Raw genomic sequence first — 72089 nt, forward strand, 5'->3', positions numbered from 1 at the left:
CCTGTAGTTAACTAGGATGTTTAATCCTAAACTCAAAAGAGTAAATATGGTGGCAATTTCAGGTGCTCTGGTTCAGTTGGGGGATGGGAATAGAAGCAGATTATTTTTGGTCATAGAAGCTCTGAAAACTCTCATATCTTACCAGGTGTGTGTTAACCTACTTTATTTCCTCATTAAACTTTCTGAAAATTGTTCATTCTATTGGAAAGATTCACAAATGCATTAGCCAAGTTATTTATTTATTTATTTTTTTGGTGTGAGCAACAGAAACCCAATTTTTAAAAGTTGGGGAGGGGGATACATAGACTCAACTGAAAAACCAGAGCTATAACTGCTTCAGGCATGGTAGGACCCAGGTGCTTGAACAACGTAATCAGGACTTGATCTCTGGTTGGCGTTCCTCTGAAGCTGGGTCTCTCTGCAGGGGCTCCCTGACCAACTCCAGGCTTACATTGCCCACATAGTCAGCAATCTCCATGGAAAAGGAAGCTGCTAGTTCTGAGAAAGAGAAGTTCCAACAAAAGCCCCCATTTTTGAGCCAGTTACAGTGTCCAGGGGCCTGGAACCCTAAAGTACACAAAATCCCTCCCTTTCCAAACTCCTGACCCCAATACCCGGAGCAGACCCAGCCTGTGGCCAGTCATGGTCCCTGCTGACCCCAAAGGCTGGTTTAGCGACCATTTAGAGGTACCGGCAAACTCATGGCTTCTAGTCCCTTGTCAGAAGACAAACCCACCTTAAATTAATAATCAATGAACTATCCCTATCAGAGTACCTGACACACAGGAGGTGCTCACAAATAGAATAGTTGCTGAAATCAAAGAAACCAAAAGTGTAGAGTTAATTCTGACTCATGTGCTCCATAGGGTTTTCAATGGCTTACTTTTAGGAACCAGATCACCAGGTTTTTCCTCTGAGGCACCTCTGGGTGGACTTGAACCTCCAACTTCTTGGTTAGTAGTTGAGCACATACCTGTTTGCACCACCCATGGATCCCACCATTATTAAAAGCATATGTTTATTATGCTCCTTCTTGTATTTCCACTCCCTCAACCCATGCCCAACACAGAGCAAATATTGGAATTAACATTTCCAGTTCTTTACTCCATTCTCTCACTTGCTTCTTCCTTGAGAGAAAGAGGGGCTTACCTGCTTGGTCAGATCAAGGAGAACCAGGCAGACCCATTGGGCCACTTTTGCCAGAAGCAGAGTCCCTGAGCGTCACATGGACCTGTCTTGCCAGTTCTTTGTTAGACCTGTCTGCCCTAATCTGGAGCTTGCCACCCTCCTCTGCTTCAGTCCCCACAAGGAGAGGCCCCTAGTCTCCATCCCCACAGGTCTGCCTCTAATGGCCTGTGGCTGAGTGTATAAGTTCACATTGGAGAGCCAAGTGGAAGACCCTGAGTTATACAGCCCAGTTTTATTATGGAGCCCTATGCTTTGGGTAATAAAATTGACACTTTGATCCCATTTAGCTCCTTAATTGGTTAGAACCTAAAGGAGAGAGAGTGCAAGTGGGTTGTGCCTCCACACCTTCATGCGCAACAATTGCAATAATAATTATTATTATTAATATAAGGATCTCTCCCCAAACTCAGAAGTGGTAGGGAAGTCAGGCCAATAGTGGCTTTGATCTCTCACTTTCCCTCCCTAGGACAACCGTCAGCCTTGGTGTTCCCCTACTGAGAACTAAGTCTTGTCCTTGACCCTCTGCAAAAATAATTGGAAAGCTGGAGAGTGACAGGCCTCACACGGGAATCTGGACAGGGAGCCTTGGAGGTGTCTCCGTGTGGGGCCCTGGGGACTCGGCTGAGCCCCCCGGGAGAAAGAGGAGGAAAGAAAGGCAGTTCTTCCCATGCCCTCCCAGCTCCTGGCTCCCTGACGTGGAGGAAACGCACCGGCAGAGGCCTCCTCCAGCTGAACTAGAGATGTCATCAGTGGGTTTCAAGACCTACTCCAGGCCACGGAGGGATTTGTCAACACCTACTACACCACGATGGCCAAGTGGAGGCGTCTGCTGTCCCCGCTGTACACGGGGACAGCCCCCTTCCTTTGGAACAGAAACACCGTTTCAGGCAAGAATCCTTGACTGATTTTTTTGAAATGTCGCCTTCCAGTGAGTTCCAAATCAATGTGGTAGACTGCCAGCCCATTCATGATGAAGCCACACCAAGCCGGATCACAATCCTTGTTGTTATCTGTGGGACAGTGAAGTTTGAGGGCGACAAACAGTGGGACGTCAACCGGAGCTTCATCCTGAAGCCCAGGCCTACCCCAGCCACACAGTGTGGGAGATCGCAAGTGACTGTTTCCGGTTCCAGGACTAGGTCAGCTGGTGGGGCGGAAGGCCTCTTTGCTTCGCCCCACACTGGGGGCTGCAGATCCCAAAGCTGTGGGGACACACGTTCGTTCCTGTTGTCCCACAGACACTGCAGCCCGGCATGCCAAGGTGGGACACTTTCGCATTTGCTCCAAGCCTAGAAGCACCTTTTCTGAGTATCCACTCGTTTGCCATAGTTGCCTCTTAAGAGTGTCAAACTTTTCTATTCTTTTATTTGCCCCATAGGAATTCTACCTCTGGGATTTCTGAAAAGTAAAACAAGACAAATGTTAAAATAAATAAATAAATGCTTGGAAAGCCCTGTCTCCGCCCCACAGAAGCGTCTAGTCCCCTGGATTTGGGCACTAAATCATACAAGGAGACCATATTATCTGCCCAGGGAAGAAAGGAAGCAATTGAAACCCAGTATTTAAAGGCGGGCTCAGATTTATCCTCCATCTCGACAGCCTACACAATGTTGGAGAATAGTCCCTGCATTTCTCTGGGTGATAAAACAAGATCTGCTGTCCAGGAATTGGCCTTAAGAAAGTTCATTGCTCATTTTCATGTGACCTTCTAGAGAAACAAAATCTTGGGCCCAAACTCTGAGTTTTAACAGTCTCCTACTTCTACCCATTTGCAAAGCAAGGACTGTCTTTGCAGCATCCCAAGATGCTTCTCTTCTCATGCATTTTGTTGGTGATAAATCTCACCCACTCGCTCTGTTTAATCAGAGTCTCATTTTTTACCCTTAGACCACCCGCCCCCATCATGCTTCTGGAAAGGATTTTTAAGGACAGATAGTTTGGCTTGCTTCCATTAGGAAAGCTTCCCTGTTGTTTGGACATTAATGAACCAACATCCAAAGTCCTCAGCCAATGACCTCACCCCCTAATCTTACTTTGGAAGTTTGTTGGCTCCGTGTCGAGCTGATTACTGACGACAGGCAATCAGTCATCTCGCCTCTGCTGGGGCAGGTAAGCCCAGCCACCCTGGAGGGCTGGATCCATGTCTCCAGGACTTCGTCCTCTGTGGCTATCAGCCCGAAGGACAGGACACGGGTAACACAGCATGCCGATAACCCCATTCCCAGTTTGCAGTGGAAGCTCATGTTACTGTTGACAATTAACCTGATCCTAGAGACCTATGTAAATCAATCACTGCACAGTGGATGTGTAGACAGGGTCAGCCGGATTTACAGCTTAGCTATCGGACGGGAAAACTTGGGGAGGAAGTGGCTGGTAGAACATCAGCTACATTTCTGGGAATATAATTTCCAGAGGACCATGCTGTGCGGTCTTTGTCCACTGGCCTTTCTCGCTCTCAGACTTGTTTCCTTAGCTCAGCATTCGATGCCCTCCATCAGGTGCTTCCTCGATGTTCTCCTCAGTGTCCTAGTCCCACAAACTTACATTCCCAAAGGTCTCCTCTGGCCACAGGCCCATGGACAGACTGTGGCTCTGCAGGGAAGTCCTTTGCTTCTTCCACACTCCACACTACCCCTTCCCACCCCACTGGTCACCTCCTCCCTGTCACTCAGGTCTCAGCCTAGACTTTCCTTCATCCAGGAACCTTCTTTGTTCTGCTCAAGGGGCCCTTCCAACGTCATAGGGATCCTCAACACGTAACACTCATCATATGCTATTGTTATTTCGTGCCATGGAGTTGATTCCAATTTACAGCAACCCCATGTGACAGAGTAGAGCTGCCTCATCGGGCTTCCTTGGATGTAATCTTTACAGAAACAGATCACCAAGTCTTTCTCCTGCAGAGCTGTTGCATGGGTTCGAACTGCTAACCTTTTGGTTAGTAGCTGAATACTTAATCATTTGTGCCAACAGAGCTCTTTATGGTATTACTTGGCCCCACTCCTCCTTCATCCCCCTTACTAAGGGCAGGGACAGTGTCTGACTCCCCTCTATTTCAGTGCCTGGCATTCAGTAGGTACTCAATTTTGCTCCTGATTTCTCCTGCCTCCCCTCACTCTTCCTTGCCTGTATTTTGTAATGCCCTTGCTATTGACAGCGGAGGCCTGATGGCCACCAGGATTCCTGAACTGCTAGAATGGGAGTGGGTGGGAGCAATCAGATCAGGCGGCTGTTGGCGACACAGCCTTAATGACCTAGACTCATCCTCCCATCTGCCTGACCCTCCAGGGAGCTGCTGCCGCTGGGGATGTGTGTCCCTCCTTGGCAGAGAGTGCAGCAAGCTAATTCTCTGGCTCCACTTCTTGATCTAGCTGGTGGTTCCAGGAATCCAGCCATGCGCTTTAATGGGCCCCTGTCATTAGAGGCTTGGCAAACGCTCACACTCCGGGCTCCCCAAAGCCCAGGAGAGTGGGCCAAGGGCTGAGAGGCACCAAGGCCATTTTCAAAAGCAAAAGGGCAGCAGGATCATAGTTGGACTTTTTTTTTTAACTTGCATTTATTTAGTAAATAATGTATGTTAATGCAACATATGCTGTATTATGCAATAATTATGGAAACAGCCCGCTCCTTCCATCCCAGGCTTCTCTCGTCTTCTGCGGCTACTCCGCAGGAATCCTGCAGCCCCTCCAGCTAGGAACTTCTCCCCTGTTCACGACAGGGCTGTGCGCGTTGAAGTTCAGCCCCTGGCCACCCTGTCCCCTGCTGGGCTGCCTGCTCCCTCCCTGTACCTTCCTTTTCACTCCAAACTGCCTACACCCACCATCTTGCATAGACCACCTCAGACCCATGACACCTTTCTGACAGTAGCCTTCTGGATTTGCTAAATCCCCTCCTCATGGTGCTCATTGGCCCTAACTGACATACAAGGATCACTGTAACTCAATGTTTCCGTGTCTGCCTCCTAAAGATGATGGGAAAGTGACAGAGACCCTGCACTCCCGCTATTGTCCCCCAGAGCACTAGGCACATATCAGTATTATTCCAATTTCTTTTGACTGAAACCTTGATGTCAAATCAGGTCAGTGGTTGCTGGGAGTGTGTGTATGGAGCAGGGAGGTGACTGACTGCAAAGGCTCATGAGGGATCTTTCTGGGATGACGTTCTAATTCTCAGTTGAGGTGGTGGCTACCCGGATGTTTATATTTTTCAAAACCCGTCAAACTATACAATTAAGGTCTGCATTTTATTGTATGTAGGTTATAACTCAATAAAGTTGGTTTAAGAAAAACCCCGAATACCATCATAGCAACACATAGAACCAGGTTTCCCTGAGTGGTGCAAATGGCGAATGCACTTGACTGCTAACTGAAAGACTAGCAGTTTGAGTTCACCCGGATGTGCCTTGGAAGAAAGGCCTGGTGATCTACTTCTGAAAGATTAGGCATTGAAAACCCTATAGAGCACAGCTCTACCCTGACCCATAGGGGTTGCCACGAGTTGGAATTGACTCTATGACAACTAGTTTTTTAAATGTTAAGAACACCAATATGATTCTTGGCCTAAATTTTCTTGAAAAATAAGAAAAGTATAGGCCCTGAGTAGATAAATATGGTCACAAACTTCTCCCCTGAAAAATAAGAAAAAAAAAACAAAAACAAAAACCATTGGCATGGAGTCGATTCCGGCTCATAGGGATCCTATAGGGCAGAGTAGAACTGACCCGTATGGTTTCCAAGGAGCTGCTGGTGGATTCAAACCACTGGCTAGCAGCTGAGCTCTTAGCCACTGTGCCACCAGGGCTCCATTTGAATAAGGGAGGCTGCATTTTCCTGGGCCTTGGAACAAGGATAATAAAACATTGCTTTTGCAGAGCCCCTTTCTTGGAACCAGAGCTCATAAAACTTTATCGTAAGCATACGTGCTCTACTAATGTAATCATTTAATCTCCTTCCTGCATTTTTGAAGGCATCTTTACTACCAGGTGGCAGGGACCCCAGACTAATTGTGTTTACAGAGAATGTCAAAACATCTTCTAGAAAGGCCTGATTTTCTAAGGAAATTCAACAGCTAAAAAAGAAAAAAATAAACAAACACAAATCACGTGATTTTTTCCATTATCAAAAGACATTTTTAGGGTTTAATGAAGTTGTAACCAGTGTCCCCTATGAGGCAACGAGCTTGCTGTGCTGATTAACCTTATCTGTTGCCTCCTCGTTCATTCTTTTGGTCACACAGGCAGCCGTGGGAGAGTAAACACAGCCCCAGACCTTACCTTTTCACCTCTTCCTAATCTTCCTTCAGAGCTCCTAGCAACTGTCCTGCCCGACGGCCCAGGTGGAAAGTGGAGGACTGAGCACCCAGACAGAGCAATTTGTCCTTTGACCAATGTCAGCCAGCAAGAGGGAAGCAGGGAGGCCTCATCCTGGGATCTTCCTCAAAGTTAAGCTGACTCTTAAGGGCACTGGACACAACTTACCGTGGAAGACAAAATACCAGGGCAAGCTGTGTCCACCCCCACATGCTCCTTTTTCTTCTATTTTGCCCAGGGAACTGAAAGGCCCAGTGGCCCCATCTTCAAGCTGAGGGTGGTTTGAAAGGGGAAGGGACAGTACAGTCAGACATCTTAAGGGGAGGGAAGGGGCAAGGTGGTCTTCTGTCGACATTCATACCATGGCTTCAAACCTATTCTTCCCTGTTCAGTCATGGTGACACTAGAATAGACCCAAATCTCCTGCCTGTGGGATTTTGTGCAGAGTGGGAAACAGCAGTGCCCAGCTCAAAGATGACAGCCAACAGTGGTGTTTTGAAAATGCATCACTTTCCACAGTCCTGCCGATAATCCAGTCTCATGCATCAAGCTCCTGAAAGGGCTCACTATGCCTCTTCTGAGTCTCCCATTCCAGAGCTTCAACCCATAATTTTTTCTGCTCTGGTTCTGTTCCAGATCACTCAAATTGTAAAAATTCAAGTGTGTTCTGGTTTCGCTTTGTCAGCCATGACTGAATCAGTTCAAACCGATTCGAAGCTGTGATTCCAACCCACATGCCAGCTTTAGTGTGTGCACTGTGATCCAGGGTGACTTTCTCACAACAGACGCCCCTGTGTCGGTATAGAGGTTTTATTCTTTTAACAGTTAATGAAAAGAGAGAAAATATGCAATTACTAGCAGTTTAGGGGCCAAGAGAGTGTTCCCAAAGTCAATGCTCAAATGTTTTTAGTCATTATTCTCCATTTTCCTCTCCTGATAGAGTTGTTACAGCTCTTGGTCTGACTGGAGCTCTTCTCCTTCTGTTCTTGATAGAAGACCAAAGGGCACAATATGTGGTTGTATGAATGGATGGATGGATGGAAACAGTATATCATTCCATCCTCAGAACAACCCGGTGAGACAGGCTAGTCAGGTATCCCTACCCTTTTTTAACAGATGTGGAAACTGAAGTGCAAAAGGACCTCATGACACCCTAAGGTTACATGGAGAATGACAAGCACTGAATTAGAGCTCACAATACTCTTTCCACCGTGGCAGGAAAGATGAGAAGAAAGGTAAGTGGATAATCCACAAACTAAGTCTTTGTAAGTTTTCAGTGGTATCATTTTATTAATGTGTAGTGAATCAGTTCTGCTCTCTTTGTGTGGCCCCATTCCCCGGCCACCTCTGTTCCATCCACAGATTCTCAGTGCTCCAGGCTTTCCCAGCCCACCTGAAACACTGTTTCTACCATGGCATCTTCCTAAGACCCAGTAATGGAAGTAACATCTCCTCGTTGCCCTGTACCTCCCTAATGATATTCATGCTTTTCTATCCTGTCTCATCTCCTCAACTAGACCATTACCTTCATTCCTGTTTCCTCTTTGTAGTTCCCATGGCCCCACCCAGCCCAAGGCCATGCACAGCCTTGCCTGTATGACCACTCCCACCAATTATTGGAAAAGTTCAGATGGAGGAGCTATTTGTATCAATTATTTGGGGGCAAAAACAAGGCCACTCCAAGGGTTGCTCTTCTTCTAGCAATGAGTAGAGACAGAGTGATCGGGGTGTAATCTACCTGAACAGCTGCATGGCAGAACAGGCCAGGTTTCCAATAAGAGAGAAATCTGGCAGGTCATCTGCTGTGAGGAGACCTGTCCATTGAGCAAACCAGGCCTCTAGTGGAGGGTGGACAGAGCACTAGGCCAGAAGCTCTGCCAGGTAGACATGGGAGACTCTGTGTTATGGATTGAATTGTGTCCCCCCAAAATGTGTGTCAACTTGGCTAGGCCATGATTTCCAGTATTATGTGATTGGCCACCATTTTGTTACCTGATGTGATTTTCCTAGTGTTGTAAATCCTACCTCTATGATATTAATGAGGCGGGATTAGCAGCAGTTATGTTAATGAGGTAGGACTCAATCTATAAGATTAGGTTGTGTCTTAAATCAAGCTATTTTGAGATATAAAAGAGAGAAGTGAACAGAGAAATGTGGGCGACCTCAATACTACCAAGAAAGCAGCATCGGGAGCAGAGCACGTCCTTTGGACATGGGGCTCCTGCATGAAGCTCCTAGTTCAGGGGAAGATTGATGACAAGGACCTTTTCTCAGAGCCGACAGAGGGAGAAAGCCTTCCCCTGGAGCTGATGTCCTGAATTTGGACTTCTAGCCTACTAGACTGTGAGAGAATAAATTTCTCTTTGTTAAGTCCATCCACTTGTGGTATTTCTGTTATAGCAGCACTAGATAAATAAGACACCTTGGAAGACATTTCCCCTTGCTAGGTTCCTCATATGGAAAAATGGAGAGGGGCTGAATTGGGTGAGAGATCACCAATTCAAGTGCCTTTCCTGTCTAGAGGCACCATAAGTGAGTGAGGCAGCCAGGTATGGACTTGGCCACTGAGGAGTGAAGCCCCAATGAAGGGAGGAGCCCCCTTTCAATTGTTCCCATACTGCAATGCCACCCGGAGTTGCCACAGCTTCCAAATTTTCCAGAAAAATCTCTCAAAATTTATTTTTATTTGAAATCTTTTGATTTCTAATTACTAATTACTCTAGCTTGATTACTTTGGATACGTCATCAGGAATGACCAATCACTAACAAAGAAGATCATATTTGGTAATGTAGAAGGGTAGTGAAAATGAGGGAAACCCTCTGTGAGATGGATTGACACAGTAGCCTTAACGACGGCCTCAACCATGCCAACAGTTATGAAGAGGGTGCAGGACTGGGCAGTGCTTTGTTCTGTTCGACATAAGGTCAAGGTGAGTTGAGGCGACTCCGTGGCAACTAACAACAACAACAATGATTCAGCTTAAAACAAAGAAAAAAACAAAAACACTGCAGGTGAAAAAGGCACATCTAGGCCCTCAGTTTGAAACATCTGGTTACGTGACCTTTAAAACCTCTTAGATGTGGATTTTACAGTGAAGTGGGCTTGCTGCTTCTCCTCATGTGGCCTGACAGCTACAATAGGAAAGGTAAAGCCTGGTGCTTTCTGCCTTTGAGGCAACCTGGTGAAGGCTGAGACTGAGTCCAGGTGACAGGCATTCTCAAGCTGATGGATTTTTCTGGAACCCTGCAGAAGCCTGTAGCCTTGCTTCCCTTTCATGTTAGCACTGCTGTCCTCCCTTGCGCTCCCATCCCGCTGAAGGCCACCGTGTCAGCCGATGACCCTTGTCATACCCCAGTGCCTTCGGGTATGCAAACGTGGAGCATTTCCTTCCAAACTGGACAGATAAGATGCACGGTGCTTGAATGTCACAAAGCAGCTATGGGCACTCAAGTCTCAGTGACACAGGAAGGGGAGGTTCTGCACATATTTTGAAAAAAAAAAGTGTAAGTATGAGAAGGGTCATCAGATAATATCAGCTTTTACAGATTGGGGCTGCTCAGAAGGGAGTCTATTAAACACTCTTCACAGAGACTCAAAAGGAGTATTGATTTTTTAGGAGCAGAGGGGGTCAAAATTACATCCCTTGCACAACTGCAGCCGCTGCTGCTCCACACCGGACCTTTCTAACAAAGAGCAAAGTCAGAAAAAGGCGGAATGATAGAGCTGGCAAGAGGGACAAAGAGGAAGGCATTGTCTAGTCCCTGAAAATCACCCCCTGGCCATCACATTGAGGCAGGAGGAAGCTCTCCAGCAAACCCCAAACCTGGCTGATGTGAGTGACAACTGCCTCCAGGGACACCCACATTGTGTCTGTAGAAGGCAGTGGGAAAGGTCACTGCAGGGCAGGCAGTGGCCCAATGGCTGCAGCAGCCAACCATCTCCCAGGTTTATTCACCTGATGCTGCAAGAACGTGAAATGCCAGGAAGGAACCAGACGCTTCCATACTCCAGCAGGATCATGATGAAATCAGCACTGCAGGATCCCAGTGGCATGCCCCTTGTGACCGGAATACAGATACTCACTGGTGCCTTTCACTCTGAAAGGACAGGCAAATGGGAAGACAGAGAAGGGCCACCCTTGTGCTTTTGCAAAAAATGACCTCAGCACCAATGATGTTCACTAGATGGGCCTGGGGGAGGTCCCTGGGAGATGCCTGAAGGGGAGGCTGAGGGCTTCCTTTGGAACAAAGTCAGACTATAAATCAGACGGCCACTTTCCTGGTGGCTACAGTCACGAAGATACTGGAATGAAGATTGAAAACAAAGAAAGTTCTGTGGGTTAGCAACAGAGCACACAAGTAAGCAACAGCAACTTCATTCTTCCCACTTCCTACAAGTGAGGAGATGCTATTCTTTAGCTCCTTCGCCTTCCAGGTTCGAACCAATTGATAACTAGACCCAGTTTACCTAAAAAGGATGGAAGTATTAGGTCCTTTACCCAATGTGTGACTCTCTGGAAGACTGGCTTTGAGAGCCCTACAGGGCCTCCTGCTGACACCAAGTTCGAATGACCCTCCCAGGCCCGGCGTCCAAGCTGGAAGGTGGAAAAGGAAGCTCGCTGTAGTTGGGAGTGGGCAGTTTTGGGAAGGGTAAGAGACACCACATTGCCTATGTTACACTGGAGTGGCTCTGCCTCTGGAAAATGTGGTCTAGAGGATACAGACTCCAGCAGATCCCATCAAACAGGCTTGGGGAGGGGGAGATCAGACTAAAATGGTTCACTGAGAAGCTGCTCCTCTGACACAGCTACAACATGTGAAAACATGGAGGGGAGGGAGGTAAATGCTCCTCGACCCCTCACAAATGCATTATGGAGCATTTGAGAGGCCCTAGCCAATGTGAGAAGATCTGAGCTGTAAAGTTAAACACCCAGATGAGGGGCTATGGGGCATCCATGCTGTCTAGTGATGAGGGAAGTCACCCAGTGGGGTGACATTGCCCAGAAAGGGTAGCCATGAGAATTTAGGTCTAAGGAGTTAACAAGATCCAAGTAGAGGAAAGCTATGAAGACAGACAGAGGGCAGGCTATGGTTGCCCAAAGAACCTTCAGCCTTGGCAGAGGCTCTCCTTGAAAGTATATAACTTGACCCCATGGGAGTGCCTCTGTGGCAATTCTTTAAGAGGATCAGTCTCCAAGACTGGCATCTGGAAGTGGGGCAAGGGCAGATATGGGAAGACTACCGGCCAGCAGAAGGGAGCCCAGAACAAGTATTATCTGAAGACTAGTCTGAGGTGGCCAATGGCTAGGGAGTCTGTAAGCAAAGAATGAATGAGGCAACAGGGAGGACGTGGGGAACATGTGCTGGGATCACAGACTTGATGCCTGTGGGGAAAAATGGGGGAGGATCAGGAGAGTAAGCTCTAGAAGTGAGAATAGTCAAGGGCTATCTGGTGACAATAAGGAAAAAATCTGACCCAGACACCAACTTCCACACACAGAGCTTCCAAGAAAGTCTAAGAATGTGCTAAGAGACAGAGTAGTCCCTCAGAGGTAGGGCCTTTAGGACCTGATTTGTACAACATCTGACCAAGATGGCAGCCCTCCTTCCAGCAATCCTCAAGGGCTGAGTCCCAGGGGAGCATCAGCCTCAGATGGCCTGAAGGCAGGAGAAGACTTCGATTTAAGGAACCAGTTGAGCTCCTTTTCCATTCTAGGATATTATGAGCATGAAGATGCTCCCTAAACTGAACATTATGGAAACCAGGGATCTTCCACGACAATAAATCAATTAAAAAATGAAGTAATATTCAGGTTAAAAAGTGGGACTTCCATGAGTGAGGCAAGAAGCTCATTAAAGAACAGCAAATTCTATCCACTCACTCAGTCAAATCACCCTGCTAAGGCCCTGTCTCTTTCTCTGTGTATGCACGCCCCCCCCCACCCTTCTTCTAATAATACCCGAAGGCCTGAATGTAATCTAAAATATTTATGAAGAGAAACTATTAGCAAAGTTCATTAATTAAGGTTATGTTTACACTTCTTTTGCCAACAAAAAATAGCCTTTCATTGAACTAAATTCTCCTTGTTTTGCCACTAGTCATTAATTCTGACCACTGAGAGATTAAGGGCCTCCAACCCAAGAGAATTACTCAGATCTTACATTGGTGCCCACACACAGGTCAGTGTTTTCTGAACAAGGTGACCCTCGGGAAAGCTCAGGGCTTCCTTCAGATAATGGTAGCACCACAGACAGGAACTGAAGTAAAAATTTCACTAATGGCCCCTCTGGTTGGTGGGGATTAGCCTAATCTTTCCCACAAGCAATTCTCTGTCCTTTCTCTACCTGAGTTTCCTCCAGTTGGGCCACCACTCACCAGAGCAAACATTGGCCACGGGAAGAAAGGAAGCATATAGAAATTAAGTTGTGTGCAAAGTTGAACATAACAAAGGTGAGTTTATCCTAAAAAGGTCCCTGTGTAAAAGTTGGGAAATGGGGTCTGGCCCTTCTGTGGAACCCTGAAACCTCACTCCAGGTTCATTCACCAGCAATGGACAGATGTCTTAGGTGAGAAGAGGACTTACCCAACTTCATGAAGCTGGGGCAAGGGTTTGGACCTGACTCCTTAACTTTAAACAGGGCTACTTTCCACTGCACCATATGTTCCTACAAGATGAAAGATGGCAATGGAGTGTGCCAGCCCCTCAGAAATTAATGGAATTTGTTGGAAATTAATAAAGCAATACTTCACAGAGCTCAGCCTAGGAGTGAAAGGAGGAAAGCTGCACTGGACCTCAGGACAATAAATGTCTTTACAAAGGATCATTGTTTCATGGCAGTTTCTCCTCTACCCCTGAATGACCCCATTTTACAAATGAAGAAACTGAGGTTCAGAGAAGTTACAAGACTGGTTCAAGGTCACCCGGCTAGTTCTCTGACTGTGACACAGTTCTGGAACCCCATGCCCCGGTCAGTGCTCTCTGCTCCACAGTGCCCTCACCCCACTAGTTCATTTAACAGCATAAACAGTACACAGCTGCTCCTTGTCACTGTGAGAGTAGATGTGTGTGGATTGTTCTTTTAACAAATGGGAAGCCCAGTAGTTCTGCTTCTGGAAGTGAGCCTGCTGATAAAGTCTCACATCTGTGAAACAAGGTATGTATAAGATTATGCTTTGCAGCATAAAAAAAAAAAAAAAAAAATTGTAGCAGTGTGCTTTTGGTAATAATGATTGGAAACCACCTAAAAGGTCTTTCAATAAGGGATTGTTCATACAAATTACAATATATCCATGTGGTGAAATACTAGTCAGTTATTAAAAAGAAGGAAGCAGCTGTACAGAGGAGTATGTACTAATATGAAATGACCTACAAGATATAATGTTAAGTGAAAAAGCAACTTATACAACAGTGTGTGTGGTATGCTGCCATTTTTGCAAAATGTATCTGTGCATTTGCCCATATAGAGTAGTTCTAGAAGAATGTCTAGGAGCCTGGAAACAGTGGTTGCCTTCTGGGTGTCGATGTCTGGGGCACAGTAGATGCTCAATGAATAGTTGTTATCGGAGAGATAAAGTTCATCCTGCCCAATATTTGCTTTCTACCGAGAATGAAACAAAAGTCTCTGCACCCAATTATTCTTGTACCCCAGAGTGGTCACCAGGGCTCAGGCCAAGATTCCCTGGCTTTAAGGTGTGAATGCCCATCCGTAGCAAACGTCTATGAGCCTGACGTCTCCGACTGGGTTACAGCAAAGCACAGGAAGCCCAGCCTCTGAGGCTGAGCTCTTACTTCATCCTGTCAGGAGAAGAAACTCACCAGCCACAGTAGCGTCCCACAGGAATACTTAAAAATGTTTCCTAGACACCATCTAACGGGAAGTAATATTCTCTTCAGTAAAAAATAAATGCAAAAGTAGCCCAGACAAAGACTCCAGTAAAAAGACAGAATGTCTTCTCAAAACCACAGGAGAGAGCCAAAATCTGAAATGCTTTTTCTTCTTCTATAGTTTTACAATTTTTATTGAAGAAATATATGCATTAAATTAAGAAGTCAAATAAAGTCACCAAAATGTAAATAGTATAGAAAGTTATATAACGGAAAGGAATCAACTATCTTCTTTTCAACATTAAATTCCTCGCATCTCTTAATGGATCATTAATAACTTTCAAGTCAGTTTTAAGAGGGACTTCTGGCATAAAGAGTCCTGGTTGATTGAATATTCTGGTTGTGGGAGTTGGCAAGCATCCTCTGATCTCTATTCTGTATGAACAAAAGCAATCTTTTTTTAAATCAGAGTTTTCAAAGACACTTGGTACAAATGTTTGTGTTTTTCTTTGAGAATTCAGCAGACCTTCGAGGGTTCTGGGATTCTGTTATGCCTCAATGAATAACAGAGAGAAATGGTGAAGAAGCAGAAATGCCCAGGATAAACTAGCTTTCCTTCCGTAAACGTTCTGCCACCAAAGTCTCTCCTCCTTGCTCATGAAGCTGTCAGATGCCCTCTCGCCCCACTGGAGGCACGGAGGGGCCGTGCTGTTATGCTTTCCTCTTAGCCTTGACCCTCTGAATCTGGGGCCTTCAGGGTCAGTCACTGTCTTGCTCGCCATGAAGTGCATTAAAAAGAAAGATGTCTTTGAGGCCTGATGATGCCTGGGTCTGGTTTCTAAGACTGCTAAGTTCCCTGGAGAAGAAGGAAAAGACTGAATGATTGCAGTTGAGGCCAAAACTGGCAGTGTGACGAGGCAGCACACGGGTTGGGGATGGTACAATTTGGTGGGAATGGTGATTCCACTTCTTTGCTAACCTCGAGGTTGTAGGATCTCACAATGATCATGGGACCACCCACACTGAATCAGATGCACCCAGGTGGGCCCAAGGAATTATAATTTTTGAAACTCCTAGGTGATTTCATCCACAGCTGGGTTTGGGCCACTTCATTCAATGGATGGGAGAAACCAAGGCCCAGAGGGGTCACAAGCCCTGCTTAAGATCCCAGGGCCAGTCCTCGATGGGCTGGGACCAGAACCCAGAGCATCTGACTACTATTCTTCCTGCAATCATCACACATACTGATATACCACTGAATGGCCCTGCTTCCAGTAAAGCAATAAGGAAAAGGTAAATTCTTCTAATCATAGTGTAGGTCAACCTCAGCCTCACTGAGGTGTTGTCCAGACCATGTTCCCTGTGGAGGAAGAACATACGAGGGCACCAGTTAGGACGCTTGGCTTCTCCCAGGAAAATCCCACTGAGATGAAGAACTGGCTGTGGCGGAGAGGGCTGGGAAGGAGCGAGGTTGCTTCCATTCTTACTTTGGGATTTATGAAAACTGCCACTCACAGACCTCTCTGCAAAAATGTAGGGGTAAAGAACCAGCTATCAATGCATCTTGCAGCCCGTTAGGGTTGTGATGGAATTTTTGTCCAGGTCCAGGCTGAGCTAGCCCATAGAACCAGCTCTTCCAAGTGGAGCTGGGGCGCTGGATCCCTCCTAGGAGACCCCAGCCATCCTGGCACAGCACGGGCCAGGGGGAGCACACCCCTTACCGGGTGGCTTTCCTCCACCAGATGACCCCTGGACTGGGATCGCTGTGAGGTGGAGGGCTGCAACCAGCTCCTGCCAACTGTCCCGTGCTCAGCTAGAAGGAGGGCTGGAAGTGGAGGCGGTGGATGTGCTCCCTTCCTGGGGCTTGGGGTGGGGCTGTTGGAAAGGTAAAAAAAAGTTCATTTTGTCTTCCTCACAAATGACCACTCCCCTTCCTGGAGAAGCCACAGCCAGAATAAAAGAGGGGACCCCTCTGCTCTGGCCATTCCCACCACCCCTCCCCAAACTGGAACACAAGGGAAATGGAGACCACCAGCTACTGTGATCTCTCTGGGCCTTAATTAACATTTTCCTTGGCTTTGGCTGAGTGAGCCAGGTAAACCTTTGCTAAGTGTTTATCTTAATGTGAGTACCTGGCCAACAACTACAAGTACCTGGCGCAGGTAATACAGCAGGGCTTGAAGCTGCTGGTGGATTCGAACTGCCAGCTTTTTGGTTAGTAGCGAGCTCCTAACCACTGTACCACCAGGTATCCTTTATACTTGTAACCCTTAACCTGTTGCCGTCAAGTCAATTCTGACTCATAGCCACAACCCTGGTGGTGTACTGGTTAAGAGCTATGGCTCCTAACCAAAAGGTCAGCAGTTCGAATCCACCAGGTGCTCCCTGGAAACTCTATGGGGCACTTCTACTCTGTCCTGTAGGATCGCTATGAGTCACTACCTATAGCACATCTCAATTTGGCTAGCCACCTTTCAAGTGCCCAATAGCCATAGGTGGCCAGTATTTTAGACAACACCCATCTAAAGGAAGAGAAAATGTAGCCCCAACCTTAGGGAGTTTATAATTTCATCAGGACAGAATATACCCTCTTCTTGCCCCGATGACTTGGGAATTGCATGCATTCCCTTCACACAAGCACATAAATATGTTCAAAAATTTGCTCATTTATTGCTTGGACTTTCTTTTTTTTTTCCATGGAAAAGATTTTTTTTATAATAGGCCCATCTTCCCTCCCCCCCAAAATTTAAACCATCATGTGACATCTAAGATTGCTGATTAAAATATATAGGAATATTCCAGCAAGTACAAATACTACTTCCCCGCCCACTCCCCCCCACCACTCACCCACTGGAAGCTTCCACATTTCTCTTGCAGATTTTTCACATTAACATTTGTTTTATTCAACAAGTACTAACTGATTATCCAATGCAGTGGTTTTCAAAGTTTGGTCCAGGGACCCCTGGGGGTCCCAGAGATGCTTTTAGGGAGTCCATATGGTCCAAGCTATCTTCAAAAAATCCTGGTACTAGACTTTGTCTTTTTCGTTCTCATTCTCTTATGAGTGTACAGTGGAGTTTTTCAGTAGCTACATGATGGGTGTGAGTGCAAGACCAAAAAAGCCCTGGAGGCACAGTGATTAAGAGCTCAACTGCTAACTGAAAGGTGGGTGGTTCGAATCCACCAGCTACTCCGTGGGAGAAAGATGCGGCAGTCTGCTCCCGTACAGCCTTGGAAGCCCTATGGGGGCTGTTCTACTCTGTCCTATAGGATCATTGTGAATAGGAATTGACTCGACGGCAACGGGTTTAAAGCAAGACCCAATACAGAAGCAGATATGGGAATCCAGAGATTTGCTGTTAAGCCAGACATTAAAGGGATTTGCAAAAATATAAATCAATGTTACTCTTCTCACTACATTTAAATCAAATCCCTCTCCTCGCTACACTTCTTTGTATCTGAAAATATAGCTATTTTCCAAAAAACTATTATTTATTTTAACATTTAATATGTCTATTATTGTTTTAAATAAATTGATATTTATTTCATTCTTAGATTTAATTTCTAATGCAGTAAATAGTATGAGATATAATCTGCATAAAATCTCTTTGGAGTCCTCAATAATTTTTAAAATAATTCCGACATCGAAAAGTTTGCGAATCACTCATCTAGTGTGTGCCAGGCTCTGTGCTAAGCTCTGAGGACACCAAGGTGAATAAGCATAAGTCATATAGCCCCTCAAAGAGTTCCACCTCCTGGTGTCTCTCTCCCTGTCTTCACTATCTACTATGACTTCTTATGAAGAGCCACTAGCATTTAGGTAACGTTGAAGGTGTCCTGTCTAGAGAGCCTGATAACTGCACTGTTACCTGTAAAAGTTGAGCGACCATATAATTTATTGTCCAAACTGGGATACTTTATATGAGTAAAAAAGAACATGCTATTAATGGTTATGCTGGGATGACAATCACACTGTGACAGTGTCTGGCAAACCAGGACATATGGTCACCCTACAGAAAAGTTTGTTTGTGGTCTTGGAAATAACTGGAGATACAGGCTGGGAAAGTCTCCATGGGTGGGAGAGAGAAATTCTGCTGCCGTGCATATGCGGGTGATGATATACTGAGCCACTCTGGACCTAAGGGATGGGCAACTGGGGCCCAGAGAGGGAAGTTACAACCAGAGAGCTTGGGTGGAGACAAGCAAGAAGAATAACATGGCTTTAGCTGGGGCTGACATCTTTGGCGTTGGGCCTACCCCAGTCTTTGTGTTGTTTTTGTTAGTTGCTGTCAAGTCAGCTTTGACTCACGATGACCTCATATAGAACAGAATGAAACACTGCCCAGTCCCATTCCATCCATATGATCACTGGCATGTTTGAGTCCACTGTTGCAGCCACTGTGTCAACCCATCTTACTAAAGGTTTTCTCCACTTCACCAAACATGATGTCCCCTTTCAGCAATTGGTCTTTCCTGGTGATGTGTTCAAAGTAACAATATTCTGTCATGATCCACAGGGTTTTCATTAGCTAATTTTTGGAAGTAGATCATGAGACCTTTTTCCCTAGTCTGTCTTAGTCTACAGCTAGGCTCTCTCCAGCTCATTGTCGTTTATTAAAAATTCGAATAAGAACAAACAAGAATTCTTACGATTACACAGTGGAAGGGTAATGGTTAGGACGGGGTATACTCTCAAAGACCTTTTGGAGATACATGGTGAGCAGAAAGGACCTTGTTTATGTACACTTGACTCCATCATCACCCTCCGAGAGGAAGAAGATAAGTTTACCCAATCGAGTTTGTGCATTATTTTATTTTATATCCTTGGAAGTTTTCAAGTTAACTTCTGAGATCCCCTGATGAGTGGAGTTTTAGAACTGTCACATATTTTTACTGTCCTAAATTGAACAGGTACAAATGAGTAGGTTTCAGATTTGTTCGGAAGGCTGATGGCTTTGGCCAAGCATAGAGATAAGGCCTTGTCCCACAAACTGAGCCTGAGCAGTGCACTGGGGGCATGTCAGCATCTTTTCAGCCAGGTTTGAAAATTAATTTGGAGCCCAGCTGTTCGCAGCTAACTGGATGCATCTGCCCTTGTTCCAGAGGCGCTGTCTTCGTTTCCTGGGGCTGTTATAACAAAATCCCACTTAGTGGGTGGCTGGTTCTAAGGAACAAACATTTATTGTCTTACAGTTCTGCAGGCTAGAAGTCTGAATACAAGGTGTTGGAAGGCCGTGCTCTCTCTGTTGGCTCCAGCAGAAGACCTTCCTTTGTCTCTTCCAGTTTCTGTAGCCTTGACGTTCCTCAGTTTGTAGACGGATACTCATGTGCTGCCTTCCCCCTGTGTCTTGCTCTGTTTCCATGTCTGTCCTTCTCTTTTATAAGAGGCTGGCTCAGAAGGAATTAGGGTTAGGACCCATCCTACTCTGGTTTGATTTTGTTAACTGGTAACAAAAGAAAGGCCCTATTTCCACACAAGGACACGTTCACAAGTGCAGGGCTTAGGAGATCAACACATCTTTTTAGAGGACACAGTGCAAGTCATAACAGGAGCCAAAGCCTCAGGGAGCCCAGGTCCATGAGATGTTCTGTTCCACGAGCTCTGGCCAGCTCTGAACTGAGGGTCAGGAGACCAGGAGTCTAGGCCCAGCTCAGCTACTGGTAGCTGTGGGCCTTGCCTTTTAATTCCTATTTTTTACAGGTAATTGGAGGTTAAAAAAAAAGTCTTTCAAGGTCATTGTGATGATTACAAGTGAGTTTGTCAAGGAGCTTTGGAAACAGCCAACAGCATAAGGGAGTGTTGTGTATACTATATGCAAAATAAAACCTACAGCAGAGGTTTCCCCAAAGTCAGCAGAAAGGTCCTGTTTTAATAAAGTAATGATCCGGTCACAAGTTAGAAAATGACCGCCATTCTTTTCACAGCTGCAAGTGATAAAAGAAGTAAGGGAGGGAGGAAGGGAAGAGGGAGAAAGAGAGAGTGAAGATAAAATTAGAGAGACAAGATTGGTTCCTTTAACTTGGAATTCAATCCTGTCATCTCCTTGACAACTGGCCCTGCCGAGGGACAGGGGGCAGAGGTCAGGTCCCAGGGGCTCACCTGCCTCAGCAGAAATCCAGGCCTGGGGCCTGCCTCATCGGTAAGCTGGAAAACCTGAAGTGGGAAGCTCCTGGCCAGCCTGCACGGCCTGCGGTCTCCCCTCAGACTAAGGGTTGGTGGAAGGGCCTCAAACACACAGGGCTGCTGCCTCTGTGGGCCATGGGATGTGAAAAAGCCACCACAGGAGAGCCAGATGGGGTGAGGGTCCCCGACTAAGAGTAACGGGAAGTTCTGCCCTGGACCTGGAGTCTGGAGACCCTTCCAGAGCTCTGTCTTCTGAACGACAATGGCCTCTGTACCCCTCCCCCCAATAGCTAGAGAAACAATGTGGCAGGTCTCTGCAGTGCTGTTATGGCTGGCAGTTTTTGTTATCTCCCCACACCAGGCCTGACTCAAATCCTAAGTTTGGACCAGGTCACTGGCAGGCAGGGCCAGGTCACGCTCTCAGTGGCCAGTCCACGTACCTTTGGCCCCCTTAAGCAACGTTCGTGTTCAGGCTATAGAGCCATTAGAAGCTGAATGCTTGGGTCAAATTCGACTTAAGAACCATCATTCTGTAGTCCCTGGCTGGTGCAAATGGTTAAGTCCTTGGCTGCTAACTGGAAGGTTGGAAGTTCAAATTCACACAGGGGAGCCTTGGAAGAAAGGCTTGGCGATCAGCCATTGGAAACCCTTTGGAGCACAGTTCTACTCTGACACATAATGGGGTCTCCATGAGTTGGAATCGACTTGATGGCAATTAGTTATAGACATTGTAGATCAAGCAAATTTGGTGAGAGCAGGAATCTGGGGCCCCGCAACTCATGCCAGACAGACAAAATAATAATAAAAATACTAGCTACCATTCATTGAGCACCTACTCTCTGGATATAGCTTCTCTGAAGGACATACGATGCCCTCTCCATCTTATCCATGATGAAACTGACCCTGAGAGCAATTGACTAACACACCACCTAACAGATAGGATTTGCATTCATGTTGCCAGAGCCCTCGTTCTTCCCCTGCCACGATGGGGCCCCTCATTAGGAAATGAAAACCAGCAGAAGACTCATCCTAAGAAAGCAGTGACAAGACAAAGTAGCCCCTGTCCCCAAGACCGACACGTGTGAGGAATGGCCCTTTTGTACCAGAACTCCAGGATAAATCAGGAAGGCCAGCATCTGAACCTCACAGGAAATGAATCCCTAGCAAGGGCGGGTCTGGACCGGCATCCTTAAGTGAATTCTCTTGCTTTGTGGTTTCCCATTAACCTGCTTACTGTCATCAGAGCAGCTGCTCCTATTTGTTAAGGCCCATAGATGGACCATGATTAGGTTTCCGGCCGGTCATAGCATTATACCTGGATCATATTTGGGTTAATGTCCTCCCTCTCTGCCAGGACCCACCCCCTCCCAGGGCTGGACTCCTCTCTCTGACATTGTCCTGTGTGAGTTCTGAGAAGCGATTGGGTTTTTATACCAGACGGAACAAAGGATGGTAATTGGAAGATGGGCCCTGCAATTGCACCCTTACCAGTAAAACCACTTTGACAACTTGCCTTTTGGAAAAACGAATGGTAGGAAGAATAAACAGGATGTTGTCCTTGGACCTGACTCCACACAGCGGAAGCCTCAAGAGCCAAGCTTGCCTACTCCCAGCGACTTGATGTAGTGTCTCTCCCAGGGGCCTCGGCCTGGAGCCAGTTACAAACCTTCCAAATCTCTCTCTAGTCTCATTACTATGCAGACCAATTTTTCATTCATCTAGAATCTGCTGTAGCATTTTAATGGGGAAAGCCTGCTACTCCATTTCTCTCCCCTGAAGAAAAATGGCTTAATTTCTCCAGCTGATAGATTTTTTTTTCTGATCCTTCAGACTGTAGAAAAAGACTCTGGAAAATCAGCTGTTGGACAATCCACAGAAGTTTTATGATGGCCATAAACAGGGCTGAGGGGATGACACACCAGGCGGCCAGCATCCTGATCGGCAGCCTCAACACCGCTATTACCAACCTCCTACAAAATTGATGGATGGATGGATAGATAATAGATAAAAGGATAGACAGACAGATATATAGATGAATAAATGGTTAGATGAGTGATGGATGGTTGGGTAAATAGATACATAGATAAATGGACAGACAGGTAGATATACAGATGAATAGATAGATGAGTGGATGGATGGATGGATGGATGGAAGGATGGATGGATGGATGGATGGATGGATGGATGGATGGATGGATGGAAGGATGGATGGATGGATGGATAAACCGTTATGGGGGCTGTGGCTTCCCCATTATATTTGGAGACTATAATCTAATCCCTCCTTATATTTTTTCCTGTAGACATGTAAGACCTTCTGATTCCAAACCATTCCAGACTCCCCTATCTATGCATGCACCCCCCAATTGAGACAGATTTCATCAGCAGGGGAAAAATCTATTTAGGAAGAAAATTAGAGGCAAAATTGAGTTAACCATTTTAGCTGTTTTCTATTGTTCAGTCCACAAGGCTGTGCTCAGATGGATGCAGTCAGCCCACACTGTCTGTGGTTCTTCTGATAAAATGGGGATACAATGGTACATGTCTCGTGCGATTCTTAGGAGGCTTAAATGAGTTAATATGTGTAAAGTGCAAGGACCAAAGGCACATAGTAAGCACTTTGGCAAAAGTCAAGCTCCACTCTAGACTTCCCCTAATAAGCAAGTTCTCTACACAAAAGATGAAACTTTAACCCCAAAAATAAAAGAACCAAATTTAATTAACTCAGCCTTAGGCTCAAGGCCAAAGATTACCCTTAAATGTAGCCTTCTTCCTTTATACTATTTATAGATGGTCCCCAGAAGCCAAGGCATCCCATGGTCTTCTACCTCCAAAGTGGAACTCCCTACCTTCCAGCTGCTGTAGCCTTGAAGGTGCCACCTAGGTAGCTGGATGGATGTCCTTCAGAAACCATGGAAGATTTAGTAGAATTTATTATGATGCTGAATAATTAAAATACCCGTATCTTTCTTAAGGAGCCCTGGTGGCACAGTTAAAGTGCTCAGCTGCTAACCAAAAGGTCGGTGGTTTGAACCCATGAGGCACTCGGTGGGAGAAAGATGTGGCAGTCCTCTGCCTTGGAAATCCTATGATGCAGTTCTACTCTGTCCTATAGGGTTGCTAGGAGTCAGGTTCGACTTGATGACTGTAGATGTCCTTCTTAGGCATTATGCAGAAGTCATCCCAAAGCCTACGTTAATGTTAGTTGCCTCTTTTTTGTTAGGTGCCGTGGAGTCGGTTCCGACTCATAGCAACCCTGAGTATAACAGAATGAAACACTACCCGGTCCTGCATCATCCTCACAATCGTTGTTATGCTTAAGCCCATTGTTGCAGACACTGTGTCAATCCATTTCTGGTATTCTTTGTTAATGTGCTTATTGACTTGTGGCTTCTTTCAGTGTCTAGGACCTTAGAAGAGCTGAATGTCATAAAAGCAGAAGCCTGGTGAGAATTGCCGCTGGTTTTTGTGGAAGTTCTTGTGTGCCTCAGTGCCTCACATCTGTGCACATTGCAGTGACCGGCTAGAGATTCGCTTCCAAAAGGGAAATCACCTGTTACCTATCAGCATCGATTCTCTGCCCACCCCCATGCTCTCCACTCCTCCCACAGTGCTGGCTGGCCAGAGCTCTCCGCGCCGACCTGCAGTCATGACAACCAGTTTGCAGGAAGCAAGGCATTTTGTCTTTGGAGAACAGGATGTAAAACTATAGCGTGTCAACATGACGGAGTACTAGGTTGCCATAAAACATGATAAGCCTGTGGATTATGTCAATATATGGAAATGAGTATGTGAAATAATGTTAAATGGGCAGAAACAGAACACACGAGAGTTTGCACACACTGATTACAATTCCATCAATAATTATGTCTGCACACTCATAAGCAAAGATCAGGAGCACATTTACAGTGGTATAGAGGGTTATTTACTGGATTATATTTGGCTCCCATAGAATGCATATGCATACATACTCATACATAAATATATATACCTTTTATATATGTATGGGTGAGTATATGTGTACATATGTATGGATTTGTGTATACATACATAGATACTTATGTGTGTATATATACATAGATTTTACATGTGTATATATACATATACTTTTTTTTTTTTTTAAGAAAAGGACAGGAAGTTTGGATTTGGACCAACAAGATAAGCACGTAGCTGCTCACACAATTACTTGGATAGGAAGGTATATTTGTAGTGGGTGAAAATATGGTTTTCTTATGTACCCAGGAAAGCTGTAAGCCTGAAAACACACATGGCTCTTTGAGCTATGTATACCTTGCCCCTCTGTTATGAATTGAATTGTGTCCCCCAAAAAGCTATGTTGATGTCCTACACCCCGTATCTGTGAATGTGACATTGTTTGGGGAAATAGGGTTTTTCTCTGCAGATGCTATCAGTTAAATTAACAAAGTCATACCAGAGTAGGGCGGGTCCTAATCCTAATCCCTTCTGAGTAGTGGCCAGTAAAAGAGAAGGACAGACATGGTAAAAGTGTCACACTCAGTGGAAGGCACCATGTGAAGACCCATCTATAAACTAAGGAATGCCAAAAAGTCCCCAGGGCTACAGAAACTGAAAGAGACATGGAAGGCTTATCCCCTAGGGCCAAGGCCCTGAATTTAGACTTCTAGCCTCCTGAGCTGTGAGCAATTAGTTTTTTTTTTCTTTAAAACAATATACAATGACCAAGGCAAGAGTGGACACTGACAAGAATGCAGAAACAAAGGACAACTACGGTAACTATTATAGGATAGACAGTCTTGCAATAAGAGAGTCAATAAACAATAACCTATGAATGGATACAAGAGATGAATGAGGAGGTAAGGGAACACACCCACTGGTAGATACAGGTTCGGAGGTAGAAATTTCTAAATACATGACTGTAGATGCTCCTTATGTATTAATATAGACAAAACCCAAACCAAACCCATTGCTGTCGAGTCGATTCTGACTCACAGTGAACCCACAGGACAGAGTAGAACTGCCCCATAGAGTTTCCAAGGTGTGCTTGGTGGTTTCAAACTGCCAATCTTTTTCGGTTAGCAGCCATAGCACCCAACCACTATACCACCAGTGTTTCCAATATAGACAGTAAAACCAAAACCAAACCAAACCTACTGCCATCGTGTTGATTCCAACTCATAGCAATCCTACTGGACAGAGTAGAACTGCCCCATAGAGTTTCCAAGGAGAGCCAGGCGGATTTGAACTGCTGATCTCTTGGTTAACAGTCAAAGCACTTAACCACTATGCCACCAGGGTTACTATATAGACAGTAGAACACACAAATGCCACAGTAGGGGAAACCTCTTATACATAACTAAATACCTCACAGGATGAGGTTCCTAGGCTTGAAGGCAAAGGAACATAGACTTTGGGGACGTCTACATCAATTGGCACAACATAGTTCTTAAAGACAATGTTCTACATTCTACTTTGGTGAGTAGCGTCTGGGGTCTTAAAAGCTTGTGAATGGCCGTCTAAGACATAACTAACTGTCTCTCCTAGTCCAGAGCAAAGGAGAGGGAAACAAACTAAAGACTCAAGGGAACAATTAGTCCAAAGGACTAATGGGCCACATGAACCAAAGCCTACAATACCCCAGAACCACAAGAACTAGATGGTGCCCAGCTATCACTACTGACTGGTCTGACTGGGATTACAACAGAGGGTCCCAGACAGAGTGGGAGAAAAATGTAGAACAAATGATCAAATTCACAAAAAAGGCCAGACTTACTGGTCTGACAGAGACTGGAGGAACCCCCAAGACTATGGCCCCCAGCACCTTTTTAAGTCAGACTTGAAGCCACTCCTGAAGTTCAAGACCAGACTTACTGGTTTGACAGAGACTGGAGGAATCCCCGAGACTATGGCCCCCAGACACCATTCTAAGTCAGACTTGAAGCCATTCTCGAAATTCACCTTTTAGCCTAAGATTAAAAAAAAAAAAAAAAGATTAGACAGGCCTATAACACAAAACCTGGTGACACAGTGGTTAAGTGCTAAGGTTGCTAACCAAAAGGTCGGCAGATGAATCCACCAGGTGCTCCTTGGGAACTCTGTGGGGCAGTTCTACTCTGTCCTATACAGTCACTATGAGTCGGAATCTACTTGATGGCAACGGGATTTGCTTGGTTTGGTTTTATAAGAAAAACAATAACACACATGAGGAACGTACTTCTTAGCTGGATCAAGCATATGAGATCAAATAGGCAACACCTGCACAGGAACAAAGATGAAAAGGTGGGAGGGGAGAGGAAAACTGGACAAACGGACATGGCGAACTTGAGGTGGAAAGGGAAAGGGGGAGAGTGCTGACAAAATGCAGAGTTGCAGCCAACGCCATGAAATGATTTGTGTATAATTTTTTAAATGAGAAACTAATTTGCTCTATAAATTTTCACCTAAACCAAAATTAACAAAAAAAATCTATATGAGACCAAAATGGCAACACTTACTCTAAAAAAAGATGAGAAGATAAGGAGGCAGGGAAACTAGAGTACTGAAAATGGAGCAACCAGAATGCAATTAAAGATTATGCTGACACATTGTGAAAAATGTAACTAATGTCGTTGAAAAATTTGTGTAGAAATTGTCAAATAGGAAACCAATTTGCTATGTAAACTTTCTCTAAAAACACAATAAAATAAGTAAAGAAAAAAAAACCCAACATACAGGTGATACGTTGTTATGGCCACCCTTGGAAACTAAGACATCCTCCTCACCCAGGCTGACAGCTGTCCCAAGTCGAGTGGGGAACTCTGCATGATCCACCCACAAGGGCAGAGAACCAAGCTTTGGGATGGAGAATACCAAGGAGTCTCAAATGGGTACAATGTTTGCTCCTTACTAAGTTTATACTTTGCCTTAAAGGAGGGTGACCACATTGTCCTGGTTTGTCCAACACAGCCATAGTAGCTCTAGTGTAATTATTAATAATATCTCATTTTACTTTCAGAAATATTTCTGTTAAGCCAGCAAATTATACTACTTAAAGGGGCTACTCAAGCCCAGGCTAGATCTCTAGGAATGCAAGTAATGCCTGTCTCTAATGGCACCTGGAAGAATGCCAAACAGGTGCCCTCACCTGTCCTCACAAGGACCTGGGGGATCAGGATGGCATTTCTGTCCCTTCCTTACAAGAAACCTGGCTGTGGAATGTATTGGAATTGCTGGCAGTGGAGTGCTGGAGAGGCTAGTTCCAGCATGTGAGAGCCGATTGTGTACATCTTTTCCCAACTCCACCTTCAGTGAAGTCATGTTGGAATCAACCATGATGGGAGTATTTATTCCACTGAAATTAGGAAACGCTACATATCAGGGCTTCTAGTTTTTGTTTCTGTTCTGCCCCGCAACACCCCACGCCCCGCCCACCACCGCCCCCAGAGCCGATTGTTAAACATTTAGCATCATGGCACAGATTCTGGAGTCATTCAAACCGATAATGTAAATCATCTTGCGGCGTGTCTTAGTTATCTAGTGCTGCTATAACAGAAATACCACAAGTGTATGGCTTTAACAAAGAGAAATTTATTTCCTCACAGTAAAGTAGGCTAAAAGTCCGAATTCAGGGCATCAGCTCCAGGGGAAGGCTTTCTCTCTCTGCTGGCCTTCTCAACAATCTTCCCCCGGAAAAGGAGCTTCTCCAGATCCAAAGGACATACTCTGCTCGATGCACTGCTTTCTTGGTGGTAGGAGGTCCCCTTGTCCCTCTGTTTGCTTGTCTCTTTTACATCCCAGAAGAAACCAGCTTAAGACACGATCCAATCCCATAGATTGAGTCCTGCCTCATCAACACAACTGTCGCCCATCCCCCCTCATTAACATCATAGAGGTAGGATTTACGACACATAGAAAAATCACATCAGATGACAGAATGGTGGACAATCACACAATACCAGGAATCATGCACCAGCCAAATTGATGCACACATTTTTGGGGGACACAATTCAATCCATGACACCAGGCTATCTGATCACAAAAGTCCATGCCCAGCCCCCAGCTAAACCTCACAGTCACATTTCATCCAAGCCCCAAAGGGTAACCACCAACTGGAATATAGTGGTCCTTTGCAGAAGGGAAAAATGGACAAGCATCTTTTCTTCTTTTCCACACACATTAGAAACAAAATGAGGACAAAAACACAAATCAATTCAATTGTCTTGGAATATGACAGCTTGACTCACAGCCCAGCTGACCACTACCAGACAAGGTTGTTGCATCCTATTAAAGCAGATGACGAATATGCTATTGATACAGGATTGAGACTTTTCAGGATGGCAGCTTTTGACTCATGGCTGTTTCTTCATCATCTGAGTCACTAAAAAACCCTGCGCCAATTGACATCATAGCGTGAGTGTCACTATACAAAGTAGTTTATTCTTTGGCATCAATAATGTCTTGTTACTTTTCCCTCCCCTCACCCTGCAGCTCCTCAGCACAGCCTGTTGTGAAAGCCACATCTCATGGTCACAAACAATTCATTACTTCCTGTCACACGATCTTTATTGTCAGCTTGCCTCTGAAACCATGGCGAGCAAATGATGAACTTCTACAAAGTTCCATCAGGTCCTTTAAATAGCTTACTGGTACCTGAGCTTCAGCGTGTGGTTAATGAGTCAGCTAAATTCAAAAGGTTCAATGGGAAAACTGAAGGTGAAGAAAATGCTGGTCTTCTTGGGGAAACTGAGGCACTGAGAAAAAAGGAAGAGTGAGAAGGACAATCTCTGGCAGATCCTATAGTGACCGTGCATGCTCAGCTGTGTAGTCTTTGAACACAAAAAGACCACTGTTCCTGTGTTGATCAAGTGTCTCCTGGATGCAAAGTACTCTGCTAAGTGAGAGAGAAATTAGGGCATGTGTTCTCTGCCCTTGTAAGCTAGTGGAAGAGAAAGGGTGAAGGCAGAGGAAACAAAGGAGAGTTAGCGAAAGGGAGAAAAAAGACAAACAAAAATGACAATACTTGACTTGCCATAGACCAGTGGCCACCAAGTCAATTCTAACTCATTGTGACCCACGGGTGTCAGGGTAGAACTGTGATCCGTAGGGTTTCCAATGGCTGATTTTTCGGAAGGAGGTCACCAGGGCTTTCTTCTGAGGCATCTCTGGGTGGACTCGAAGATCCAACGCCTTGGTTAGCAGCAGAGAGCATTAAACTTTTGCACCGCCCAGGGGCTGACTTAACATAAACCGTGAAGAAATGCTAAATAAATTTCATGTTTCTGGCTGGACTGGATTAACCAAAGGAGTCTTCTGGAAAGGTGGCTTTTGATCAGAGCCCTTGAATATATTTCACTAACAACTGTGGGTTTTGCACCTTCATGAGCTGAAAGTGAAAATTCAGAAATCCTAGAAATGAGAAAAAACCTTAGCAAAAATTTCAGTTCAACGTTCTGGTTATTCCAGAGTACTCTCTAGCACGCTTTACCATTTTTCCAACGGCAATTCCACTACTCCAACGTTTTCTCAAAGTTTGTGTCTAGGAACTATATGGAAAAATTAGAATAGGTACTGGTATAATCTCTGAAGCACCACCTAGACTTCCACTGTATTTTCGTTACTTGGTTACTTGCCAGTCCCTCTGGCCAGCCTGTGATCTCTCAGAGGATAGGCACCATGCCCGTCTCTGTGACCACTGTGTGCACTTCCCTACCGAGTCCCAGCCTTGGTTGGAGGTTGGAATGAATGGTTGTATGTGACAGCATGATCACCAGCATCAGCAATTTGTTAACAATTATTTTTACCACGTGAAAGACCTTGCACCTACCTCAGGTAAACTCAGTTCTTCCAAATGACATTCATCTACTTACATTGCTACCTTACCTTCAGTGGAGTCAGATGCTCTCTATGGGTTCTTTCAAGCTCTAAGCTTTTAAATTTCAGTGGTGATTTAGAGTCATATTATATAGGGCACACACACACAAATCTTTGAGACAGGAACCTTTCTTACTGGTGGCCAAATTATAAGAATTGGTCCAACACAATCTCATGATGCAGAACTGACACCTTTCGAATGAGGGGGAATTGAGATCAATGACTCTAGTTATTTCAAGCCAGGAGACAGAGCAATGACATTGATTTCCATGGGGCACTCTGAATGCTCAAGGAAGTCAACTTTGAATCATACAAACAATTGAGAAGCACCCTGTTCATTTTATGCAAGACTGTATTTCTATAAGCCAGTACTCTACAACAAGAGGCCTAGGATTATATTCTCCAGACATATGCCCATCTCCTTGTTATACAACTGGACTCTCCTTCATCAAGGACTGAAATAACTGGTCCTGCACATTTCTGTGCTGTCAATGGTGCCCTTGGTTTCTTCACAGAGGTTCTTTAAATGTCTGCTCATATTTCCAAACAGCAGCTAGATCACACATCAAGGTATAATCTTATAACAGATCACCTGCCCCTTACTCCAAACATCACTAAATGTGGTATTTGATTCTAACCCGTCACTCATAGGTACTGTGACAAACGTCTTAAAAGCAAGAGTTGAACTCTATATTGTTTCTTCCTTACCTAAATGTTTTTCATAAACATCAATTATATAAACTCAGGAGAAGTTTTCTGAATTTGAGATTCATTTTTTCATTAAATCTGATAAATAATGGACCAGTTTTCTTGACTCATGACTTATTAGTCTCTGTTTTCATCTCTGAAAGTATTTCTGTTTAGATATATTTTCTCAATTTCTCACTGGGGTGTGTGGGGGGAGGGGCTTGTATTTTAGAGTGTTTTTTTCTTCTTTCTCTGTGTGCCTAGATAAACATTTGATTAATAAGTTAGCACTTAAATAATGACCGATCCCAAAATAATTATAAAGGTAGAGGTGATTCCTGGATGACAACAAGGCTTAAGGAGTAGACAGTAAAATCAGTGCGCCTCAGCTTTAATTCATTTGGTGAATAGTCAGTCTGCAATAGTCGTGGGTTAGGAGTTTCAGTCCCTTTGGGATGTTGATATTTTGTTTTGTTTTTATTTTTACTTTTCCTATCTTAACAGAATATGAAAGCAGGAATTTCAATGAGCCTTACTTTAACTTCTGCCCCTGTGAAAGAATTCCACCTATCAGCTTCCACTCCAGTTCTTCTAAGGGTGTGTGAGAAATTTTCAGGCTTGGGCAAAATACTTCAGAGTTATAGAGCTTTTGGGAACTTCAGAGATCATGTGGCTCAGTGTCCTCATTTCACAGATGAGAAAGCCAGAGCTTGGAAAGGTCAAGTGATCTGACCAAGGTCACTCAACAAGTTAGTGCCAGAGTCAGGGAAAGACCCCCCGACTGCTCTGTTCACCACACCACATTCTCCGCCCAGGATATGGGTCTCCATGCTGTTACCACCTCCTCTTTGATCTCTCATACTCATCCTTCCAGTTCCCACCAATCTGTTGTTTCCTGCTTGCTTATTTTACATTTTGGCGATCCATTTTATCAAGAAGGATCAACTTTTTGCCTTATTTTTTACTCACTGTCTTTCTGAATTGTTGTATGAGGCTGAGGCCTTGCTTTTACTTACATCCATGGTTTCTGGCCTCTGCTTGTACCCTGACTTTTGAATCCTGGGTGCATCATATAGCAAAACAAAACAGAAACATCGCTTTCAAGTCTGCTCCAACTCAGAGACCCTATGGGACAGAGTAGAACTTCCCATAGTGGTTCCAAGGCTGTAATCTTTACGAAAGCAGACCGTCACATCTTTCTCCCTCGGAACTGCTGCTGTGTTTGAATCATCGACTTTTCAGTTAGCAGCATAGTCTTCAACCACTGCCCCACCAGGGCTCCTTTCAGCTAGCAAAAGACCTGGATGTTAGGAAATATTAATTTCCTTCTTACTTCACCCTGGACTCCTCAGTGTCACCTAATTTTCAACCAACCACGAAGCCACAGCCTTAACTTCAGGCTATTTTTGGTTCTTCTAATTTTGGCCACGTTATGGATTTGCTGTCGCTGTCCATGGTACTGATGTTAGTAACAGCAGTGGCTACACGGCATGAGTGGGACAAGCAGTTAAGGATTCTCCAAACACATCTGATTATTTTAGTAGACTATTTGGTTAAACAAAACAAGGTAAAATAACGATAGAAATTTTAAATCTTCATACATACTTAATTGAAGAAGACGTATGAAAGTTTGTTTCCTTTTTTAATGCTTCCCCAGAAAAGTGGGTGGTAGCAATATTTTAGACACTAGTTGGAAAATATTTGGTCAAGGGGACCACCCCATAAGCCTTAAAGTCTTGAAGCATAAACAGATCTTTACTCCACCAATGAGTAAGGCCCACTGGGTGCAAAAATCTCATCATGGGCATCAAAATGACTTCTTCGGGAAAGACAGTGGATTGAATTCCAGCGTGGCCACTTTCTAGTGGCATGACATTGTGCACATTTCTTAACCTCACTGAGCCTTAGTTTCCTAATCTGAAAACAGGGGTAAAAATGGTACTTACCTCACAGAGTTATTATGAGGTAATGTCTGGGAGTGGATGGTAGCCAGTGATGTGCTGGTAAATGTTTAACAACTGGCTCTCCAGGAAAAAAGAAAGAAAATCTCATGATTTGTAGTGTTTTCCAATTTCCATGATGTAAATGTTCCTACAGTGCCGAGTTCAAGTGGCCCAGGTGATGTCATTGAACACAAAGTTGGGAGAAGTTGTGCAAAATCAGAACCCATGGGCTAGTGCAAGCTGGCTCCATTACACCATGGCCACAGACCTGACATTCCCAAGGCAGTTTAGAGCAAAAATGTCTGGAAGGAAGTGTTTCTGAGGCCAAGTTTTTTTAGTGAGATTTGGATATAAAACCAAGAGAACAATACACATCTCAAGTCCAAAAAAGACAAATGTTATTGGGGGGTGCTTTCAAAAAGCAGGCACAGGTTGGATAAACATGAGGTTGGTACTGTAAACAGAATTAGAGTCATGTCCTCAACGAGTGTGAGTGGGTGGGGTGTTGGTACATCAAATTGACTTAAAGGTAGATGGCCAAGCAAATACCCCAAGTATGTTCTGTGACATGTTTTTCTCAGCTCTGAATCTGAAGAGTGATATCAAAGTACCAAGAATTGTGTTGAGGTTCATTTTATAATCACAGATAAAACTCCGTTTTTGTAAATACTATTTTTTTTCCAGTTCTTTTTATTAAAAAAATATTCCTGTATTGTGGAAATGATAATAGTTAGAACTACCTTTTGGCTATAAATGACATAGACCAACTCAATCTAGACAAATGGGACATTTATTGGAAGGAAACTGGGGGCATTTCACAAAACAATTACAGTCCCAAAAGGCAAGGATTCATCTGAGATCCAGAACAGTTAGTACTAGGAACATGGCAACATCAAGACTTCTTTCTGTCTGTCATTTCTGCTTCACTTGAGTGTCAGCTACATTATTCTTTCTTCTACAGATCCACATGGCAGAGAACAAGACATCTTTCAAACTTTGAACCTTACAGCCATGGGGGGAAATGACTGAAACTCTGTATTCCAAAAACCTCAAAGAAAAGATTCAGCTGAAGAAACATTTTTTCCCCCTTGTACAAACCATGTTCAGGGCTGCAGGATCACAAGGTAACCATGTATGGGGAGGAGAAGTTCCTAGGCAAGGGATGTTGTTGGATGGAAAATCCAGTAGGCATCTACTGCACTATCTATTTCTACATGTCAGAGGATTGGTCCATAGGACTATGCTCTTCTGATATGGCTCTTAACAAAGCCTATTCCATGAAGAATAGAAATGTTCACAAGATGAAATACTTGTATCATCCATTAATTAATTACTTTTTAAGTACAGCCACTAGATTTGGTATTTATGCTCCGAATCAGTTATTTCCAAACCTATCTGGGCACTACAGTCATATAAAATGCTTTTAACATATATAATTTCTGAAGTTCATCCCACTCCTACTTAACAAAAATCTTTGCGCGTGGGCCCGGAAATGTATGTTTTAAGCTCTCCAGGAGTTCCACTGGCCAACATTTGGAAATCCACGCTCTGGGCTCTAAATATACACGTGCACTAAAATCTCAGGGGAAATGAGAGAGGATAGTTTAGAAAATCTGAGAGATGGGAGAGGGGATGACAGGAAGCTTAGATCAGGTAAATTAATGCCTAAAATAATTTAGGCAGCATCCTTAATCCTGCTTTAATATTTATGCATCAAAATTATGAATAATCATACCAAGTAGGATAAATAAAATATCATACACAGCCCCACATCAGTTCCACTCAGACTTAGCCATGAAATGAGTCAGGTTACTGGCACCAAATGAGTTATAAAAAGAATTTCAGAGATTTTTTTTTTTTTTAATTTCCAAATTGCAGACAAAGGATTTGGGGCCTATATTTTGAAATCATAAAACTACATTTGAAAAGGATTAGGAAAAAAAGGAAGACCAACATACCCAAAAGCAGTTCCTAAGAGAAGCAGGACCATGCCTTACCACCTGCAGTCATTTCTCCCTCTATCCCATTCTCTTCTATGACACAAGATCTGCTCTGGGTCTTGCCTGTTTAAGCTCATTCTCCATCATCCCTAGGAAACTGTCCGCTCTACATGTTTAGTGGTTCTGTTATACCTCCTGGTTTGTTGCATAGTGCCTGGGATCTTAAAAACTTGCAAGCGGCCATCCAAGGTACAACAACTGTCTTTACTGACTTGGAACAACAGAGGAAGGAGGATTCAAGAATAGGTAGAGGAAATGGAACATACAGCTAATTGCCTCCATGAACAACTGCCTCCTTTGCCACAAGACCAGAAGATCAGAAGATCTGGATGGTGTCTGGCTACCATTACTGAACACATTGATCAAGGATTCTATAGAAGGGGGAAAATGCAAAATAGAATTTCAAATTCTCATGGAATTTAGAATTTCTGGAGCTACAGAGGCTAGATGAACCCCTAAATCTATTGCCCTGAGATAACCTTTAAACCTTAAACCAAAAATATCCCCTAAAGTCTTCCTAAAATCAAACAATAGCTTAACTGTAACAGATGTCTTTCTTGAGCCTTGTGCTCTTTTAAGATCTATCGACTGTGTATGGGATCAAATTGACAACAATTCAAAAGATTAGATAGGAAACTTAGGGAGCAGTTAGTGTATGTTAATGGGAGAGGAACAACCCAAAAAAGGAGGGTGAGAATAGCCACACAAGTTGAAGAATGTAGTAAATATCACTGAATTGTACATGTTGAATTGGTATATGTTTTGCCGGGTATATTCTCAACAACAACAAAATAAATAATTTTTTTTTAAGTAAGGAAAAGCACAATAAAAATTAAAAAAAAAAAAGTAAGAAAAAGTTCACTGTCCTAGCAGCCCTAGGAATCTAATCCAAGCCCCAACCATAGGGAGCACCAAGGCTTCAAATAGGTTTCCCCACAAGCCTAGCTCAAATTCAAGGAAGCATTATAGCAAATATTTATTGAGCACTTGATTTGTGCCAGACATCTCATTCTCACAATAACTCCATGAATGGAATACCATTCTTATCCCTGTTTTCAGATTAGGAAATTGAAGCTCAGAGAGGTTAAGAAATGTGCACAATATCACACCACTCTAGTGGCTCACTAAGCCACACTGGAATTCAGTCCACTCCCTTTCCCTCCCAAAGGAGTCATTTTGACGCCCATGATAGCATCAAAACAAGATTTTTGCACCCAGTGGGCCTTACTCATTGATGGAGGAAAGGTTTGTTTATATTTCAAGACTTTAGGGCTTATGGGAAGGTCTCCCTGACCAAGTATTTTCCCACTAGTGTCTAAAATGTTGCTATTAGTGATTTTATCCCTGGGCGGGGGGTGGGGGGGGTGGGGAGGGCAGAGACACAATGACCCAAAGACTTCACAGTATGTACGGCTTTATGAGATGAACTTCCATTATGAAAGGAAGATAGTCACAAATGAAGTAGAGAAAATACATTTTCTCCAGTGTTTTAATATTAGAGAGAACATATTTCCTCATTTGTTTTAGTATAGCTGTATAAGCTGTGATTAATCTCTAGCCTTCAGAAAATGGTGCAGGTTCTGTTCAAGACATGGCTGAGCAGCCTGTTCCACTCTTAACATAACAAACACCCTAATACCTTACAACATGTTTTCTCCTATTCACAATGGGTGATTCAGAACTTGATATAACTAATGCCATAATGATACTTTAAGTAATCTGTAAAAACATTTTTTTTTGTTGCACCAGCTGCACCGGTCTCTTCCAATGGGGTGCGGAGCTCTTTTGGCCCTGGTCTTTCCTCTCTTTTTTGTTCTCTTGAGGAATGGCCTTCAGCCTGCAAAACGGCAGAAAGGCTATCTGACGTTTTTAATCTGCAACTTTTTTTCTTGCCCCCTATCTCAGCCAGAGTAGACTTGGCAGAACAGATCCACTAGCCAAGAGATTCTTATGTGAGTTCTTTTCAGCCTGTTACAAACATACTGTTTAGAGTCCAGATATCTGACATACATATCTTTAGCTTAATAAAGATTTTCTTGTAGTTGTTTTGTGATATATAAGACCGTCTGTGGGGTACGTGCTTAAAAACATTAGGTAACCCTAACCTTGCCCTATAAAACCCTCCCACTAGCTCTTTAGAATTAGACAGATTTTGGGAGAAATTTAACCTCCTCTGTCTCTTGAATACCGGTATTCAATAAAGCCCTCTTGCTGCTTACCACCTCCTGCCTTGGTACTGGCTTTGCAGCAGGCTGCTGGAATCTGCAATTTGGGTAACACAAAGGTTTATGGAAACCAGAGACAGGATAGACAGACAAAGAGACGGTTGTCATCAAGTCAACTCCAACTCATGGGAACGTCATGTACAGTAGAATAAAATATTGCCAATTCCTGGGTCATCCTGACAGTTGCTGGCTTTTTCCAGTCCATTGTTGTGGCCACTGTGCCAAGCCATCTCACTGAGGGTCTCTCTTATCCTTGGTGGCCCTCTGCTTCACGAAACATGATGTCTTTCTCTGTTGATCAATTCCTCCTGATGACATGTCCAAAGGAAGTAAGTTGGAAAAAGTTTGTTGTGATCCATAGGGCTTTCATTGGCTAGTTTTTAGAAATAGGTCACCGGATCTTTCTTCCTAGTCTGTCTTAGCCTGAAAACTCTGCTGAAACCGGTCCACTACGGTCGACCCTGGTGGCATTTGACATACCAGTGGTGCACCTTCCAGCATCTCAGCAGCACATGTTACCACAGTACAACAAGTTGACAGATGGGTGGTGGAGAGAGAGCATAGTGAGAATAATAGAGGTGTTATTACAGAATACAAAGGTGGAGGGTAGGCACAGGCCTGGAAAAGAAAACGGTAGAGAAAGACCAGCTTTGGTGGTTTTACACCTTGGCTTCTGGACCAGCTAGGAGTCCTGGGTAAGAATAAAAACATGTGGGAAAGGACCAGCTAACTCCTCCAGGCTGTATTTTAAGCACTTTTTATTATGTTTCAAACAGTTCATCCATGTTGTGGGCTTTTTCCATCAGGGGCAAGGGCCTTCCTTAGGACAACCCAGGCCCCAAACCCACCCAGGAGGTGTTGGCCAGTGTGTGTGTCCCTACTTGACTCATGATATCTCCCCAAGTTATTTTTCTTTAACTTTACAATCTGTGTGTCTGGTTTTGTTCCTCTTCTTATCGCTGCTCCCAGGCTCTCTTCCCCCCATGGATCATTCTCTTGTTCCCCATTGTCTGACTTCTTAGCGTCAATATTTCTGCCTTATCCCTTTGCCTCCTGCAGGAAACCCAAGCCTCAGATCCTGCCTCCTACTGAAGCCTGACATCTTTGCAGCAGCCTATCTGAGCATCGAGCATTTTCAGACTCTGTTTTCCTCCAGCACATGTGCTTGTCAGTAGCCATCTGAAAGGGCACCCCCAGTCTGGACAACACCCAGAAACTACCCAGAGATGGTCCAGACAGAGCATGGGGGTGTATGGTACGAGGGTCCCTTACCATGGACTGCACGGCCCAGAGCTGCAGATCGGCTGGTGCATAGTGCAGGGGGTTACATGCATCTGAAAGCTTTGCCTTTGTCCATTTCAGTGGGGGTCACCACAAAGCTTGGCTGTTTTGACCCTACTGACCTTACTTGTCAAGAAAATGCCACTTTGCACTTTTAGAAAGAGATGCTTGAAGTTGAGTGTCTCAACATTTAATGTTTTCCCAGTGCCAAAATTAAAGATGGGAGAAGAAATAGAGAGAAGGGCTAATTGGTTTCCCCCAGGAATGAAGTAGGTCAGCAAATATCAAAATTAGATCTTGCTAAGCTAGATTGCTAGGGGCTCTACTGCTCTTGGAATCATAAATGTTGGGGCGGGAAGGTCCCCTCCTTTCAGAGAAAGGCCAAGGGACTTGCCCAAGGCCGCACAGCTTGTTAGTGGCAGCACTTGTTCTAAGACCCTAATCCCTGACTCCCAGGCCTGTGCCCTTTTGACTACACCTCCGTTTTTCTCATTTTGGAAATGAGAAAAATAAGGAGGCTTCTGTGGGACTCTTCCAGAGTCAGAAGTCATTGAATGCGGGCTTAGAGAGGAAAGAGCTCGATGCCCTGGAGAAAGGACTACGCTACTGGGCCCCTGGACCTCTGGTGGTACTGAGATGGACGTAACTCATGTAAATGTGAGAACCTCCTCAAGGAAACCACATGACGTTTGGCCACCTAACTAAAGAGTCCATGCCAGGGCAGATGGAGACGAGAGGTAGGTGGGCCAGATTACGGAGGGGTTTGACCTTGACCTGACAGCTGGGGGGGGTGGGCCAGGGGCATGTTCTAAAGAGTGGGTGTCTGGCTGGATTGATCCCTCCGCCAGCATGAACAGGGGGAGGGAGAAGTTGGTGGAGGGTGGCTGGAGCCCAGGTGGGAGGAGAGACATCCCTGAAGTGAGGGATGTGCTGGATCTTGGCACTGGGGTGGAGAAGTGGGGTGGTGCTGGGGTGGAAGAACCACGAAAATGTGTGGGGGGGGGCAGGGCGGGAGAGCTGCAGTGGTCATGTGGGCGGAGCCGTGCCATCCTACACTGTGAGCCTCTGTGGAGGAAGGGGGGCCTATAGTAAGGGTTATACTGAGGCCCAGGGTCCCTTCCTTGACTAGATGCAGCTGCTGGGACCACACTCTTGCTGGATGGAGTGAAGAGGAGCAAAGCCAAGAGCTCCCACGGGGCTGGGGATTCTGAGAAGTGCCGGAGGCTTTGCAAACGCCAGAGCAATCAATAGAGCATAACCTAAGTGTGGAGAAGGGAGGACCAAGCAGGAAAGAAAGCAGGCTCTGGTGGCACTGTGGCACTGAAAACAAGGGCATGGTTTCCTTCTCTTTCCCCCACTCCCTTCTCACTGGGGCTTTGGGGCAAGGCAGAGCCTCAGTCTCCCCTATGCCCAACATCTGCATTCTCTTTCTCAATCTTTCTCTGCCTCTCTTTCTTACTCCCTCTCTCTCTCCTCTCCTTTTTTCCCTCTCTCTATCTCCCCACCGCTCCCCCCCTCCTTTTGCTGCTGATTACAGCCTGGAGACCTGTGCTTTCTTTTGCCATCTCCAGTTTGTTCCATATCAACATTTTGTTTTATCTCCTCCCCATGCAAGTGGTTGTACTCACTGTCACAGGTGGTAAAGGGACACAGCAAGTCCCTCTTTCCTAGGGACAGTCTTTGCAACACGTTCCTGCAGTCATGCAAAAAGCTATTTCAGATTCTGCGTGGTAGCAATTTGCAGTGTGTGTGTGAGTGTGTGCGCATATGTGCATGCATGCATATATTTGAGTGTATGTGTATCTCCATACACAGGTCTGGGTACTGTTGTTGGCTCATTTCAAGAGAGGCTTGGTTTTCTCCCCCTTCTCCCCAGCTTAGAGTCCCTGAGTGGTGCAAGTGGTTGGCGCTTGGCTTCTAAGTGAAAGATTGGAGGTTTAAGTCCACCCAGAGGTGCCTTCAAAGAAAGGCCTGGAGATCTACTTCCAAAACTTCAGTCATTGAAAACCCTATGGGGCACAGTTCTATTCTGCACACCTGGGGTCACCATGAGTTGCAATCAACTCCTCAGCAACTGGCTTTCTCCCCAGCTCTGCTCTAGACAAGACTTTTCTCTCCTGTGACATCTTCACTGTCCAGTCCACTCCCCTGCCCACCCCAGGGCACCGGCAGCATAAGGCCTGAAGAGGGTCTTAGAAGGTGGAAGGTGAGAGCATTCGTGTTCTGGCATCTCTTCTCACACCTGTGCAGCCAACCATCCTGCTCATCTTGAGCTGCCTGGGCAAAATGAAAATGCACAACCCAAGAATGTCACCAAAACCAGTCCCCTCACCAGGTCCTGAAGGAATGGGACTTAAGGCATGAAGGCAGGTGGCACTAGGAGGCCCCTGAGTGTACCTGGTTAACATCAAAGGGGGAGTTTAGTATTCTTAGTAAAGAAACATTTTACGCATGTTGTCATCTTGACAAGGACAAGCCCTGGTATCTGTCCTGAGACAAGGAATTTTCTGCATCTGTATCCACTCACCTTCAAAATGAGGCACTGCTCATTTAAAGAAGAAATCCTGCCTCTAGACTACAGCATGAAATCCTGTTGGAGCTTCCCGCTTGCTGGCCTGTCTTACAGACTTCAGACTTGCTAGCCCCCACAGTTGTGTGAGCCGACTCCTTAAAATAAACCTTTAATATATAGATCCTATTGGTTCTGTTTCTCTAGAGAATCCTGATTGATCCACCTTCCTCATTGACTCATTCACTTACCCTAAAAAGCTTTATGAACTCCTTCCTCTGTGCCAGGCACTGTGCTGGGCATTAGGAATAGGAAAGGAAACAAGTCAAGGGCTTTACCCTTAAGTGGCATCTTGAGCCCATTTGCCACTTACACATGTGTTTTTGCACTGTATTATTTCTCCATGGGAGAGTCTCCTTGTGGCTACACTAAAGTGTTGCTATGGAACATTTGCCTGAAGTTCTCAAAAACTCCATGAGAGTCGAGAACTTCAGCAAAAAGCAAAAAGAGGGAATACCACTGTCCTACCTCAAGAAGCTTATATTGCGTTGGGAAGGAATTGTTATATACAAGCATCAGTTACAAAGCCAGGCAAGGCTGCATCTAATCAAGCTATAAATTAAGCCCAATAAAGCACCAAGCTTTATGGCAAACCCTGCAGTCTAGAGAGGGGGTCAAGAAGCCTCCAGTCCTCCGGCAGATTTCTAAGCTAATGTTCCTTTTTACAAAAGACTACATCCAGCAATCTCTGAAGCTCAGATGTAAAACTCCCACTCTGGAGTCATGGCTACCGGGAGTAAATTTCAAGGATTGGAGGTCTAGGCAAAGCCCCAGCAGCCTAATAAACACAGGCTGCAGTTTTACAATTTGGTCAATATTCAATTTTTCCAGCTCCTTCTGCTTTCTTCTCGCAGCTGTCTGCATCTCTATTCCAGCATTCACCACACCCTGTCTGGGGGTAATGTTACTTTTATACCTCTCTTCTGCCTGGACAATCTATACAGTCCTTGAGAGCAGGGAGAAACAGAACTTCTCTTACATAGAAGCAAAACTTGCAAACTCTGACCTAGTGTTTCCTTTGCACCAGGCACTGTTCTAGGCACTGTACGTATACAGGCATACCTTGTTTTTATCGCGCTTCATTTTATTGCACTTTGCAGACATTGTGTTTTATACATATTGAAATTTTGTGGCAACCTTGTGTGGAGAAAATCTATCAGTACAGTTTTTCCAACAGCATATGCTCACTTCATGTCTCTACATCACATTTTGGTAATTCTTGCAATATTTTAAACTTTTTCATTATTATTATGTCCATTATGGTGATCAGTGATCTTCGATGTTACTGTTGTAATTGTTTTGGGTTGCCACGAACTGTGCCAATATAAGATGATGAACTTAATAAATGTTGGGTGTATTCTGACTGCTCCACTGACTGCCCGTTCCCTCATCTCTCTCTCTCTCCTTGGGCCTCCCTATTCCCTGAGACACAACAGTATTGAAATTAGGGCAATTAATAACCCTACAGTGACCTCTAAGTGTTCACTTGAAGAGAAGAGTCACATGTCTCTCACTTTAAATCAAAAGCTAGAAATGATTAAGTTTAGTGAGGAAGGCATGTCGAAAGCCGAGATAGGCCAAAAGCTAGGCCTCTTGCACCAGTTAGCCAAGTTATGAATGCAGAGGAAAAGATCTTGAAGGAAATTAAAAGTGCTACTCCACCTTTTTTACTCCACCAGTGAACACACGAATAAGAAGAAAGCGCAACGGCCTTATTGCTGTTACGGAGAAAGTTTTAGTGGTCTGAATAGAAGATCAAACCAGCCACAACATTTCCTTAAACAAAAGCCTAATCCAGAGCAAGGCCCCAACTCTCTTCAATTCTGTGAAGGCCGAGAGAGGTGAGGATGCTGCAGAAGCAAAGTTTGAAGCTAGCAAGGTTGGTTCATGAGGGAAGAAGCCGTCTCCATAACGTAAAAGTGCAAGACGAAGCACCAAGTGCTGATATAGAAGCTGCAGTAAGTTATCCAGAAGATCTAGCTAAGACAATTGATGAAGGTGGCTATCAAGATTGCATTGTGTCCCCCCAAAATATGTATCAATTTGGCTAGGCCATGATTACCAGTATTGTGTGTATTGCCCACCATTTTGTTATCTGATATAATTTTCCTCTGTGTTGTAAATCCTAATCTCTGCCCTTGGTTAATGAGGCAAGATTGGATTATGTTAAATAGGATTAGGGTGGGATGTAACACCCTTACTCAGGTTACATCCCTGACCCAATGTAAAGGGAGTTTCCCTGGCGTATGGCGAGCATTACCTTTTATTTTACAAGAGATAAAAGGAAAGGGAAGCAAGCAGAGAGTTGGGGACCTCATACTACCAAGAAAGCAGTGCCAGGAGCAAAGTGTGTCCTTTGGACCCAGGGTTCCTGCATGGAGAAGCTCCTGGACCATGGGAAGATTGATGACAAGGACTTCCCCCCAGAGCTGACATAGACAGAAAGCCTTCCCCTGGAGCTAATGCCCTGAATTTGAATTTTTTAGCCTACTAGACTATGAGAGAATAAATTTTTCTTTGTTAAAGCCATTCACTTGTGGCATTTTTTTTTTTTTTTTTATAGCAGCACTGGATAACTAAGACAGTGGCTCCACTAAACGACATGTTTTCATTGTAGATGAAACAGCCTTATATTGAAAGAAGATGACGTCTAGAAATTTGATAGCTAGAGAGAAGAAGTCAATGACTGGCTTCAAAGCTTCAAAGGACAGGCTGACTCTGTGTTAGGAGCTAATGTAGCTGGTAACTTTAAATTGTAGCCAATGCTCATTTACCATTCTGAAAATCCTAGGGCCCTTAAGAATTACGCTAAATCTACTCTGCCTGTGCTGTATAAATGGAACAACAAATCCTGGATGACAGCACATCTGTTTACAACATGATTTACTGACTATTTTAAGCCCACTATTGAGACCTACTACTCAGGAAAAAAGGTTCTTTTCAAAATATTAGTACTGCTCACTGACGATGCACCTGGTCACCCAAGAGCTCTGATGGAGATGTACCAGGAGATTAATGTTGTTTTCACGTCTGCTAACACAATATCCATTCTGTAGCCCATGAATCAAGGAGTAATTTTGACTTTCAAGTCTTATTATTTAAGAAATACATTTCATAAAGCTATAGCTGCTATAGATAGTGATTCCTCTGATGGATCTGTGAAAAGTAAATTGAAAACCTTCTGGAAAGGATTCACTATTCTAGATGCCATTAAGAACATTTGTGATTCATGGGAGGAGGTCAAAATATCAACATTAACAGGAGTTTGGAAGAAGTTGATTCCAGCCTGCATGGATGACTTTGCGGGGTATAAGACTTTAGTGGAGGGAGTAATTGCAGAAATGGTGGAAACAGCAAAAGAACTAGAATTAGAAGTACAGCCTGAAGATGTGACTGAATTGTTGTAATCTCACGATAAAACTTTTACAGATGAGGAGTTGCTCCTTATGGATGAGCAAAGAAATTGGTTTCTTGAGATGGAATCTACTCCTGGTAAAGATGCTATGAACATTGTTGAAATGACAACAAAGGATTTAGAATATTACATAAGCTTAGTTGATAAAGCAGCAGCAGGGTTTGAGAGGACTGACTCCAATTTTGAAAGAAATTCTACTCTGGGTAAAATGCTATCAAACAGTATTGCATGCTACAGAGAAATATTTCATGAAAGGGTCAATCAATGAGGCAAACTTCATTGTTGTCTTAGCTTAAGAAATTGCCACAGCCACCCTAACCTTCAGCAGCCACCACCCTTATCAGTAAACAGCCATCAACTTCAAGGTGAGACCCTCCAACAACAAAAAGATTATGATTCACTGAAGGCTCAGATGATAGTTAGCATTTTTCAGCCATGAAGTATTTTTAAATTAAGGCTGTGCATTTTTTCTAGACTTAATGTCATTGTACACTTAATAAACTACAATATAGTGTAAACACAACTTTTATATGCACTGGAAAATAAAAAAAAATTTGTGTGACCTGCTTTATTGCAGTATTTGCTTTATTGCAGTGGTCTGAAACCAAACCAGCAATATCTCTGAGGTATGACTGCATTAATGTATATTAATCTAATTCTCATCACAGTCTTATAAGATTATCATATTAGTTCTTGCTTTTAACCATGGTGCTATTGTAACTATTTGTAGATGCTCAATACAAGTGTGTGGGATTAAATTAAACAGAGGAGATCTTTATGGCAGATAATAATAGCAAAGCTTTATGATCCTCCAAAGACCCCCAACCTCTCACTGTTCAGTAGATTCTAACAGTCAGAGAGAGAGAATTCAGGAGGAAGAACTTGGAAGTAAGGTTCCTAGAAGAAAACAGAGACTTCCCTTTTACTTAAACACTTCTCTTAGACCTTCTTGGTGCCCATCTTGGAAAGCCATAGCATTTGGAGTCCATCAAGTCTCATATTCTTACACTAACTGCAAAACTCTGACCTTGAGCAGGTTACCTGACCTGAGGTCTAATTGAAAGATTGAAGCATCTGTTTTCTAAAATATTGTGAGACTGTTTTAAGTCATGGTCACCAATTCTTTGACATTCCTTCTATGAAGAGGTGGAGCTTATGCCCCTTCCCTTTGAGTCTGGGGTGGAGGGAGAGGCTTCTGACTGCTTTGACCAGCATGTTGTTGTTACGTGTCATCTAGTAGGTTCCAACTCATAGCAACCCTATGTAAAACAGAAGAAAACACTGCCCGGTCCTGCGCCATTCTCACTATTGTTGTTATGCTTGAGCCCAGTGTTGCAGTCACTGTGTCAATCCATCTTGTTGAGGGTCTTCCTCTCTCTTGCTGCCCCTCTACTTTACCAAGCATGGTGTCTTTCTCCAGGGTTTGGTTTCTCCTAATAACCTGTCTAAAGTGTGTGAGACGAAGTCTCGTCATCCTTGCTTCTAAGGAGCATTCTGGCTGTACTTCTTCTGAGTTTGTTCTTCTGGCAGTCCACGGATTATTCAGTATTCTTTTCCAACACCATAATTCAAAGGCATCAATTCTTCTTTGGTCTTCCTTATTCATTGTCCAGTTTTCAAATGCATATGAGGTGATTAAAAAATACTGTGGCTTGGATCAGGCATACCTTAGTCCTTAAAGTGACATCTTTGCTTTTTAACACTTCAAAGAGGACTTTTGCAGCAGATTTACCCAATGCAATATGTCATTTGATTTCTTGGCTGCTGCTTCCATGGGCATTGATAATGAATCCAAGTAAAATGAAATCCTTGACAACTTCAATCTTTTCTCTGCTTATCAGGATGCTGCTTATTGGTCTAGTTGTGAGGATTTTTGTTTTCTTTATGTTGAGGTGGAATCCATATTGAAGACTCTAGTCTTTGATCTTCGTCAGTAAGTGCCTTAAGTCCTCTTCACTTTCAGCATACGAGTTTGTGTCATCTGCATAATGCAGGTTGTTAAGGAGTCTTCCTCCAATCCTGATGCCTTGTTCTTCTTCATATAGTCCAGATTTTCAGATTATTTGCTCAGCATACAGATTGAATAAGAATGGTGAAAGGATACAACTCTGACGCACACCTTTCCTGACTTTAAACCACCTAGTATATGTTCTGTTCCAACGATTGCCTCTTATTATGGTAGAAGTAATGCCATGTGACTTCAAGGCTAAATCATAAAAAGTCATGTATCTTCTACCTTGGTCACTAGGAACACTTGCCCTTGGAGGCCTGGCCCTCCATGCAAGAAGTTTGAACACCCTGAGACCACTATGCTGGAAAGGTCACATGCTAGCCCTCTGGTCGACAGTCCCAACTAAGCCATCCTTCAGCCAGGCCATAAAAAATGATTTTATGTTATGCTGTAAGTTTTGGGGGTTCATGGTAGTGATGCAGTAATAGAAGTTCTGTGGGTTCCTACCAGACTAGTTGTTCTGTTCTGTATGCTGTGGGGGAGGGATAAACTACTTGGGAAACTTCTTTTCCTTCAAATTGGGAAAGTCATCTAATCTTCCAGAAATTTCCCATGTGGAATTGTATCTTTGCCCCATGCACACTCACATAACTATACAATAACACACATATACCATGGGCAGATAAACTTCTAGTAGTTGAAATCTGGAGGACTTTTTATTGGTTTCTTCATTGTGACATTTCAGAGCCACCTACAGAAATATTTCTTAAACTCTAATATGCACACCACCAGATCTTACTAAAATGTGGATTCTAAGTCAGTAAGTCTGGGTATGGGGCCTGATGAGGTTTTGCGTCCCTAGTCAGCTCCCAGTTGATGCCCATGCTGCTAGTTCACAACCACACTTTGAGATGTGAGACTTATAGACCCACAGGACACAGTGCATCAGGGCCTAAGATCCCTGCAGGTCCTTTGGGGTCTGTGCGTATCCTTTCTGGAATGAGATGGCTCCAGCTTTAAGGAAAACTTTCCTTTCCCCCACCCCTTCCAACAAAATAGGATGAAGGAGACCTTGGATGTTGGATCCTCTTTCTACATGACCCTACAGTTTCCTTCCATGAGACTCTCCAAGGCTTCTCTTCCAGATGGTCTCCTTGACCTAGCTTTTCCACCTTAGGGAGTGCCAACACAGCCTTGTATAGAGGGAAAGCATTTCTCTTGAGGTGGTTCACACCTACCCAGCCCCACACCATCATCATCCCCCAGGGCAGCAAAGTGTGAATGACCCCAGACTCATGTCATTGTCTTCTGAGAAGTTCAACTTCTGGAGATTTCTCTGCTTCCAGGAGAGAAATCTTCAGTGAGAAGTAGGGAGTTAAAGGAGAGAAGGGGTCTTTGCTTTTTAAAATCCAAGTAAAGAAGACATTGGCAATAGAAAAAGAGTCCAAGTGAAGGCTGAAGTGACACGGACTCCAAACTCTCCCCAAAATGAATTTCTTTAATTTTCTGACTCAAGGAAGCCATTTTACATTTTTATCGGAGTTTAGAGCTGTTATTATGTACCACCACTTCTCTGTCAGTTTGTACTACTGTGATAGTTTGTGTGCTGCTGTGATGCTGGAAGCTATGTCACCCGTATTTCAAATACCAGCAGGGTTACCCATAGTGGGCAGGTTTCAGCAGAGCTTCCAAACCAAGATAGACTAGGAAGAAAGGCTGTTGATGTACTTCCGAAAATTCTCTAATGAAAGCCTTATGGATCACAACAAGGTATTGTCACATACAATGCTAAAAGATGAACCTCCTCGTTTGGAGACACTCAAAATAGGCAATGGCTGCAAGAGTGGATTCAAGTATACCAACAATTGTGAAGATGGTGCAGGCTGGGGACCATTTTGTACATGGGGTCACCATAAGTGGGAGTCAACTTGACAGCAACTAACAACAAAAACAACATAATTATGCAAATGTGAGGTGTCCACGTTTAGCCTCTGTTACTGGAGGGCGCCCCAACTATACTCATAGAATCAAGGGACTAATCTCAACAATCCTGAAATTATATTGGTTCAATAAGAAGGGTGTGGCTAAGGAAGTTTGGAGAAACCATTTAGAGGAGGGATTTTCAGAGAGATCTTGTTGAATTTACCCTGCAATCTTCCTGATTTTCTCCCTAAGAAAATGAAAAATGCCCCGGGAAGTAGGATGTGGCCCTGCATTTCTTATAGTCTCTACTTCAGTGGTTCTCCTACTCGGTCAAGAAGCAGAGTGCCTGCTGCAATTACAAACTTATGGTAAACACAAATACTTTTTGAACTAATTCAGGTACCCTACCTATCCAATCTCAAATAACCACCCTATCATAATCACATTGCCCTATTTTAACTCTCTGCATAGAGCTTAACTAGAAGATATTTTTCTCTTTTATGCGTTTCTCGTTTGTGTCTCCAACACCCAGGCTTTAATTTTTTTTTATGTAACTCAGTGTTCCCTTCTTTATCTTTGCTGCAACATGATCCTCACCCCTTCATCCCTAGCCCTTCTCCCCATGGTGGAGCTTTACTACTTTGGTATTATGGATTGAATTGTGTACCTTAAAAATATGTGCATGTAAAGCGGCCACGTAAAATGCATCAATTGGTCTCAACCCACGTGAAGAAAAGGAGAATGAAGAACACCAAAGGTACAAGGTAATTATGAGCCCAAGAGACAGAAAGGGCCACATAAACCAGAGACTACATCAGCCTGAGACCAGAAGAACTAGATGGTGCTTGGCTACAACTGATGACTGCCCTGACAGGGAACACAAGAGAGAACCCCTGAGGGAGCAGGAGAGCAGTGGGATGCAGACCTCAAATTCTCATTAAAAAAAAAAAAGAAAAAAACAGACTTAGTGGGCTGACGGAGACAAGAGGGACCTCAGAGGTCAAGGTCCCACACATTCTGTTGGCCCAAGACTGGAACCATCGCCAAAGCCAACTCTTCTGACAGAGATTAGACTGGACTATAAGACAGAAAATAATACTGTTGAGCTTCTTGGCTCAAGTAGGCACATGAGACTATGTGGGCAGCTCCTGTCTGGAGGCGAGATAAGAAGGCAGAGGGGGACAGAAGCTGGCTGAATGGACATGAGAATACAGAGTGAAGAGAAGGCGTGTGCTGCCTCATTAGGGGGAGAGCAGCTAGGAGTACATAGCAAGGTGTATGTAAATTTTTGTATGAGAGACTGACTTGATTTGTAAACTTGCCCTTAAAGCACAATTTAAAAAAAAAAAAGTGCTTGTAACCTATCCCTGTGGATGTAATTCTGTTTGGAAATAAGGTTTTCTTTGTTATGTTAATAAGGCCATATCTCGAGGTAGGATGTGTCCCAAACCTAATCACTACTGAGTTATATAAACAGCAGCATAGACATGGAGATTCAAGTACATACTGGACACAACTGTGCTCATGTGGAACCTGTATGTAGACCAAGAGGCAGTCATTCGAACAGAACAAGATGATACTGAGTGGTTTAAAATCAGGAAAAGTATGCGTCAGGGTTCTATCCTTTCACCATACTTATTCAATCTGTATGCTGAGCAAATAATACCAGACGCTGGACTATATAAAGAAAGAATGCAGCATGAGGATTGGAGGAAGACTCATTAACAACCTGTGTTATGCAGATGACAAAAACTTGTTTGCTGAAAGGGAAGAGGACTTGAATCACTTACTGATGAAGAACAAAGACCACAGACAATATGGATTCCACCTCAACATAAAGAAAACAAAAATCCTCACAACTGGACAAATAAGTAACATCATGATAAACAGAGAAAATATTGAAGTTGTCAAGGATTTCATTTTAATTGGATCCACAATCAACACCCATGGAAGCAGCAGTAAGAAATCAAATGATGTATTCCATTGGGCAAATCTGCTGCAAAAGACCTCTTTAAAGTGTTAAAAACAAAAAACAAAGATAACAACTTGAGGACTAAGGTGTACCTGACCCAAGCCATGGTATTTTTAATGGCCTCATAAGCATGCAAAAGCTGGGCAATGAATTAAGGTAGACCAAAGAATTAAAACCTTTGAATTATGATGTTGGCAGAGAATATTGAATATACCATGGACTGCCAGAGAAAAGAACAAACCGGTCTTAGAAGAAATACAGCCAGTATGCTTCTTAGAAGCAAGGATGATGAGACTTCGTCTCCCATACTTTGGACATGTTATGTAGTTTAGGCATGCTATCAGGAGGGACCAGTCCCTGGAGAAGGACATTATGCTTTGTAAAGTAGAGGGTCAGCAAAAGAGAGAAAGACACTCAACAAGATGGATTGATACAGTGACTACAACAATGGGCTCAAACATAGCAACCACTGTGAAGACAGTGTAGGACTGGGCAGGGTTTTATTTCTGTTGCACGTAGGGTCTATGGCTGGAAATGACTTAATGGCCCTAACAACAGCAACAACAACCCTGGGGAGACAGATGCCACGTGAGGATGGCTAAGAACCAAGGAATGCCCACGGCTAGTGACAAGGCAGGAATCAACACAGTTGAGACCCTGATTTGGACTTTTAACCTCCAAAACTGTGAGAAAATAAATTTCTGTTCTTTAATCCCACTTGCTTGTAGTCTTTCTGTTATAGCAGCACTAGGAAACCAAGACCATTGACATGCGGATTTTCTCTGCTTCCCTGTGTGGATCAGGCAGACAAGCAGTCCACCACTCTTAACGTTTCATGCGTGCACAGTACAGAGGCTAACAGAGATTGCTAATGCTTCTGAGCCCCAATCCTAAATATCAAGGAAAAAAAGAAGTCAATTGTCCTGGGTTCTGCCAGCCACAGCTATGGTGCCACCCCTGTGGGTGGGAAGCAGGTGTTCTCAGGGAGGGAGAGGCTGGCCAGACCTTCCTAAGAATCAGAGGCTTAGATGGAAGAGACCCTGCTCCCACAACTCTATATTACAACCACTTCCCTCCCCATCTTCCATTTTCTGTTTGTTTTTCCTGTTTATTGTGTTCACTTTCTCCTTCCTGTCCTCCTTCTCAGAACACAGAGCAGGTTACCTGGAAACAGTTGATCTCCTGCGAGTCAGCCATCACAGATTGGACACATTCTGTATTTGAGGGCAGAGCCTCGGTGTTCACTGTTTCATTTGTAAAATGCCAGTGGACCCGGGCTGGCTGTGGCTGTGAGCCCCACATTCCCCTTCCTCTCCTGTTTTGTCTCTGCGTGTCCTGCCTTAGCCAGTGCAGCTCCTATGAATGCCCTGTAATGAAAGCAATCACTGAGAAGTTCTCCCGTGTAGTTAAGACAGGTTAATGATTGTCCTGCCACAATGAGAGGGCATTCTGTGATGGACGTGGAATGGAAGAAAATGTAAAGCAATTGATTTTCTTCCATTTTCTAGCCCATTCATTCATTCCATATCTCAATCTTCCAGTTGAGCACTCAATTCACCGATGTTCTATGTTTTCATTTTCTTGCTCCCTTGCTCATACTGTATAATGAAAGAATGAAAAATTGGGAGAGAAAAGTAGTGTAATGAACCACTGGCATGTAAAGCAGGAGAGAAGAGTAGGAATAGGACACGTGGATAGGCACATGTGGGGAACTAGAGCACCAGAAGAGGTCTGAGAAAATCAGAAACCCAGGGATGGAACGCATGAGGCGAGAAGAATGTGGAAGTCAGATTTACAAGTAAAATCAGAAATAACTCAGCAAATTTAGGAATGATTTTTTTAAAGGTCCAGTGTCTATTGCTAGTGTACGCTGGTGACAAACAACACAAAACCTCAATGACATATGACAATAAGCACTTGCTCACACCCAAACATCTGGAGTTAAGGTCAACTACATGGCTCTGCTGAATCTCTGTGCTTGCTCCTATGTTGGAGCAGCTGATTGTTGGCTTATATTGACTGGGCTCATCCATGCACAGCAGGTCAATTGGCTTGTTCATGCATCTGCTGATATCCCATTGGCCAAAGCAAGCCACATCCTGAGCCCAGTGTTACAGGGTGGGGCAGATCACCCTGCCTGCCGTTGGAGGGTGCCCAAATTTACAGGCAAAGGGTATGGCTACAGAGAAGGGTGAAGAATTGGGGCCATTGTAGCAATCAAGCACAAGTACCATAGTTAGAGAATGTTCAAGGGGAACTGCTTCATCAGCAGTGATCACTGCTCTGAGTCTCCAATCTCCTGACTCGGGGCTGGGCCTGAGGACATTATATATAGCACTGATGGGCTCATTGTGTGGCGTCAGCAAGCAATATGCCAGCAGTGTGCCAACAGTGGGAGTAATAACATCTGCGTAAAAAAAACCAAAAAGACTACCAAACCTTATGCTGTGGAGTCAATTCCAACTCAGCAACCCTGTAGGACAGAGTAGAGCTACCCCGTAGGGTTTCCAAGGAGTGGCTGGTGGATACGAACTGCTGACCTCTTGGTTAGCAGCCAGGCTCTTAACAGCTGCACCACCAGGGCTCCAACATCTGTGTAGAGATTGTGAATTGCCCTCGCTTTATCTTCGAGCTTGTGATCTCAGTGCCCCGAAGACTTTCCCTTCTACACTGGGGTCTGCTGGCGGATGGTGTGGCCTTAGTTGCGGTGAATTGCATGGTCCTAAGAACATTAATGACTATCATTAAAACAAATATATCTTTCCTACTTTCTTCTCCCAATAAATAAACAACATTAAACATATTTATAAAACATGGTTTTAAAAAAAGCTCTGTGGTTCCTTTCTGACATAACCTTACCCCTGATCTTATCACCAAGGCTGATACAAATTCTTTTTAATTTTCTGTGAATCCTTTCTAGGCTATAATCCTCTCAGGTCAGCGTACAACTGGAAGACTCAGGTTAGCCTTAAGATCTTTGTACATGTCTTTCCTTCACCTGTTACAATCCTTTTCCTCTTCACTCACATATTTAGGTTTTTGAACTAATTAGAAATAGCTTATGTTTATACACTGGAATATTATTCTGCAATAAAAAGAAAATTAAGTTCTGATAAATGCCACAACGTGAATGAACTTTGAAAACATGGTAAGTGAAAAAAAGCCAGTCACAAAGGCTCACATATTGTGTGATTCCACTTATAAAAATGTCCAGAATAGGCAAATCCATGTTGCTGTTGTCAGGTGCTGTTCAGACTTATAGAGACCCTGTGTCCAACAGAATAAACATTGCCCAGTCCTGTGCCATCCTCACACTCATTGCTATTGGCAAATCCATAGAAACAAAAAACAGATTGGTGGTTATCTAGAGCTGATAACACTTCAGGGGTGCTGGCTTTCTTTTTGTAGTGAAAATATTCTGACATCGATTGTGGTCATGTACACACATGTCTATGAATACACTGAAAGTCATTGAATTACACACTTTTAATGGGTGAATTGTACGGTATATGAATTAGATCTTAATAAAACATGGCCTTAGTTTGTTTTTCTAACATTCCAAGTCATCCCTGCCCCTTCTGCATACCCTCTTGGGCTATGTAGCTGAAGCAAAATGGGAGAAAATGAGCCACATAGAACATTTTACAATTGTTGTTTTTGTTAGGTGCCATGGAGTCCATTTTGATTCATAGTGACCCCATGACAGAGGAGAACTACTCCCATAGGGTTTCCTAGGCTGGCACAGTGGTTAAGCGCTTGGTTGCTAACTGAAAGTTCAGTGGTTTGAACCTGCCAGCTGCTCTGTGGAAGAAAGATGTGGCAGTCTGCTTCCATAAAGATTACAGCCTTGGAAACCCTATAGGAGCAGTTCTACTCTTTCCAATAAAGTCGCTATGAGCCAGAGTCCACTCGACAGCAATGGGTTTAATCTTTAAGAAAGAAGATTGCCGGGTCTTTCTCCTGCAGAATGCCTGGGAGGGTTCCAACCACCAATCTTTTGGTTAGCAGCTGAGTGCTTAACCATTGTGCCACCAGGGCTCCTTATTTATACAATAAACCCCCCAAAAGAAAGCAAAATTCCTCATGAGTGTTTTCTTGAGCCAGTGAGGGGCAATGCTCCATTTTGAACCTTCAAACCATTTGTGGAGTGCAGACACATGTATTCCTCCACCAATTTCCAGTAGTCTGATGTCATTGGTTCTGTTTCCTTCTGGCGGCATTTTGAAATGCTAAATGGTTCAAGGCCATCAGAAGCCTTGTGAGAACACAGCTGCTACAGGGGGTTTTGTATCACTAACAACTAAGAAAAGGCACTTGCCAAGGTTCATTGGCCTTGATGGCATTGCACAGGCGTCTTTATTCATCCGCTCGATTCTCGCTTCATTCATTACAAGGGTGACTTGAAAGGGACTTCACATCCCCCAAGCCTTCTGTGGTCCCAGTCTTTTCTTTTTGTAACAAAGAGAGAAGGAGGCAAAGACCGAACACCAAGTCCAGCACTTATAAGGCATTCACTGCTGGCCCTGAGCCCTGGGCCCTGAGCCGTAGGCCTTGGACGCTGGCTCTGTAGCCATACAATTTGAATCTGGGAGGCAGCTAAACAGGAAGGTCCTGGAGAACTCAGGTCAGTTACTGCAGGGAGCAACATCCAGACAGCTGTGCTGGAGACAAAATAAGGAAGAGCCTCACATCTCCAGAATGTCCATTCATTCATTCCTTCATTCATTCATTCCTTCCTTCCTTCCTTCCTTCAACAAATATTTTTATTCACCCATTATATGCCAGAAATTGGAGCCCTGGTGGTGAAGCGGTTAAGCCCTCGGCTGCTGACCAAAAGGTCGGTGGTTCAAATTCACCAGCTTTTACTGGACAGCAGCGGGTTTGGGGATATGTGCCAAGTCCTTTTCCTAACAAAACAGACAATATACCCTGCCGTCTTGGAATTTACCGCCTAGTGGGGGAAGACAGATATTAAACCAACAAATAAGCAAAATATGCAGTCTGTCTGGCTGTAATCACTGCTATGGAGAAAATAAAGCAGGCAGGGCAAGGGAACGCAGGGCTGGGGACAGCGGTGCACCACTAACTACAGTTGGCAGGAAAGGCCTCTGGGAGAAAGTGAGTGACTCCCTGGGTGCAGATGGTAGGGCAAGTTTGCAGGCCCTAAGGATTGAGGGAGGAGTGTACTCCTGTATGGAAGGATGGCTTGGACCAGAGGGGACCCCTGGGCTGGCCTCCCCTGCCCACTCCCCCTCTCCCAGTAGCATGGCTATTACAGGTGCATACTACATTTGGATTGGGGTATTGTCTCCTTTGTCTCAGAGGAGGTATTTTTATGTTGGGCTCTGGGGTAGGTCTGGGTCTAGGGGTGTGAATGGAGAAGGGGGTCTCTCTCTCTCACGGATGGCCACTTGTTATCCCCTCCTCCAAGCCCACAGCTACCACCTCCTGCCAACTCCTAAGGCAGAGCGAGCTGGGGGCCTCCAGCAGGCTGTCTGCAGGCCCTTTTCCCATGCCTGCAGCTGCTCTCCTCATCTGAGAGGTGGGAGGGAGGGGGGCTGCAGCGGGGGGCGCTCCCCTTCCAGGAGCCACAGTGACTCAGGTGCCCTCAACCTGGAGCTGGGAGGATGGATGGGCTGCTCACGACGATTGTCCATTAGTAACTCCAGATCCATTTCCCAGGTTTACATTCTCAATTTATAAAGGTTTAAAAACTATGGATTTTCATTTTACTGGTTGCACCTGTAACCTCCCCAGGCATCCTCCGGGGCGCTGATGTCAGTGGGCAGCAGCCAGTCTCGAGGTAATGTAGCACCTCTGCAGCCACAATGGGCGCTTGGGGAGAAGGGACGTTAAACAAATCAACAGCTGTAAATCAATCAGGCCTGCCTGGTCTTTCAGGGACGCTGGCTGTGGCCGCTCTGGTTGACCCTGTCATGTGTTAGGGGGCTGTGTACAAGGGGGTGAGGGGTGGCTTCAGGCTTTGTTGGGGGCAGAGGAACCAGGCCCAAATCCTCACTGTGAAGGAACCAAGTCCACTGAGGGGCCAGTGCCACCAGTCTCCCCTGCCCACATCACAAGCCTCAGGCCAAACTCAGACTCTCAACACACCACTGCTCTCCCCAGACCCTGGTTTAGCGTTGCCAACAGGGCAGGTGACGGGAGAGGGGAACTTCTTCTGTGGTGCCTCATTAACTCTCCAGCCTTCGGATCTTATCACCCCCATGAACACATGTGCTCACATTGGCCTCATTCTGACCCCACTCCACCTCCCTACCATCCAGGGACATCCCTCTTTGGGGCAGAGTGTCAAGGGCTGAGGAATCCACCCAGTTCGTCCTCAGTCATCTACACACAGAGGCCAGGGGAACACTATGGCCTCCGTGAGGACAGCCAGGATGGAAGTGTCTGGGCCTGAGCACAGAGAGGACGAGGGAGCCCCTCTGCCCCCACCTCTCTCTGCTCCCACGGCCTCCAATGTGCCCACAGACATGTGCATCACTAAATATTTCAGTAGATGAATGATTTTGGAGGGGGTGGGGAGAACACTAGAATAATGATTTATAGAATTTTAGAAAACTTAATTCCTTAAGTGTACTTTACAGCAGGACCATCACACAAAGGCAGGGCTCCATGATTGATTCTCTCAGGAAAGAAGAAAGGCAGGTCTAAGAGCCCTTTCAGCTTTCTTTCTAGGGCACTTAGCAGCCTTCAGGATACCCCCAGCCCCGCCCCCACCTGGCTGCTCATCCACTCAGCCTCTGCTCCACCAGCAGGCCCAGAAGCACAGTCACCTGTGAAGGGGGCTGCTCCCTCTAGGATCAGCATGCCCCCAAACCTCTGGCCTCCTCTGCCCTGTCCCCAGTCCCTCAGCTAAGTCTTGCCTCAGCCCCTCAGGGCCTTCCGGCGGGCATCCCAAGTGGCCACTCCCCTGGGCTTAGCTCCTCAGCACCCCAGATCACCCTCCACACTGCCCCCTCCTCAAGCCCAGCCTCTGGGACACTCCAGGGACACTGGCGCCCAGCAGGGGACCAGGTAGGGCCAGCCATGGGGAAGCCCCAGTGCCCTCTGTCCTCCGCAATCACAGGATTATTGCTGTTATTAGTTGCCTTGAGACAACTCCAACTCATGGCAACTCCATGAATAAGAGAACAAAACATTGCACGATCCTGCACCACCTTCACAGTCACTGGTATGTTTGCTCACCTTCCAGCACTATGCTGGGAAACATTTTGTTGCAGTCCATAGGGTTTTCATTGTCAGAAGTAGATCATCAGGCATCTTGATCTCCAGGTTGGAGAGGGTGCCTGCTTAGGGGCTTGCTCCCTCCCCTAGAGGTCCAATGGTGCAGCCAGGACTATGGGGTGGATTCTAGCTGGCTCATTGTTTCATTCAAGTTCCTGAGAAGTTCCTGCTTCTCGTCTGTATGAGCAGGCTTGCGGTGCTCACCAGGGGAGACTGTGTGTGTGGATGGCCTCAAGTTGCCTTCATGCTGGTCAAATGGGATGGGCAAAGGAAAAGAACATTTTTGACTTTAAGGGACAAATCTCTCCGTTTCCCACAGGCAGGCAGTGGGAGAAATAGTTAACCCAGCCCTCAGCAATCATCCTGAGGTCAGCGGCTCCATAGTATGTTTCTGGCTCTGAAGGTGGGAACAAGTCAACCTTGGAGCAACTGGAGTATGTGAGGAAGTGACCCTTTGGCTGTTTCTTCTGTGCCCAGCAGAGCTCCGAAAGGGCAGGTGCCTGCCAAGGAGACATCGATCCAGACTGACCCTGCTGTGCCCCCCACCTCCTTGCCCTCGGCTCCCCAGTCCCTCCAGGGGATGGCTCTCCATGTGGGAGGTGAACTGTGGCTGGAATAGTGAGGAGAGGATGCTGAGGGGACGGCCACTGCAGAGGCCTCCCTCAGGCCCCACCATCTGACTACTCGGTTAGGCTGGCCTTGCCCCCGGCCTGGGGTGGCAGAGAGGGATCCCCCCAGGTACAAGGAACGAGGAGGAGGCCGGAATGGATACTGCACAGAACAATCATTTAAACCTTTCATGTTCGGGGACCAATTAATTATCCAAACCTCCCAATCCGAAAAGGAGGATGTTTAATCTCCCGTCTTCCCCTGGGTGTCAGCCCTTTGACCCCGGTTTCTTGACCCATGCCCTTCCACCTTGCTGTGTTCCCTGGGGGCCAGGGCTCTGTGCAGCGGCTTTGTTTAATAAACAAGTCTCCCCGGTGGGGGAGGGTTCCCGCAGGATCCGGCCTGGCATCTTTTGGTGAAGCCACACACTTCCCACAGGGCAACTTGGCCAGCTGAGAAGAGAAGAATGGGGCCTGCCAGAGGCAGTGCCAGGCGCTTGGCAGATTCTGCTCTTTGAGCCCCACATAAGGGCCTTGGTCTTCCCCTGGGAGAGTGGGAGAGTGAGCATTTCCTTAATTCACAGCGGCTAAAGTGAGGTCCCTTTTATACTTTGTTCTTACTGAGCATTGTTATGCAAAGGCTGGCCTGGGGCTCCTTGGCCTGGTGCAAGGCCACAGCAGCTGCAGGAAAAAGGTCCTCAAGTGTGCTAGCAGGAGTCCCTGGGAGGTGCAAATGATTAACGCACTCAGCTGTTAATAGAAAGGTTGAAGGTTCGAGTCTATCCAGAGGGTCCTTGGAAGAAAGCCCTGGCATCTATTTCCGAAAAACCAGTCATTGAAAACTCTATAGAGCAGATTTCTACTCTGACACACAGAGGGCCAGCTGCCTGCCTCCTGCCTGTCGCCTAACCTGGGAGAATCTGGGTGTTGCCCTATCCTGACTGATCATACTCATGGTGCGGGTGGTGGGGGGGGACAGTGCACTCTGGGTGATATTTTTATCCTCCTACGTTCCCTAAAGAGTTCCCAGGAACAAAAGCAACCCCGTGACGCAAATTAGGTATCCTGAGAAGCCAGCTACAATAGGCATTCATGTAAATCAATGAACAGAAACCAATTGCTGCGGCACCAATTGCTAAACAAAGCCTGGGAACTAATGCCTGTAATTTGAAGTATTCACACAAGTGATAAAAATCTATCCATAGTGCTGGGCCCTCTTCTGTCTCTCAGTGACACTTGCAGCCATTCAGCAGTCATTCAGCCACAGCAGCTTCTGGGAGGGAGAATCTGCACCCCTGGTCACTAGGGTCCTCTCTGAGTTTAACCCCTTGCTGTGCGTCTATCATCTTGCTGGTGATTGGGGACCAAGGAGTGCCCTTTCCTCATAGGCCCTGGTTACCTTGGTTACAGTCAGGGACAAACCAAAGAACCTAATTAAAGGGGGTAGGGGTGGAGGTGAGAAGAGAAGGGTGTATGAAAGGTTGCCCTTGACATTTCTAGCACCTCCGTAATTCTTTCCTCAAAATGGAGTTTCAGTAAATCTACCCAGCTTGTCCGAGGACCAAATAGCCTCTCCCCTCTGCTCTCTCAGTGGATATATATATATATATATAAATATATATTATGTAGCCAAATGCCATTATTCCTGAAGACACTGGCACAGACAACAGCATGGCCAACTTCAAACCAAACGTTGATTTTATGTTTCTTCAAATACTACAATTGGTGGAAATACTGAATCTACGGGAGAACCAGGCATCATAATGTCTGAGTATTTCCGACAGATCACCATGGTAGCTGGAAGTTGGCCATCCCTGACCATGAGCAGATTTCATCACCAGAGGAGAAAAGAATTTGGTCATCACCTTGAAATTGTATGCAAGGCGTATGACAGGCAATTAGAATTCATTTTTGATTTCTAAAATGAAAAAAAAAATTATTTCAAAACCATTTGTCTTTCTAGGGGGCTGGAGGAAGGATCCCCCAAACCACAAGACTGCAATCATTTAACATTCTGTTTTAGTGGATCCTGTTATACCACAGGCTTAATTACAGCTCCTCTCCGCCACATGCCTATGAGATTCGACAAGATGCTGCCAAACCGTAATGAAACAGGGGTATTTGTTGCTGCCGTTGTTAGTTGCCAGTGAGTCAGCTCCTACACAGAACAAAACATTGCCCAATCCTGAACAATCTTCATGATTACTGGTATGTTGGTTCATCTTCCAGCACCATATTGGGCAATATTTTGTTGCAATCTATACGGTTTTCATTGGCTAATTTTCAGAAACAGATCACCAGGCCTTTCTTCCTGGTCTGTCTTAATCTGGAAGCTCTGCTGAAACCTGTCCACCATGGGTAACCTTGCTGGTTTTGAAATACCAGGGGCATAGCTTCCAGCATCGCAGCAACACACGGTCTACCACAATATGACAAATTGACAGATGGGTGGTGGGGAACAGGGTTAGTCTACTAGAAATGTATTGTCCAATTACCCAACCTCGGCTTTATAAAGGAGCGCTGGAACATACTTTGTCTACGTTCACTTCAAAGCAGCCAGTGTTCCTGGCAATAGATATATTCTGTATAGTCTGTGAGACACACAGAAACAAACACAACATAGGCCGCTAAGCTTTTTACACTTCCACCACTGGTGCTGGTGTTCACATTCAAGTCCCAGCACCTCTTACTCTCTGTGTGGCCTTGGGCAAGGTACTTCACTTCTCCGAGGATGGATGTCTTCATGTGCAAACCATGGGCAATCACAGTACCAACCCCACAATCCTATTCGTAGAATTAAAATAGATGATGACTGCAGGGGCCTCAACGAAGCACCTGGAATCTAGTTCTTGCCGATGAAGCTAAAGGTTGTGTAACAGTAGTAATTGCATAGGTCTAATACAAGTCTCCCATCCTTACCCCCTGAAAGAGCTTTCAAGGGTCATTTCCACTGAGCTTGCCACCACTTATGAATGATCACCCTGCCTGTTTGCTAGAGGAGAAATCCTGAGGATGGGTAAGTCGAACTCCCGCTGAGTCAGCCTGAGAGCTGAGATCAAATTCTTCTTTAGGCTGTCCAGCTGGTCAACAACCATGGACTGGAATTCAGGAAGATCCAGGGGATCTGACGCAAGTGTGCTCAACTCCTGGAGTCTCAGCTTCCTTGTCTGTAAGAGTATTGGGTGAAGGGATCCCCAAGACTCTATCCAACCCTAAAGTTCTGTGATTTCCGGACTCATAGTCAGAGGACCTGACAGAAATCTGTGACTGACCCACACTGTTTTGTAGCCTGGAGCAGGGAGTGCATTGTTGGCTTCTTTGAATCCCCTAACATGCCCAGCACAGTGCTTTCCAGTGCTCGATAGATATCTGCTAATCGATCCATTGGCCAGATCCCAGGTCTCCTGGCTCCCGGCTCCTTGCTCTTTTAATTTCAAAAAGATCAATAAATCAATCAATATCTTTTCTACAAGGCTGCAGTACCACTGTGTAATTCAGAAGGAAGTTAGCACCAGTCAAATAGCATTCCCATCTCAATCTGACAGGCAGATAAAGCCCCTCCACACACACGCCATACACACACATACCGTCTACACCACATACGCACTGCATACACACACATCTTACTACATATAACCACACAAACACCACACCCCCACACCACACACATACCGTACACACACATCTAACCACACATAACACACGCATACCCCACACACCCTCACACACACCACAAGCCTACCATACACCACCACATCACACATAGCACATATCTTATCACACGTAATCACACACATACCACACATACATACACCACACACACACCACACCCCCTCACACACCATACACATAGCACACAACTTACCACACATAGCACACAACTTACCACACATAATCACACATACACCGCACCCCCCACACAATACCACACGGCATGCATGCCACACACAAAGCACACACACACCATAAATACCGCACAAACACACATGCACATCATACCCCACCCCTTCACATATACCGCACACACACAAACACGCACACACACACACACACACACACACACACCACACATACTCTAGGGCAGAGGTCCTAGTGACTCAGTCACAAAGCAGGGCTCTTGTTTTTAGGAGGCAATCTTATGACTACATGCCCTTCAGTGGGCTCAACAGGGCATTTTCCAGACAGGCTTTGCCTAGGTTCAGATATTGAGGAAAAATACAAGATACCCAACAAGAGCCACACAAATCCCAGAAAGCTGAGTGGAAGGGCAGACACCTCCAGAGACATTACTGTGTAGCTGAGGGTGAACCAGCTATTGTTGGACAGATGAGAGCTCACAGAAAAATGGAAAACAGCAGAAACAACACCTAAATAAGTAACCTGGGCAGGGCAATGCGGGCCTCCTCCTTCTCCAGCTTCCTCCCCAGGGAGTGCCTCTGCCTGGCCCCAAACTTTCCTCATTTTCCAAGTCAGTGCCCTGATGGGGGCCCATGGGCCGGCCTCTCCTCCAAGTGCAACCCCTGTGGGTGTCTAGCCCTGGAACTGTTGTCAATTTAGAATGGTTCCAGTGTGTTTCTTTATATCCACATCAGATCTTATCAAAGAGACTGTGGGGAGGGAGGCGCTGCTGGTTTTGTCTCTCCAGCTTCCCCTTCCCTCCCTCCCTCTGTGATTCTGTCTCCCCCTCCCCCGGGACCCCCAAGCCTGAGCCGAAGATGGCCTCCTCTGTGAAGTTAATGGCTGTAAGAAGATTTCATTTTATTCTATCTACGCCAAACCTGATATTTTAAATTTGCCTTTGACATTCCCAGAGTCCTGGAATTATCATTTGGGAAACAAAGCTTAACCAGGAGCTTTAAAGGAAGAGTTTTTTTTTTTTCCCTTTCAATTTTAGCAGGCTAGTAAAAATCAATAATGCCGTGTTCCCATCTGTAGACCACCTGACATGTCATGAATGGTCAATGGAGCCTGCTTCTGGCTGCTGACGCTGTGAGAACCACAGTGGCCAGTCAGGCCTTGGGGTTGGGCATTCACATCTCCTTCCTGCCCAGGTAAAGGCTTCTCTCACCCCAGAAGATGCCACTGAGCGGCTTGCCTGGGGAGAAGTTTGGGTCTTTACTGACAGAGTTTGGTGTGACCAAATTGAGGCCTGGAAAATACTGAGGGGGGAGTCGTCTCAGCCCAGAGATGATCAAACCTTTTGTCCCTCAAAGGATTCGTTAAACAGGACAAGCCTAGGGTAGGGATTTGAAGGGTATTATTCTAGTGCAATTACCCATGAGCTCCAGGATTTGAGAAACTGTAAATTGGTCCTGTCTAGCGCCAAAAGGTTTGGGACCCAAACACCTGCCTGGGCGGCTGTGGGCCCTGCACTGGGTTGAGCGCAGCATACAGCATGCTGGGTGTGCAGAGGACATGGGCCTGTCTTGAAGTGCGTGGGCACCCACAGAACAGGGCAGGACAGCCAAAGTGGTGCTTCCATCCACACAGGCAACCGGGACACCACAACTCCCAAACAATGAGCCCAAATCCAGGGGCCTCTGTGAGACACATGAAAACCAGGGCTCTGAGAACAAGAGCCTACCGAGGGGGGAGGGGGGACATGAAACAGCCACTCCTTATCCCACCCCGAGGCCTTTTCAAAGCCACAGACTGAACCATATTGTCACTCCCAAGCCAAGTTTCAACTTCTAAAGAAATCTTTTCAAGATGTTCAAAGCATCCGAGGGCCGTTTAGCTCTAAGCGCTACCATCTGCCACTGCAGCCTGTCCGTAATCCTGCGCTCTGGCAGGGCCCCTGTTAGCAGGGCTGCCTGCTGTGCCCACTGGAGAATGCCCTTTTGGTGCAGACGACAAAGGGCCCGCAGTGGCTCTCCGGGCTCTTGGCAGTGCTGCACGGAGCTGTGGGATTGGATGGTTCTGGACGCACTATGCTGATGCCCGGTGCAACCTGGACTGGTCCTCCTGACACCCCGGCCTCCCCGCCTGGGAGCAGCAAGGAGGGCACTGGGTCTGCCCTGAAGCCTGGATGAATTCATCTGACTCCAGAATTTCAGATGCAAATAAAATAGGGCCATATCCGATCCCAAATGGAAATCCACTTAACCTGGGTTTTTTGTTTCTCTTTTTCTTTTGTTTTTCCTGTTCTAGAGGATAAATGGCATCATGAGTTAGCCATAAAATCAAAGAGCTGTTCATTCTGGTGGAGGAACTAATCCTTCTTTTAGCTACATGATATCAACCATGATATCTCCGGCCTTGCATGTCCAGTGTCCAGGAAGTTCATGGCAGGCCAGGAGATCTGCTATTCCAGGACCAGGAGCACAAGATTGGGAGCATCATGGAGGCCCAGAGAATGAAGAGGAGCAGATCCAGGGTCCCTCTAGGTAGAGGATGAAAGAGTCCAAGGGTCAGCTCAGGGATAAAGAGGGCCAAAGAAAAGGACCAAAGCGGAGAGGAAGAACTTGAAAGTCTTCCTGGGGACAAGACTGTTTTTGTTGTTGTTAGCCACCATCAAGCTGGCCCCATACTCATGGTAACCCCATGTACAATGGGATCAGGATGTATGATCTGAAGGTTTTCATTGCCTGATTTTCAGAAGTATATGGCCAGGCCTTTCTTCCTAGCCCATCTTAGTCTAGAAGCTCCATGAAACTTGCGCAGCATCACAGCAACACACAAGCCTCCACCGACAGATGGGTTGTGGCCACCCATAAGGTACACTGGCCAGGAATTGATCCTGGGTCTCCTGCACAGAAGGCGAGAATTCTAGTACTGCAAGGTGATAGGGAAGAAATCAGGATGTGCCCTCTCACCCTTTGAAATCCACCAGAGTGCTGGCATCCAGGCTGGTGTCAGTAGAAGGAGCAAGTCCGGCACAGGAGAAAGAAGAGACAGCACAGAGGCCACATCCCTAGACAGGTGGCTCAACTCAAAAAGGTCTGTGATTGTTGACCTGGGCAGAGGCCCCCTGCTCTGTGGATGAGAAAAATGGGTGAGGAGTGCTGGCAGCAGGCTGGAGCTCTGGGATGTAGCAGAGGCTGAGGATAGTACAGTACAGTGCAGTGGTTAGAAACACAGACCCAGGAGCCACTTACTGGTTGGTGTAATCTTGGACCAATCACTCAAACTCATTGTGCCTTAGTTTTCCCATCTGTGAAATGGGAGTAGGCAACGATGAAAGCATACACCTCTCAGGGTTGTTGCAACGGTTAATACACACAAAGTGCTTAGGACAGTATCTAGGACATGATAGGTGCTAGGTAAAGGTTAGCCATTATCATTATTGTTGTATTTATCACAAGAGTGAGAGGTCGGCAGTCTCAGATGTCATCTTGGCTGGTTGAGATCTGAAGGCAGATCTCCAGGGCTCCTCTACCCTGGAACCAGAGGCAACGTCAGATGTTTGGATTCCAAAGCTCATTTGACTCCTCCGCCTTTGCACCCCTGCCTGCAGAGTCTGGGCCCCCCAATCATAGAAGCTTGGCAGATTGAGACCACCCGCCAGGAGGCCCGAAGCCAGAGTTCCCCTACAGATGTGGGAAGAACACCCCCTCAGAGCTGCAGGACCACAGTCACTAGACAGTTGTCGGCAGCAAGTGGGTTCTTCAAAGCTGCTCTTGGAATTAGAGACTCAGATGGGGACCAAGTGGCAAGCCAGAGGCTCGAGGGTCTTGTGATGCCTGGCTGGCTGTAGCCACAAAGAGCAATGACTGAGTCGTGAGAAGACAGAAACAGGTGGTTGTTTTGGTTTTGGCTTCTCTCTCTCTTTTTCTGGCGCCTCACTAGAAACCTGGGTGATGACAGTTAAAACTTCTGAAAATTTCCAGCCACTGCTTCATCCAAAGGTCCCAGCTTGTCTTCTGTCAAGCTGCATAATTAAATGGATTTCCTAAAGATGGTTCCCATTCCCTTCTCTTCACCAATCCCTTTACTCAGGGGCCCTTCCTACTCCACCCCCACGTCATCCCTTGTCCTGGCTGAGATTCGTACACCTTGAGCTCAGCCTGGTGACCCCAGCAGGCTGTGTGTCCTTGCACAGTACCACAGTTCTGTGGAGAACATATCCCATGGGCATTTGAATTTTGGGGGAGTGTTTTGATTATCACAATGGTTGATGAGAGGACACTAGTGGCATTTAGTGGATGATGGCTGGGGCCACTGGAGTGTTGATTATGGCCTCAAGATCCAGACCACTGGGCTCAAATCCCAGTTCTACCACTTATTGGCTGTGTAAATTCTCTGGCCTCAGTTTCTTCATCTATAAAATAGGGATAATAATTAGACCTACCTCATAAGATTGTTGTAAGCATTCAGTGAATTAATCTACACAAGACCCCTAGACCAATGATGGCACTTGCAAACATTAGTTATCATTTTCCTATAATCTGAGGAATAGTACCACATAATAAATAATTGTCCTGTGTTCTAAATGTCTTTAAAATGTCCCACCAAACTTTTATATAGCTTGAAAAATGATGTTGTAATGATTTGAGCCTAAAATCTAACTCTCTTTTATGTATAAAAACAAAAATTTTCAAGGTTTTAACATATACCAAATCTCCCAGGAATGCAACCACTGTGTTGTATCAGACACAGCTTATTTACCTTCTCAGATTCTCTTGGCTGCTCCTGCCTCCCAGACCACCCTCAGCATCCTCTTCCACTTGACTCCCTACAAGGCATCATGGTTCTATCACCTGAGGCCAATAAACTATGTGCCCGCAGGCCCCAAGTATCTGGATACTCCTTCTACTTCTAGACTCAGATAAAAGACCACACTTCAGGGGATGCAATCTGGCTTCGTGAGCAGGGACCAGATGACATAACCCAGAAGTACAGGGGGGTCAACTCCCTGTGGGACAAACTGGCCAGTGGGAACCTGGGTTCCTGCTCCCTTCCTTCTCCCTGTTCTGACTGTTCTGACAGTGGGTTCTTCCATGCAGCTTGGCCAGAGACTTCCTGTGTGGCCTCAAAGCTCATATTGAAATAGCAGGTTGCCCAGGAATGCATGGGTCTGTATTGCTTTCCATCCTTCACCTACTTCCCTCCCCCCTCCCCCTTGCTACCCTGGGATTGTATTTCCTGGAGGAAGATCATGGCTTCATTTCTGCCTCACACTCTGTTTTATAGGAAACCTGGGCTAAAACGTCCCCAAAGAGGGCAGCGTGTACTTGTCGTGTGTGGAACTTTACCAAGAGTGGTTTACCATTTCAGAAGACTACAGAATTAACAGCATCAACACTTACGACATTTTAGTTGCCAACCCAATATATCTCTATCAGTCTGCACTTATAGCTGTGGCATTCATGGTGATTGTCTTAGAGTATAGTTGTACCTGTGTATTTACTTACTGAAATATTTCACTATAAATAACTCCCCTTCTATTTCTCCCTTACATTACATGTAGGGCATTATATCGATTTTTTACTATGTACATAGCCAAGTTATATTATCTATAAACTGACAATCAAGATAATAAAGAGGAGTCCAGGAATAAACCCACACATCTATGGTCAACTGATTTTGACAAGGGTGCTAAGTCCATTCCATGGGGAAAGAACAACCTCTTCAATTAATGGTGCTGGGAAAATTGAATTTCTACATGCAGAAAAATGAAACAGGATTCATGCCTCACACTATACACAAAAGCAAATTCAAAATAGATTTAAGGACTTAAATGTGCAAACTAAAACAATAAAATTCTTAGTAGGAAAAACAGAGACAACATTTTTCAGGCCTAGCTTTTAACAGTGGACTATCTAATATAATAACAAAAGCCCAAACAGCAAAAAAACAGAATAAATGGAACTTCATAAAAGTTAAAAACTTTTATTCATCAAAAGATTTTGCCAAAAAAAGCAAAAAGACAAGCTACCAACTGGGAGATATCTTTGGGAACCATTTATCCGACAAGAATCTAATAACCCAAATACATACAAAACATTTACAACTTAACAACAGAAAGACAAATAACTCAATCATAAAATAGGCAAAGGACTTGAACAGACATTTCACCAAAGAGGACAGTCAAATGGCTATCAAACACATGAAGAGATGTTCTGTGTCCATTAGCCATCAGAAAAAAAGAGATGCAAATCAAAACCACAATGAGATACCATTTCACTCCCACTGGGAAGGCTAAGATAACAAACAAACAAATAGAAAACAATAAATGTTGGTGAAGATGTGAGGAAATTGGAACCTTTATCCATTGCTGGTGGGAATGCAAAATGGTACAGCCTTGTGGAAACCAGTGTGGCATTTCCTCAAAAAACTAAAAATAGGATTACTATGTGACTCAGCAATTTCACTCCTAGCTATATACTCAAAAGACTTGAAAGCAGAGACTCAAACAGAGACTTGTACACCACTGTTCATTGCAGCACTATTCACAGTAGCCGAAAGGTGGAAACAACCTAAATGCCCATCAGCAGATGAATGGATAAACGCAAGTGTGGTACATATGTACAATGGAATACTACTCAGGCAGCAGGAGAAATGAAGTCTTGATACGTGCTACAATATGGATAGAGCTGGAAGACATATTACTGAGTAAAATAAGTCAATCACAAAAGGACAAATATTGTATGACCTCCTTTATATGAAAAGACAAATGCATAGAGAACAAAGTTTATTGGTAGTTACCAGGGACAGGAGGGAGGAGGAAAGGGGGGTTGGGGAGTTAAGAGTAATGGAAATATCGTGTTGATTAAGGGTAGGGTTGCACAGCTGATTATTGAAATATCTGTCAATAAGTTGTACACCTGTAAAAAAAGTTGAATATGCAAAAGTGTGATAGATATATTTACAGCAATGATTAAAAAATGGGAAGCTGCTGAGGCTGATTAAGTACAATCAAAAAGTTCATGGGATTTGGTTTCTTGGTTTGGAGGTTTAGGGTTATGGTTTCAAGGGACATCCCAGTTAATTGGCCTAATAACACGTTTAGTGTCTCTGTTTTACGTCCTAGTTCAATGCATAGTGCCTGGGGGCTTAAACACTTGCTATCAGCTATTCAAGGCACAATAATTAGTCTCTATGCACCTGGAACAACAGGAGGAAGAATGAGAGTCAGGAACAGAAGCAGGATATGAAATGTGTGGTAATTGCCTCCATGAACAACTGCCTTCTTTGCCCTGAGACCAGAAGAACTAGGTGGTGCTCGGCTATCATTACCGAATATTTTGATCAAAGATTCCACAGAAAAATCCTAATCAAAAGTGGGAAAATGCAGAACAGAATTTCAAATTCTCATGGACTCCAGACTGCCTGGTGTCATGAAAGTTGGATGAATCCCTGAAACTATTACCCTAAGACAATCTTTAAACCTTAAACCAAAAATATCCCCTGAAATCTTTTTAAAACCAAGCAATGGTTTAGCTTAACTAGTAAAAAAAAAAGTCTGCCTTGAGCATTACGCTCTTTTAAGAACTACCTATATGGAATCAAATTGACAACAGCAACTCAAAAGATTAGATAGAAACCTTAGAGGGCAATGAATTTATGTTAATGGCGGATGAACAACTCAGAAAAGGAGGGTGAGAATGGCTACACAACTCGAAGAATGTAATCAACGTCACTACATGTAGAAACTGTTGAATTGGTGTATGTTTTGCTGAGTATATTGTTAACAGCAACAACAAAATAAATAAAATTTTATATAAAAAAAAGATAGTAAAGAAGTCATTACAAAGAATTTATTTTGCAAAGGGAGCACTGGGGTTAGTAGAGCCGAGTCCCCTCCTGACAGAGTAGAAAGTGCCCTGGACAGGTCTTGGGCTCCTAGCCAACTGTGACGTGTGGGACAAGGCCCTGGTCTCCACAGGCCTTTGTTTTCTCTTCTATAAAATGGAGAAGTTGAATGAGATAGCTGCTAGATTCCTTCACAGCTCTGCCACCCGCAGGTTTAATTATAGAGATGTCATCTGCTTTAGCATTTTTTCATTTCTTCTAAAGAACTCCATCTGTTGGAGGAAACGAGATTGAACCCTACCTCTCACAGCTGGTGGGGGGACACTATTTTTATCCAAGACTTACAGGAGGTAAGTGGACACTCCACCAAAGTGGGATTTCACTCCCAAATGAGAGTCACAGCACAGGGCCATGATGGCTGCTACCCTGGCCCACCTGAGCAACGTACCCTGACTCTGCTTTGTAAATCAGCTCACCTATAAAATGCTTGGCCAGTCCTATCATGGGCACTGGGTTCTTCCTGCCCCTTGCCCTGCCACTTTGTCTGACCTCTGATAACTCCACAGGACCTGACTTCCCCAGCCTTGACAGCTGCCCCTGAACCTTGCTCCATTTCTGATCCTGCTCCCAGGTCCAATGGTCAGATAAGGCAAGACCCAAGGCCCCAGTCCCGTGACACAGACCTAGAAGCCCTCACCTGGAGGCCAGGAAGTTTGAGAGCCAGACCATTGCCCTTCTACTTTTCTAGGGTGGTGGGGAGTGGTCCTTTTGCTCCTTTGAGAAAGGCAAAGATTGGGCCATTAAATCACAACTGGTGAAATGGTATCATAGTTGTTGGATATGTAATGCCCCCAGTTCTAATGACATTAACATTAGCATTTTCTGAGCTTCTGAACAACTTGAGCCTGGCCGTTTGTGTGTGTGTGTTCTTTCATTTCATCTCCACAACATCTGTGTGAATCCTTACGATAAATTCACTGCCCCCTAAGGTTCATAGCTAATCTTTTAATTTGATATTGTCAATTTGATCCCATATAGATAGTTCTTAAAAGAGCATAATGCTCAAGTCAGACATTTTTTACTAATTAAGTGAAACTTGTTCAGTTTTAAGAAGACTTCAGGCAATATTTTTGGTGAGAAAGTTGACACTCAGATTAACATCCCCAAAATCCTGGAAAATAAGGGGGAGAGGCATATTTGAACCAATATTGTTCTGGCTCCAAAGCCACACTCTTCCCTCCACTATGGTGCCCTGGTGGTACAGTGGTTAAAGCACTCAGTGGCTAACCGAAAGGTTGGCAGTTCGAATCCACCAGCAGCTCTGTGGAAGAAAGATGTGGCAGTCTGCTTCTGTAAAGATTTACAGCCTTGGAAACCCTATGGGGCAGTTCTACTCGCAATCAACTCAATAGCAACGGGTTTATGGTACCTCTATTGTTAGGTGTTGTCTAGTCTGTTCTGACTCATAGCCACCCTATGTACAACAGAACAAAACACTGATCTGTCCTGCGCCGTTCTCACAATCATTGCTATGTTTGAGCCCATTGTTGCAGCTACTGTGTCAATCCATCTTGTTAAGGGTCTTCCTCTTTTTCACAGACCCTCTACTTTACCAAGCATGATGTCCTTCTCCAGGGACTGCTCCCTCCTGGTACCTCTACCTCTGGCTAAATAAAGACATATGATGAAGGAAGGCAAGGGTCAGTGTGAGGCGGAGATTGTGACATGGGTTAAAGCAAAGAGGCAAAAGCCCAAAGAAAATTCTGTTCCTTGCACTTTCCTAGAAGCTTTTTGCTTTAAAAGAACCATCACATACCAGTTGATGCCCCGGCACTCCCAGGGAATACCCTGTAAAATCAGAGGATAGATAGGTAGGTAGGTAGGTGGATAGGTGGGTAGGAGGGTAGATGGGTAGGTAGGTGGATAGGTGTGTGGGGGGGGTAGGTGGATGGATGGATAGATACAGAGAAAGAGAGAGAGAGAAAGATAGCTCCATTGAGTCAACTCTGACTCATGGCAACCTTATATGTGACAGAACCCAACGTTGCCTGGTCCTGCATTATCTTCACAAACGCTGGCACAGCTCAAGTCCATCGTTGCAGCTGCTGTGTCAGTTCATCTCACCAAGTGTCCCCCTTGCCCTCGCTGGCCCTCCACTTCATCAAACAACAATCGATCCCTCCTAATGAGGTGTCCAAAGCAAGCGAGGTAGACAGTGGTCTGTTTGATCCATAAGGTTTTCACTGGCTGGTTTTCAGAAGTAGATCCCCAGGATTTTCTTCCTAATCTGTCCTAGTCCGGAAGCT

General features: G+C 44.9%; 2 pseudogenes; both read left to right on the top strand.

Annotated features, from left to right (window-relative positions):
- The first annotated feature begins 1928 nt into the window (after positions 1–1928).
- On the top strand, positions 1929–2327 carry LOC100656561 (NTF2-related export protein 1-like; annotated as a pseudogene).
- Positions 2328–39088: 36761 nt separating this feature from the next.
- Positions 39089–44813, top strand: LOC135232696 (tigger transposable element-derived protein 1-like; annotated as a pseudogene).
- The last annotated feature ends 27276 nt before the right edge of the window (positions 44814–72089 follow it).

The sequence above is a fragment of the Loxodonta africana genome, chromosome 11, assembly GCF_030014295.1.
Source record: "Loxodonta africana isolate mLoxAfr1 chromosome 11, mLoxAfr1.hap2, whole genome shotgun sequence".
In the NCBI taxonomy this organism is placed as follows: domain Eukaryota; kingdom Metazoa; phylum Chordata; class Mammalia; order Proboscidea; family Elephantidae; genus Loxodonta; species Loxodonta africana.